General features: G+C 38.3%; 4 protein-coding genes and 1 long non-coding RNA gene across 12 annotated transcripts; 3 read left to right on the top strand and 2 right to left on the bottom strand.

The window, feature by feature from the left end:
* The first annotated feature begins 6,625 nt into the window (after positions 1–6,625).
* Positions 6,626–8,808, top strand: LOC110779264 (uncharacterized). Its single transcript, XM_021983793.2, has 2 exons — positions 6,626–6,782; positions 7,162–8,808. Exon 2 carries the CDS (start codon positions 7,325–7,327, stop codon positions 8,450–8,452), a length of 1,128 nt encoding a protein of 375 aa, XP_021839485.1. The 5' UTR covers positions 6,626–6,782; positions 7,162–7,324; the 3' UTR covers positions 8,453–8,808.
* Positions 8,809–12,331: 3,523 nt separating this feature from the next.
* Positions 12,332–33,832, top strand: LOC110779267 (uncharacterized). Of its 8 annotated transcripts, none has more exons than XR_008931026.1 (5): positions 12,338–13,171; positions 13,620–15,265; positions 21,216–21,363; positions 22,673–22,776; positions 33,476–33,832. XR_008931026.1 is itself a non-coding variant. In XM_056840792.1 (5 exons), the coding sequence occupies exons 2-5, from the start codon at positions 22,681–22,683 to the stop codon at positions 25,073–25,075; spliced, it is 1,227 nt and encodes a 408-aa protein (XP_056696770.1). In that variant the 5' UTR covers positions 14,397–15,265; positions 22,673–22,680; the 3' UTR covers positions 25,076–32,861. The 8 variants fall into 8 exon arrangements, 3 of the variants coding, with proteins under 3 accessions (XP_056696770.1, XP_056696769.1, XP_056696768.1); XR_008931025.1 differs by having other exon boundaries at positions 21,121–21,363; XM_056840792.1 differs by lacking the exons at positions 12,338–13,171; positions 21,216–21,363; positions 33,476–33,832 and adding exons at positions 23,774–24,119; positions 24,216–24,406; positions 24,482–32,861 and having other exon boundaries at positions 14,397–15,265.
* Positions 17,182–18,797, bottom strand: LOC110791027 (protein FAR1-RELATED SEQUENCE 5-like). Its single transcript, XM_056839645.1, has 2 exons — positions 17,358–18,797; positions 17,182–17,217 (listed from the first exon to the last, which is right to left on the bottom strand). The coding sequence occupies exons 1-2, from the start codon at positions 18,795–18,797 to the stop codon at positions 17,182–17,184; spliced, it is 1,476 nt and encodes a 491-aa protein (XP_056695623.1).
* A 10,872-nt stretch (positions 33,833–44,704) lies between the features above and the next one.
* On the bottom strand, positions 44,705–50,265 carry LOC110791036 (uncharacterized). The gene is made up of 4 exons (XM_021995800.2): positions 49,726–50,265; positions 46,349–47,140; positions 45,438–45,485; positions 44,705–45,333 (listed from the first exon to the last, which is right to left on the bottom strand). The coding sequence occupies exons 1-4, from the start codon at positions 49,903–49,905 to the stop codon at positions 45,037–45,039; spliced, it is 1,317 nt and encodes a 438-aa protein (XP_021851492.1). The 5' UTR covers positions 49,906–50,265; the 3' UTR covers positions 44,705–45,036.
* A 2,362-nt stretch (positions 50,266–52,627) lies between these two features.
* LOC130470517 (uncharacterized) lies at positions 52,628–58,414 on the top strand. Its single transcript, XR_008931028.1, has 3 exons — positions 52,628–52,778; positions 57,097–57,160; positions 57,951–58,414. It is a non-coding gene; the product is annotated as an uncharacterized lncRNA (long non-coding RNA).
* Positions 58,415–72,089: the final 13,675 nt, after the last annotated feature.

Here is a 72,089-nt window from a genome sequence, read left to right as displayed (position 1 = left end):
AGGATCCAAAGAATGCTAAAAAGGTATGCAAGCTAAAGAAGTCAATCTACGGATTGAAGCAGGCATCCAGGAGCTGGAATATACGTTTTGATGAAGCAGTCAGTGACTTTGGTTTCATCAAGAACGCGGACGAATCTTGTGTATACAAGAAGGTCAGTGGGAGCAAAATTGCTTTCCTAGTATTATATGTCGACGACATATTGCTTATCGGAAATGACATTCCTATGTTGAACTCTGTCAAGATTTGGCTTGGGAAATGTTTTTCGATGAAGGATCTAGGAGAAGCACAGTACATATTGGGCATCAAGATTTACAGAGATAGATCTAAAAAGATGATTGGACTTAGTCAAAGCACTTATATCAATAAGGTGCTTGATAGGTTCAAGATGGCGGACTCCAAGCGAGGCTACCTACCCATGTCTCATGGAATGACTCTAAGCAAGACTCAGTGCCCAAAAACACTTGATGAGCGTAGACGAATGAATGGGATTCCATATGCATCATTGATTGGTTCAATAATGTATGCTATGATATGTACACGCCCGGATGTTGCGTACGCACTCAGTGCTACGAGCAGATACCAGTCAGACCCAGGAGAGGCGCATTGGACTGCTGCCAAGAACATTCTGAAGTACCTGAAAAGGCACAAAGATGACTTCCTGGTCTATGGTGGAGATGATGAATTAATTGTTGAAGGCTATACGGACGCAAGTTTCCAAACCGACAAAGATGATTTCAGATCACAGTCTGGGTTTGTCTTCTGCCTCAACGGAGGAGCAGTAAGCTGGAAAAGTGCTAAGCAAAGCACCATTGCGGATTCTACAACTGAAGCGGAGTACATTGCTGCACATGAAGCAGCAAAGGAAGCTATATGGCTAAGGAAGTTCATAGGAGAACTTGGTGTAGTCCCCTCCATTAAAGGACCAATAGCCCTGTATTGTGATAATAACGGAGCTATTGCACAGGCAAAAGAGCCTAGACACCACCAGAGAGTCAAGCATGTACTTCGTAGATTTCACCTTCTACGAGAGTTCGTTGAAAGAAAAGAAGTCGAGATAAGCAAAATTGGAACTGATGACAACATATCAGATCCATTAACTAAACCTCTGCCGCAAGCGAAGCACAACTCGCACACTGCAGCTATGGGAATCAAGCATATTGGAGAATGGCTTTGATGTCTCTATTTAATGTTTTAAAGTTTTAGAGTTTAAATCTTTGTAAAACATTATTGGTTAATCATTCACAATAAATGAAAGGAATTCATTTTTCCATTTAATTTGTGGTTTATTAAATGATGAGTCCCTTCAACTTGACGATATATTCAAGATAGACTGTCAGGACCAGTCCTGTGACTAAGAAATGTCTATCAAGTGAACTTGAATGTCAAAGGTTGAAAATGGTCCCTAATCGGAGTTTTCTATAAAATTGGACGCATAGAAAACGTTAGACGATTAGAATGCAAGATGACTAGTAGTTCTGTTTCTTGAACTATGTGGACATGGCAATGTCATAATCATTTGCATAGATACTTACTTTGGGAAGACTAGTATCGGACAAGACCTATGAAACTTTACTGTAAGAGATGAAAGTCTGTCATAAGTAAATTTCATTAAATTATTAGACACTAAATCCTCAATACCTGAGTGATTTGAGATTACTTGTTTGAGAACTGGTTGCTTTGACGTTGACCAACCGTCGCACCGTAAAAGGAGGCTATAAAGGCAACGCTCAGGTAATCACCTATCAAACGAAGTCTAATCTCAAGATCGCAAGATTGGGATTGTCCTCCCATAAATCGGGATGAGATGCTTAAAAGTTGTACAAGGCCACTCGGAGAGCTAGAAACTGTGAAATGCATGGCCGTGCTCGGATGAATCATAGGCTATGATTATCTGTTTATTTGATCAGTTGAACTCTGAAACCGAGGAACACCTCTGGACATAATAAGGATGACAACTCTTACCTTATGTTCAAGAGCAAGCATCGAGCGACAAAGGAATTAGGAAATGCACACTTGTCCCTAAGGACAAGTGGGAGACTGAAGGAAATAATGCCCTTGGTCCAAGTATGCATTCTATGTTAAGTCTAATAAATGCGGTTCAATATTAATTAACAAGTTAATAATTCAGTGAGATCAAGTGAGCTGAATGCCTAGCTAGAGGCCGCTTCAGTTCAAGTGGAATTAATGATATTAATCCACAGCTTACTCTTGACTGAACCCGTAGGGTCACACAAATAGTACGTAAACGGATCAAGTATTTAATGGCATTAAATACTCCATCTATGAATATTCGGAACCGACGGATCTTGGTTTCAGTGGGAGCTAAGATCGTCACAAGCAAGAAATGAATACTCCGGAAACGATGATATTGCCGGAAACGGAAATATGGATCGTATCGGAAATATGAATATTATCCAAGTCGTAGATGTTGCCGGAAACGGAAACATGGTACGTATCGGAAAATATTATTGGAAATGGAAATATTACCAGAATCGGAAATATTGCCGGAAACGGAAATATTGTCAGAATCGGAAATATTACCGGAATCGGAAAATAATTCCGGAAACGGAAATATTAAATATTTGTTCGAAACGGAAATTAATTCCGGAATCGGAAATATTAAATATTGTTCGTATCGGAAATAAATTCCGGAACTGGAAATTTAATCGGAAGCGTATCGTACGAATTAGCATCGGACGAGGCCTGCCGGACGAAGGCCCAGCACGAAGCCGGGCCATCGCCCAGCAAGCACGCGCGCACCACAAGCCCAGCCAAGGAAGCGCCCAGGCCTACCACAAGGCAGGCCCAGCGCGCGCCAAGGGCCACGGATGCGTGGGCCGCGCTGCGTGGGCTGCTGCTCGCACGCGCATGGGCAGCCCTTGTGGCTGCCGTGTGTGTGTGAGTTTGTGCTCATGCGTGATTCCTAAATCTACAAGAGTCAGTGTATGATTAAATTTCTATTCCTAATTGGATAAATTAATTAAATAGAATTCATGTAGGATTCTAATTTCAATTAATTCGTATCCTACTAGGATTACGATTCCTTTTCCATAACTCTATAAATAAAGGCCTAGGGGTCATAATTTATACACAAGTTTCAAAGTATTCAAAAGTGAGTTTTTTGAGAGAAAATTAAAACACACATCTTGCTCATAAAGTGCCGAAATTTTCTAGTACCTTAAGGGCGATTCTAGTTGGTCAATCTTAAGGCGGATCCGGACGTGCTGTGGACTATCTACGGAGGGACGACACTTGGAGTCCTAAAGACTTGTTCTTGTTCGGTTCGGGCGCAGCTAGGGAGGGCACGCAACAAAGAGTATGCATCTAAATTATGCTATATGATTATGTGTAAATAATATGTTGTCCTGGGTTAATGGTTGTTTCCGCATGATCTATGTAATGTCATATGTATCATAACCTAACAAAAATTGCATCCATATCCAAATTCATTTAACATTCGGACTCCGAAATTGCATCCATATCCATATCCATATCCATTTAAAATCCGGACTCCAAAATTACATCCACATCCATATCCAAATCTGAATCCATATCCACACCCAAATCCGAATCATATGTTAACTTTATTTACATAGAACTTGTATTTTTTTAATTTTAAAATAAATTAGAAATCCTATTTCTCATTTACCAAAATCTAATGAGTTTCTAATAAATTAATAAATTACAAATATATGCCCTTTAATCAAATATATTAGATTAAATTGAGAATTTCCTTTTTTAACAAACTTATGTACGAAAAATAATACACTTTGAAATAATTTCAGGTTGAATTTGGACTCGGATTCGGACTCGGACTCGGATTCGGACTCGGGTTGGAGTCTCTGCAGACTCCATATCCATTCGGATTCGGATGTTTTTAATCGGATTCGGATTCAGACTTTTTTTTCTCGGATCGGCATCTGATTTTTTCCTTCGGATGGGGTCGAACTCGGTTCGAATTCGGATGTGATTGTCATCCCGATTCTACACTCACTTTTCAATTGTTTATTATTTTTTACTTTCATACGACTCCACTTAAATCATAAATAATTTCATTTTTGGTAACGTTCACACCCCACCTATCTTTTTATATTTCTTTGTTGTCAACTACCCCACTTGAATCTTATTATGACAAATTCAATTATGATTCCATAATACTTAAGCTAGTCAATATGTGACTCCTAAAACATACAGATGGAGTATTAGACTTGATCCATGATCAACACTTGACATTCATAAAAAAAATGAAATCAACTAAAAAGAGTTTGTTTTCAAAAAAAAGAAAGAAGAAGAAGAAACAACTAAATTGAAATTGTAATAAGCAATCAAATGAAGGGGCAAAATGAGAATAAAAGTTACGCAAAATGTTGGAACTCCTTCCCCTTTTCATATAAGTAATCTATATAATTAAAGCAAAGTGATGGTTAATGAGAGGTAAGCAAATCCCTAATACTCTTTTCTCACCCATGCAATGTTCATTGCCACATCATACCCTCTCAAAAGGAAACTAATCTATTCACAACTTCAATCAAACTCTTATCAAGCAAGAAAATAAAATAACCATTCACAAAAAAAAGGAATAACAAATTTTATATTAAATAAATGGAATATAAATACAAATGAATAAGGAAAACTAAAATAAATATTAAAAAAAAAAATCAGGTTGTATATCTTTAAAATAAAAATTTGAATAACTTAAATATAATGATTGACTATTTCGAAACAAATCTTCAAAAATTATGAAATAAATAGGAAAAATAATTCGAATCAATCTAACAAATGTAGAAAATGTCATTTTTTTAATTATGCAATTGAGGTATATTTAAACAATTTAATAAAAAAAAAAGTAGGCCCTCAGTCAAATGGTTAAACCATACAATTTATAACTTACACTATATTATTAGAATATGGCATTTTATCTTAAACATCTACCAACATTTCAATTGTCTAACGTCATTAAAATAAATTCTCATATAGACATTGATATATCATTGATTTTTTATTTCATTACTACGGAGTACTCCCTATTTATGTTACTACCATTATAATCTACAGAGTAAGTGTTTTATATCTAATGACCAATTTTTATTTACTCCCTAATTTTGTAAAAACCCATGCATTAGCACGGGTCCATACTAGTGATATGGTTAATTGGACAGCTAACACTGCTTTTGACAAGGAATAATAATAACATTAATAATCAGTTGCTATGAATCTGAGTATGAAAGTTAATGACAAACCCTAAACCCATAGTAACACCAATTGATATGAATCTGAGTATGAAAGTCAGATTATTTTGTGGTTGATAAGGGAATCATGATATATGTCAAGTAACCAGATAGAAAATTCAAAAATCTAGGTTCTAAGGGAAAACAACTCTCTATTGTATGTTTGGTTTAATTCCTAAACCTGGATAGCACAAAACTCATCCAAATAATTTCAACTCAATCCGATTTTATTAAGAAAAAGGTATCTTGGCTAAGAGAGAAGACAATAAGAAAGAAAACCTAAGATACAATGTAAGAGAGAAAACCTAAGAGAAATGAAAACCTAAGATATAATGTAAGAGAGAAAACCTAAGAGAAATTTTAATGTAACCGGATATAATTTCTCTCTTAATAAAATCAGATACATTTTGCTTAATCCAAAGAACTTAGGTTTTCTCTCGAAAAGCATTAAAAATACCATTGTTGAAAATGCAGATTATTAAGCAATGGTATTTTTAATGCAAATGTTAGTCATCTAAGTAGCAACACTATGTGTCTTGAATCTTGTAGTAGTACTCAATTACTTTCCATTTTAGACAGTGATTAGTCAACAAAAACATAGCTTTAGCCAGTCAACTTCCTCAGAATCAGAAGACGATTAGGAGTATCCTTCGTGCAGAAGGACTACTAATGTACTACTTCTCTTACCTTTAAAAAAAAAATCTGCAAAGAGATTTATCTAACAAATACTACTCCGTATATAACAATTGAATTAAATAAAGACCTCATTTCATCAAAGCTACGATGCATATCGACCATTATGCATACCCTCTTTCATATGGCTTTGTTTTACAACCTTCTTCAACGAGGGGTCTATGGATCTGTTGTAACCGTGGAAATGGTTTATGTCTGATTCGATAATTGGATTGCATTCGAAGAATTGACCTCTTTTTCAATCCACATAAATTTTACTTTTATAATTTTACTTGCAGAGTTACAACTAACTATACGTCTAAACTACGGCCCTGTTCTGTTCACCTTATTTCCACTTATTTCAGGAAAAATAAGTTCAGATAAGTTCAGTTCAGGAAAAATAAGGGTTGGTCAAGTACAAATTATAACTAAAATAAGTTTTGATAAGTTCAGATAAGTTTAGTTAAGTTCAGATAAGTTCAGATAAGATAAGTTCAGGAAAAATAAGTGAAAATCAGGTGAATAGAACGCAGCTTACATGTAATTTTTAATAGTGAAAATTGAAAAGCGTAAAAGGTCTAAAGTTGCAATATTATTGTAGGGACAATACGTGGAGGAATAACGTATATGATAAATTTTATAATTTCTACAAAAATATAAATTACGAGTAGTAATTTTGTTGGGGTTGTTTTCTTACAAGTTACAAGTAGAACCAATCCCATAAAAGAAAATTCCCTTAATACAAGTACCTTGTGTCCATACATAAGATTTTTCTATATTTCCTCCTCCTTCACCTTCTCCCTACAATTGGATTTCTCTCTCTTCCCCAAACCCTAATTTCAACTTCATTATTTTTCCCTTCTGATTTCTCGAAAGATCAGGTAAGTCTTCTTCCCCTTAGTCATCTTGATCACAATTCTTATCTGGGTTTTTGCTCTTTCGATCACCTGATATGAAATTCTACTTAACATTTTAAATTTAATGATTCCATTAACAAAGCTGTTAACTTTGAGATTAGCATTTTATCTGATTCATTTCCGTTAAAATATTTGTTGGTTGATTTTTGTGTGGGCGATTATTGCATTGATTAACAATAAACCCCTGATTTAGTTTAATCAAATTTCAAATTTTGTTATTTACTTTGTTATGTTTGATTAGTGGTAATGATTTAGACATAGATCCTGATTTTTGAGTGGTTATCATATTGCTTATTAAGGTTTGGCCTGATTGGTCTTCTTTGTTTTGTTTTGATGAATTCAGATGTAGCATGGAGGGTTTGGTGTTGAATTGATTTGTGAGAGGGTGCTCTAAAATTGCTGGTGTTGTTGTAGCATAAATGTAGTTGTGCCAGTTTTTTCATCATGTGGAAAATACGAGTTTTCGGTATTTAGAGATTGCTAAAAAATAGAGAAGGGAATTTCACATGGATGCCAATGACTGTGATACGAATCATTTAGATGGCGATGTTCGTCTTCCCCCTCGGAAGCGTTTACTAGCTGGGTTGAAGAAACAGAGCTGTTCAGAGAGTAACTCCCCATGCTCACAAGAAAATACCCCGAGCCCAATTCCAAGTTCGAGCCCTAGCCCTTCATTTAGTGCAAGCCCTCTGAGTGAATTTGATGCGCGCTTGAATAATTTGTTGAAATCTTATAAGAATGGATCTAATATGTCACCCGAGGAGATAGCAGTAGCTGCAGGTTCAGCTGCAGCTTCTGCAGCTAAGGCAGCTGAAGTTGCACGAGCTGCTGCTGAGGAAAAAGCTGCAATTGCTGCAAAGGCAGTAGCTGCTGCTAAGACTGCCCTGAATGCTGTTGCATCTGTATCCGAAGAGACGAGTAGCAAGGATAAGTACCAGAAGAAGAATAAGTTGAAGAAGCATGTCCCAGTTCAACTCTTGTATAAAAACTACCAACCAGTTGAGAACTGTGGTACAGATGAAGAGCTTGCTAGGAAACTGCATCGGGCTATAAACAGCTCCCCGAGAATTAATAGACACTCTTCTGGATCGGACTCTAAGAATCATAAGCACAAGAAGCTGAAAATCTCGCCATCCAGTGAAAAGAGTGGCGTTGTTGCTAATGGGGATGTTGTAGAAGGAGGTATGGACTGTGAAGGGTCAAACGAAGAGCCGTATGCTGTTAAACTAGATGATAAGGTATTATCAAAGTTTACTACTAAGGCTGATGAGGTAGAGGTAGAGGTGGATAGTGGTGAGGCGGAATCAAGTCACTCCAAAGCGAAAACCTTTACAGCAGCGTCAGATGATGTGTGTAACAATGGTAGGAAGAGAGGTAGAATCAAGCAAAAAAAGTTGCCTCTAAGCATATGTAGCTCTAAAGATCAGTCAAACCCTAAAGAAGATCCTCCTATTCTGACAAACTCATTGTTGAGTAGAGCTCGAACTGATAAATCAACTGCGCGTCATGTATCTTTGCTCTCTTTGGAACGTCCTGGTGAAAATGTCACACCAATGGAGGTCGCACCAACATGGAAATGCCAGGATTTCAAAGTTTCTCAGTGCATTAATCAAGACAAAATTGTGCAGTCTTAATGGCTCTAGTGGTATTTGTTGACATGTCTCCACCGAAATGGAAATTCTCAGCTCAGGTATAGGATTTCAATTGTGTTTATTGTAGAAAGTCTCTTGTTTAAAATTTATAATTTTTGTTTGCTGCTGCTGCATTGTATGGGCTTGTTGACAACAATGTATATTTTTACTGTTCAGTTTTCTCATATCGACTGTGTGATATAGGAGATAGGTGTTGCAATAATGTGTAAAGCCTTTGCTGATACACTCAATACGCGCTTTTCGCTTTGTAGATGTAGGTCTCTAGATGTACAAGACACTTTATATGTATGGGGTTTTCTGATAATTATTTAATGAATGATTCAACTTCTTTCTCCAAAGATTGTGCTTTTCATTTGTATATCCCCTTTGCCCTAGTTTGATGACTGTCAGGAACTGTTAACGCAAATTGTTGCAGAAATCTTCCAATATCTGAGTAATTGTGGAAACAGAATGTCAGTAGATTTCATTTTCACAGTGCCCAATTTGCCTCCTTATGCTAATTGTTAATATCAGTGTTCAGATCGCCGTTTGTTCTTAATTATCTGAGAATTTGTGGAAACAGAAAGTCATTAGATTTCATTTTCATAAAGGCTTGTAAAAGGCTGCTCTTTCCCATCTTCAACGTAACCCTTTGTGATCAGCTGTAGCATCATCAGCTTTTTTTGACTAATTTGATGGAATATCCGGTGGTTTAGGTTGTGTTTAGAGATCGCAGTTAGTCTGAAGTTTCGATAACCGGTGTAACACTGACGGAATTCTGAGAGAGACAGCAATTGGAGCCTCCAAGCTTACCAAAACTCTCGTTCACCTCGGTGGATGATGCTAATAAGTTTCTCCATGGATGATGATGATGATGATGATGATGATGATTTTATTTACTCCAATTCCCATCATATATTATTCATCATAAATCAAAAGCAAACATTTAGCAATCAATAATTCTTGAGTTCCTGCCAGAAAAAAAAAACTAAACAAGTTTAGCTTAAATAAGAGCTGAGTATTGATTGTTGTTAAATCTATTACATTATACTAAAACAGACACTGGTAATGACACGTGTCACTTACTGGCGCAAAATATCCCGCCAAAACTATTTTCCTAAAAAAGTCCATTTTTTCATTTACTTATTCTTTTTTTATGAACCGTTTATGCATAGAAATATTTCATTTGAATAGATTACGTACGAATTATAAAAGAAATGGTCAAATAATTTTTAGATTTTCGTTGCCTGCACGTGCCTCTACGGGACCTAATCTAATTATATAATTATATTATACATTTGTACGTATAATATTTTATTTAGTTTTTTTGAAAGTTAATTGTGATAGGGTGCCATGTCAACATTTTCCGGTGAGAAAATTACCAAAAAAAAAAAAATTGTGGTTAGGGTTTAATTTCGCAATTAATAGAACTTATAGGGTACATTGTAAAGTTATGGGGGTTAATTTTACTACCAGACAAAGTTAAGGGGCTAATGCTCTTTCATCCTCTATCCCCCTCTCATTTTCTAATGTTTATTTTCTTGGCCGTCGTAGGGCGGAAATTAGACTATTTTTGACTTTCTGTTTTCATTTAATTTAGTTAGAGCATCTTTAATGGTTAGCTAATACTCCCTCCGTATTTTTTTAAGAGATACACTTGTCTTTTCCGGTCGTATTTTTTTAAGAGATACACTTGCCATTTTTGGTAACTTATCAACCCCACCACCTAATTAAATAATATATTTACTACACTTTATGACCCACCATCCAATTAAAAAATAATTTTATAACTACACCCACCCCACCCCCACCTCCACTTGTTCAAAAGGACATGATCTCCAATGTGCTTATTTATTAAAATATCTACCCCAACCCCACTTCTTTTATTCTTCTTAAGACCCGTGCCCAACCAAGTGTATCTCTTAAAAAAAATACGGAGGGAGTATCATTGTAGCTTGGTATGCCACATCATTTTTTCAAGCAACAACATTTTCTAGCTATAACATGCTCCAATGGTTAGCAAGTAGCTTGCTTTTTGTTTAACTTTTTTTTTTTTTTTATTCTATTCTTACGTTTACATTCCTAATAATTAGGAAAAAAAGTTGTTGTTTTTTTCCAAGCTAATTAGCTTGGTAGAGCTAATTTGCTTTGTCTAGCTAATTTAACAAAATTGCTCCAATGGTTTAGCTACTTGCTTGAAAGTTTTGGAAATTGCAAGCAAGTCCCTAAATGCAACCATTGGAGTTGCTCTTATTGTCTCTTAAATTTAATAATTTTCACCATATAGTCTCCCTATGGTGGAGTTAGTTTTAGTATGTTTTGTTTGTCGTCCCCTCTCATAGTGGATTTGTGTAGAATTTGTTCGTTGGTAAAGTTTTATGCGGGATCGCAACAAATATCAATTTTCTGGGTACATTCAGATGGATCAAGTGAAAATCATCCTCGCGGCTACAACAAATCGTTAGACCCTCTCTCTGTAAATGCTGCATGTTCCAGCGTTATATATGAGAGACGTTCTACAATGCAAGATCTACTCAACAACCGTAATTTTGATGACGGAAACCTTTATTTAATTCAATTTGTCATGTATTTGTTAGTCAAAATCTAAATTTCTCTTATAGATGTCGTATGACTCTTTATTAATGAATTAACTTTCCTTAAAAAAAAAGAAAAATTAAAAGGCTAATTCACAATGTAAGTGGGGGAAAATGTAAAAGAAAAAGAGAATTTAAGACATATGTATAAACGTTGAAAATGTAATTCGATACTACTTTTGAGTTGGCTAAAATAGGAACGTGTAGACACCCTCCATAGCGTTATATGAAGCCTTGGACAAGTGATAATTATACCACTCGACTTAATCTTACAACAACTACAAACACAATATAGAGGTAAGTGAGGGGCCAAACACTCTGGAAACAAGCGTATGAATTAGATTTCGTTTATAGTTTTGTCAACTAAGCTAGCATCACAATCAAGTTGCGAAATTATTTCTACAAGCTAACCAATAAACCAAAATAACAAACTAAGGTGATTATGAACAATCCTTCCCCGGCCGGTAGTCGGACTACTTCTAGGACATTGAATATAGCACTTAGACTATCCCGAACCACATATAACATAATACATGTACCCAGTAGTGCCGTGTACCGTCTCACATTTTCTCCTCATGTTAGGGGAAAATGTGATAGGGACCACCAATAGGCATAAAAATACTCTTGGGTACACAATGCACAACCGGATAATTTTGACGAGAGCCAACTTAGAAAATAAATGGAATTTAATAATCCTACTTGACTCTAATGGTCCGTCGATATTATAACCAAGTTAAAGAATCCACCTAACAAAATCTCACCGGGACGAGTATACTCGAGACTCTCTAGATGCCGGCCTCACAAGGAGACTAGGCAAAGAAACTCCGAGTTGATATCCTATTGGACAATTTGAGAGGAATACTCACTATTTTCCAACAACTAGCCACATTAACAGATAAGCATCAATCTACTTGAATTTTTATATATCCATGTAAAGTAAGCCTTTAAACTTACATTTTCTTCAAGTGATTCCAATTTAATTGCAAAATGGTTGTTGCAGGATTAACAATCAAAGGTGATTGTTTTAATTAGTATTTGCACTTTAGATGCATACAAGTTATAATCATGATCGAGCCATTAATTAATAATTATTCTCATCTCTAAGCTTACTCTGCTGTTAAATGGAAGATACTCATACATGTCACATGTGTAATATGACTTATTTTCAAGGAACATATTTAACTTTTGACCCGACATCTTAGGAATATCCTGGTTATAGTTTAATCAACTTTCAACGCCTATACATCTATAAAACCCAGTTATTTGTTTAGTCCCTTAATTATATCACTCATCCAATCTTCTTATATATCAATCATTAATATTACATAGTTTTTTCAAGACTTGGATCATCCCAAAATGGCTCAATCCAAGATGTTTCATCTTGGATGCTTAGTTTTGTTGTTGGCCATCGTGGTTGAGGCGGCGAGTACTCCTCCAGGGATCGCTAAAAATCCTGCAAGAGCTTCATGTAAGAAAAAGGAGTATAAAATGTGCTACAACTTAGAGCATGTTTGTCCTAAATTTTGTCCTGATAGTTGTGAGGTTGAATGTGCTTCATGTAAGCCTATTTGCTCTTCTACTTCATCTAGTGAACACCATTCACCTCCTGGATCATCCTCATCTTCTTCGTCCTCCTCAGCGGCATCATCTGCGGCATCATCTGCCGCATCATCCGTATCATCATCTGCAGCATCATCCGCCACATCATCAGCTTCATCATCAGCATCTGCAGCTGCTGCTGCTGCCGCCGCCGCCGCCGCAGCAGCATCATCAGCCTCCTCCGGTTCCTCCTCATCATCATCTGCAGGAAACCCTGGATCATCATCTCATAATAGTTCAACATCACACTATTACCCACCATCGTCGACACCATCCCCTAAGCCATCAACACCGTCCCCTAAACCACCAACAACTTCTCCTTCTACCCCAACCCCACCATCACCTCCAAGCCCTACTCCCACTACTCCCGCTACACCTTCTTCTCCTCCTAAATCTGATGTTGGCTCTAGGAATAGAGCTAGATGTAGGAACAAGAACTACGGACAATGTTACAATCAAGAGCATGTATGCCCAGCTAATTGCCCTACTTCATGTCAAGTTGATTGCAACACTTGCAAGCCCGTTTGCAGTAAGTATTATACTTCCTCCTTTCCCTAAATATCGCACCATTTAGGATTTTATGCTCTTCACACTAGACTTTTGGTCATCAATTTTGATTCATACATACATAAGAAAATTTGTAGTCATGTGTGATTTTGTTAGATTCATATCATGATATATTTTCTAAATATCAACTTTCTATAATTATCACTCATTCATAATTCGAGATATTAAGAGTCAAATTCATGTGTGGCAAAGCTCGCATAAAGTCAACGTACCATGGTACAAATTAAGAAACATATGAAATACTAAATAATTCCGTGGATATAAATTTCAATTCCATTACATATACTAGGTAATTATGCATGCTAGCTAGCTACTTAAGGATCAACATTTACTGTTAATATGTGACCTTAATAGGAATTGTATTTTGTTAATTAAATGTTCAAATCAATTAAACGTCGTGTCCATGGTAGATTGTGACTATCCGGGAGCAGTATGTCAAGACCCGCGCTTTATTGGAGGAGACGGTATTACCTTCTATTTCCATGGAAAGAAAGACAAAGAATTCTGTCTAGTGACCGACCCCAACCTCCACATCAACGCACACTTGATAGGAAAAAGGAACGAAAACATGGGACGTGACTTTACTTGGGTTGAGTCCATTGGAATCCTCTTCGACAACCATCGTCTCTTCTTTGGTGCCAGGAAGACATCCACATGGGATGACGCCAACGACCGCCTCTCCTTGGCTTTCGACGGAGAGCCCATATTCCTAGACGAAACAACAGGCTCTCAATGGTCATCCACTTCCACGCCTGAAGTCACCATAACAAGGACTAGTGAAACCAACAACATCATTGTTGAAATCCTAGGAAAACTCAAGATCACAGCTAAAGTAGTACCTATTACCGACGAAGATTCTAGGGTACATAACTATGGCATTACCAACGAAGACCGCTTTGCTCATCTCGACCTCGGGTTTAAGTTTTATTCATTAACTGGAAAGGTTGATGGCGTATTAGGGAAAACTTATAGGGATGATTACGTGAGCCGAGTGAATATGAGAGTATCGATGCCGGTTATGGGAGGAGAGAGAGAGTATGCAAGTAGCAGCATTTTTGCGACTGATTGTTTGGCTTCGAGGTTTGGTGGTTCACAAGAAGAGACTTCAATGGAAACCATGGAACTTGCTAGTATGAATTGTGCTAGTGGTATGAATGGACGTGGTGTTGTTTGCAAGAGGTAATTCAACATAATTTTCAAGTCATCATATATTGTGGGAATTTTTAAGTTTAAAAATCTATGTATCCATTAATTAATATAATTTACGTAAGAAGCTGAATGTTCGTATGGAATCTTCAGCCTTTTTATTGTATGGGTTAAGCCTGAAGAATTGTTTGTAATAAAAATCATCAAGTCGTAAGATGACACATCACAAAGAAATACTTCCTCCGTTTTTTAGTAATTGCATCAATTAGAGTTTCACATATGCCAAGCATAACTAATTAATTATACTTTTAATATCTTCATTTATGGAGTATATTTTTCTTTAAAGTAAAATTTGATATATGGAAAGTATATGTCGAGATAAATCTAACAATGTCTCACATGGCTATATATTTGTTTTCATATATAAATCACAAAATACTTGTAAAAAAAAATGTGTGAATAAAGAAAAATGCAAATGATCCAATTACTAAAAAAGCGGAGGAGTTCTCATGAGAACCCCTCTTATAATGAGAACCCCTCTTTTAATGAGAACTCTCGTCCTCAACCCTTGGATTTTGGTCGACGGCCAAGATTAACGCTTATTAAAACTCATTAACTTAAAAAAAAAAAAAAAAAAAAAAAAAAAAAAAAAAAAAAAAAAAAAAACCTAAAATCTAAAATCAGAATCTCTCTCATACTCTCTCTCCTCTCGGTTCATGACCCTCCTTCTTCCCTTGAAATCCTTCCCAGATCCCACCCCCCTTCAAATTGTAAACATTCAAATGCTGCAAATTGTAAATATTCAAGTACCAAAGAGCGTTCGGCGTCAACAACGGAAACATCACTTCAAGCCGATTTTTTTTTTTCGCGAGACTCCTTTGATCCACGAATCGATGATAACAAGAAATCGGTAATTATTAATTTCTTCTCCTTCCCTCCCTCTTGTTTAGTTAAACTAATACAACATTGTGATTCATGAAATAAGTATGCTTCTCTAATTTATTTATTTTTTAAATTTTTTTCCTTCAAATTCTAGGTTTTGGGGTCTTATTTCTAATTGATTACAGATTATTAGAAGTCTCAAGTCTACTTAGTTTTCTCTCAATCAATATGTTCTTTATAGTTTAATTTTAGCTAGATTGGGGAATTTTAGAAATTTGGTTTATTAAGTCAAAAAATTATGGGGTAGATTGTAACTTTCAATGGAAAATATTATCGGTTGTTGGCAATATCAAGTTGGATTACATGACTAACATTTACTTAGCTAGTTGTAAAACTGCATTATACAATTGAAGAATCATATATTTATGTTCGCAATGGATAACTGGTACTAAGCTGTTTGCAGTAACTGGTACTAAGCTGTTTGTAGTGGTTAACTGATACTGCAAGTTAGGATAATAGTCGGTTGTTTCTCTTTAAATTAAATCCCATTCTCACGATATTGTGTGGACTGTGTAGACTATGGAGATCAAGAATATTTTCTGAAAATCCTAACTGCCCTGCATTCTGATATTCTGAAATATGTGATGGGTGAAAACTGAAGTCTTGTTCTTGCTTGCTTTCAATAATCTGTAGTTGGAGTTGTGCTAAAACCTATTAGCTCAAATGGTAGAGCACTATGCATATGATATGCATAGGGGACGTGGGTTCGATTCCTACATAGGTTGTCTTTAAAACTTATAGTATGCGAGTATGCCATTTCAAGGACCATTCCTAAGATGGTATTACCTTATTGATTTTAGTATGCAGGCCAGATACTAATTGCTTGTGCCAGTGTTGTCTCCTCATGAATCATGATTGGTATGATTGATCTAGAAATTAGTATCCCCTGAATTGATCTGAAGCAGTATACCCATATTAACATCATTATTAATGATTTTTAGTTTGATCCAATAGTCACATTATCTGACCGTGCAACAAGGAGAAAATTACCTTAAGACACTCTTCTGCATAAGCCATATTCAGACTTTTTTAAGTACATCAACTGCTCACAAGACACAATTGAGTTTGATACCAAACTGTGACCCTAAAACGATGATACATAATACATACTTCAGCTTATTGCTGTAACAAGTAGTCAAGCAACGAGAACTAGCACAAAATTCGCCCTATTATCCAATGAAAAAAAACAACAGCAGATGGTAAAAAATAAACGGTTGCATCAACACCACATCAAAAGCATCACCATCACCACCACATCAACATCTGCAATACCACCACCACCAGCAGCAGCAAAACCACATCAAAAGCAGCAACAACACCATCACCACCACCACCACCAGCAGCAGCTAGAGCCAAAGTAGTAACCACAGACAACATACAACAACAAAACACCCTAGGAAAACAAAGGAATTAGTAAGACAAAACAAAAACTAAATTTAAATTACATATTAAACAGAAAGAAGGGTACCTGGTTAAATAGAGAGCTTTGCAGGGCAATTTCGGCTATCATGGTATGCCAAATGACCACAACTTTTACAATGTCTCTGTTTCTTTTCTTGCTGTTCCATTGCCTTCTCTTTTCCCCCCTTCATACGTTTACCAGATCCTTTGGTATTCGATTGTTTTGGTGGAAGAATCTCAACTTCTTTCGGTGCACTTGATCCGATAAAAGATTCCAACTCTTGTGTCTTGCTCTCAGTGGGATTACTCTCGAACTCTTTTAATTGTTTTGATACATTTTGTAATTCATTTGAGATAAGAGTTAGTTTTTCAGGGTCTCTTCCTGCCAAATTCATGCAGTTCATGAATTCCAACCAATTATTAGAAATGATCTTATCCTCATTATCTCTTTTGGAACAACCTTCCAAAAGGTTACTAGACACGTTAAAAATTGACTTGCTTGCTGCCATCTTGGTCCATCTGTTCAAGATATAGTAACCTGGAACTTCAGACAAACCTTTTCCCTTCAGAATACATAATATATGTCGGCATGGAATGCCTTCACATTGAAACATTTTGCACGAACAGCGTGCCACGTGACTAAGAGAGTTATATACAACCTCACGCATCTTCCCATTTTTTCTAGCATGATTAGATATTGTTATAACTAGTCCCTCTTCTGTCTCTTTCTTGTCCTCAACTTCACAATCCATACAAGCAAGCCACAACTGCTCTTGAAACTTGTAAAAGTTAGTGAAAGTATAGACTTGACTTGCATGTCTCTCCAAATCCCTATTTGTTTTTAGTTCAGGAATTAAAGAAAAGTTATCATTGTCAGACATTGATTGAGAATGTCTCTGTGATTCTACAACACTCTCAAACCGCATCCAGAACTCCACTAGACTCAAATGCGGATTTGTGAAACTACAATAAAAACTATTTTCACTTTCAGACCTCGACGTCGTCCGTAATACAACTCCTAAGAAAACATCTCTGAAATAAGCAGGATCTTGATCAGTAATGATGCAAACAGGTTTATGACCCTCCATTGCATCTAAGAACTTTTCAAATAACCACGAAAAAGATTCAGCTTTCTCATCCCCCAAAAATGATGCTCCAAATGTAATACAAAGTCTGTGATTATCAAGACCAGTAAATGGAGCAAAGATCATCTTATATCTGTTAGTGCCATAAGTAGTATCAAATGACAAAACATCTCCATATAATGCATAATTTTTTCTAGAAATGCAATCTGCCCAAAACACATGTCTCAATTGGCGCGTGGCCTTGTTTATCTCATATGCAAAATAGAATGAAGGATCAATTGTTTGTTTACTCTTGAAGTTCTCAATAAACATGTCAACATCATAATCTTTAATATGAAGGCTCAAATCTCTTTGGAAGTTTTTCAAATCTTGCTTACTACATCCAACATTTTGATACCCACCCACTTGTTCCTTTATGTAACGATGCGCTCTACTTGCACCAACATTGGCACGAGAAAATGCCTTATACAAGCATCTATGGACATTAGTAATTCCCCTGTTTGATTTTAGCATGTGGCACTTTCTAGGAGTTGCAATTAAATGGGTATGACCTTCGTGAAATTTGTATACTACATATTTACCTTCTGGCGTCCTTTTAAAACCAACCAGAGCCTCACACCCTTCCCTACTCAATTTCACATTTCTTACTTTTTGCTTACCTGCGTATTTAGCTTCTCTAAATCCCTCTTTTGCACATACACACGTTTTATACTTCAATAACCCAGTTTTTTTATCCTTTTTGCTAGATGATTTACGTACACTAAAACCGACCTGATGAGCATATTTTTTGTAGAATTTCTCATATTCCTCCAGGTTGTCAAACTCCATCCCTTCTTTTGGTTTCAAATCATCTTCACATACAGGAACCCACTCCTTAATTACACTCATAGGACTTCTGCATTTGTTAGGCGTCTCATTTTCTCCTCCTTGACGTTCAACGCGCTCTTCATTTTCAAATTGTAGTTGGTCATGGTTAGGCTCATATTCGTCTTCTTCTTGTTGAATCTCATTCATATTAGAACCTTCAAAAATAATATATAAATTTGAGAAATATGCATAAATACAATATGGCTATGCAGAAAAATTATTTTATTGACAAAATTTTCGTCCAAAATGGTTAAACTGTTTATTATGAGAATTTGGATTACTTGTTAAAATATCATAGCAATATTAGGTTAGGTTTACAAACATAATAAACACCACAAAATAATCATCATTCATAATGTCGTTCATATTACGGTGTAAACTAGAAGATTAATTCATCATAAAAAAAAGTATTTCATATGTTTACGTACATCGTTGTGGGAAAACTATATAATGGTGTTATCGGAAAAAACGATTATACCTTCGGATAAGCGATGGTTTGTTGTATTTGATTGCTCCACAACAAAGAAGACGATGATGATCGGTATTTTGTATTGTACTTTGTTTTCCTAATTTGATGATTATCACGAGAATCGTGAATGATAGTAACTCGTGAGTGATAAAGAAACAAGATTGCCAAACCAAATTGATCGACACTTTTTTTTTAGTTATACGTTAGAGGCAGCTTAATTAATGAGCGTTAATCGTGGCCGTCAATTAAAATCTAAGGGTTGAGAGCGAGAGTTCTCATTAAAAGAGGGGTTCTCATGAGAACCGGCCCCTATATATATATATATATATATATATATATATATATATATATATATATATATATATATATATATATATATATATATTTAGGTTCCTATGAGAACCTATCTTAACGTGAGAACCACTTTTATAGCCGTTGATTACACGAAATTAACGGATGAGATTAACTCAATCCCTCTCAAGTAAAAAGACGCGCGTACTGGTCGATCTTTTCCTTCTCTCTTCCCCAAAAATTGACTCTTCCCTTCAAAGTTCAAACCGGTCAAATTTTTCTTTCTTTCTCTCTCTTGAAGATCATAATTATTGCACAAAATTTAACCCCTAAGCCTCTGCCACCGTCATATTCATCAACAATCATCGGAGAGGTATTGTCGAAAAATGCAATAGCACCACCTGGCTTCAATTAGGTCTAGGTAGAACCCACGTTAATCGTACTTCGGCTCATAAATCAACAGCTCAGATGATGCACATGGAAGGAGGAGGGGGCGGCGGAGGTGGATTAATGCTAGAGCTCAACCAAGGAGAAGGAGAAGGTGGTGGTGGTGGTGGTGGTGGAAACACGAAATGGTACATCCATTGCCGGCGGTGTATGAGTCTGGAATGAATGCAACAACGACACTTTGATTTTACAACTAGTAATATGTTTGTTGGTGGAGGGATTGGATCTGCAAATAATGTAGCCACTCATTTCTAATGACGACTTCTCATCCACGCCAACCTCAATCTCAATCTCATCCCCTAACAGCAATTAGTTGCAATTTAATTTTAATTGATTATTGGTTTTTTTTAAATCATTTGATTCAGAATTTGCTGCAGCAAGAAGAATCACTTAAGCGTAAGTGAAGGAAGAAGGGTGCAAATGCAGAGGCAACATTGAATAAAAAGTTGTACACTTTTTTTTAAGTGAATATGCATAATTTTAAAACTAAATGTGCATATAATGTTTACTAAATATGCATATTTTTTGTAAGGTGAAAATAAAAATTCATATTCATCTCGAAAAAAAAGATGCACATATAGTTGAAATATTATGCATATTTAGTTCAAAAAATATGCACATTTAGTTTAAAAATATGCATTTATTGGTGTTGTGGGGTTTTTCCGGTGAGATACCTTGGAGGTTTTCCGGTAACTTCTAAGGATTTCACAAGATTGTATTTTTATAGAGAGAGAAAGTAGAGAGAAGGCAGAGCAGCAATTGCTCTTGATTGTATTGATTGTGACCCCTTTTTCTAGGGAAGTGGGACTATTTATAGTACTAGGTTTTTGTGGGAATGACCTAATATTCCCTTTACATGATTGGCTAGGGTATGGGAGGAGGACATGTGTCCTTTCTCCTTACAATTCTCTGACCCCTTTTGGCAATAGTGGACTTTTTGGGCCTATTGTGCTTATTCATACTACTTGGGATACCTACTACTTAGGCCCCTTTTCAGGTATAGGTACATTACATACATTTATACACTCTTAAATACAAATACATATACATTGTAGATACGTAGATTGATACCCATGCTGTGGAGTAGTCTTCGTATGGTTTCTGCTTAGGGGGCGTAATACGTGCCATGTGTCGCATCCTCATTGGTACACGAAGGCATGGTAATTTTGCCCACAACATTTGCCCCTCAAGAAGGGCATTTCTGGAAACACTTTCCGGGTATCGCTTCTTGACCTTTGATTTGCATCTTCGTCTCTGGAACAGGTGTTGAGGTGGTGACACGTGTCACCTTTCTCCATTTTGCCCCTCCCTATATATAGAGGGGGGTAAAATTCATTTATTACATTTCATTTTCACAGAGCTATACACAGGCGATTTCCGGCGAACTCCCACCACCAGCAGGCGATTTCCGGCCACCGCGAGACTCAACTTGTTCTTCACCAAACTCAACCTGTTCTTCACCAAACTCAACTTGTTCTTCACCAAGTACTTCACAGATCTTTCAAGGTTAGTTTTCGCCTTTCTTTCTTGTTTTTGTTATCCCCTCGTCATTTTTCCCTTTGTTAGCGGCCGACCTCCTAGTACTAGGTAAGGGTTTGAAGGTTTTAATTGAGATTTTTCCGCCGTTCGTCTTTTGTCGGGGCGGACGTCCAATCGCGTCTTTTTCTTCATTGTTGGTCACTCCTAAGCCGTGCTTCGTTCACTATGCAGAAGGCATGGCTAGAACCAATCAAACGGCAGATCCTACGCGTCTGCGCTTGCGGGAGGAAACATTCACACCCCCTAGGGAGAGATATTCTTCCACCGCCCCGGCAGCCGACGAAGAATATGCCGAACTCTTTCAAGAGATCGACGAATATGTCGAGGTGGAGGAGAAAACGGCAAGCTCGTCAGGGGGTACAGCGAGCCAGGCAGTGGGGGAGTCAAGCGTCGCTCCATTGCCATCGGCCGCCGAGGAGCAAGAGGCTGCTCCCCAGCCTATTAGGCCCAGAGGACGGGAGGAGGCCCAACTGCTTCCGTCGGAGATTCACCCAGACATAGGCTGGATGCGGTGGCTAGACAGGCATGGGGCCAAGATGAGGGATGACCTCTGCGTGGGGGAGGGGTACCAGATGCGTGTGCCGGCCGGTCTGGACTTGACCGTCAGCCTGCTTGCCGAGGGAGAATTCCCCGTGTATGCCGCATCCATCAAGCTCGGCATGAGATTCCCTCCACACCCCTTCGTTGTGGAAGTGTTAGATGGTTTTAACATTGGGGTGGCCCAGCTGACCCCCAACTCGTGGGCTGATATCTTTGGCTATATTGCCAAATGTGCGCTGGACGACGTGGAGCCGTCTTTCAACGCTTTTCTGCATCTGGTCTCCCTCTCTCGTTCCCCCAGTGCCGCCAAAGGGTGGTTTAATCTGAGCAGCCGTGGTACATACCATACAGTGGTCGGCAAGCTCAGCAAATGGCATATGTGGAGGAAAAGGTGGGTCGTGTTTTACACGGACGACCAGGAGATGTATGAGAGGATGAGCCGCTGGAATTGCAACGCCAACTATATGGACCGTGACGAGCCCCTTCCACCCCTTACTGCCGAGGAGTGGGATCAAATAATGGTCCTGTTCAAGGCCAACACTTACCACTTAACATTTGACAAGACTTTCCATGTGTCGGCCGAGTGGTTGCCGCACATTAGCCAGTTTCGGAATGAGGCCTTTCTAGCGGCCGTAGGCTTAGGATATTCTATGACTCGAGGTTGTATGCCAAATTATGTGCCGTTCCGCGTTGGTCTATTCATTTTTTCTAACTTTGGATTTCTTTTTGTTCACAGAGGAAGGGATGAGCAAGTTATCGGCGGCGGATATTGGGAAGGGCGACATGGCCGACATCTATGAGGCCAAGATGCAGAAAGCCAAGGCCGAGTTGGAGGAGAAGGTGAGTATTCTCTTAGGTCGTTGTCTTTGCAAGTTAAGCTTTTCCCGTCCAGTGTCTACAGTGGGCGTCTTTTTTAGTGACGAGCCGTTATCTTGACATGTGACTTGTGTTTGCTAAGGTAGGCCTCGTCACTTTTTAATGACGTGCCCTTAAGTTAGTGTTTTTCTTGCGGTTGCCAAGGTGCGCCTCGTCACTTTTTAAGACGGGCGTCCCTTTGGTGAAGAGCCATTTTTTCACAAGTGACTTGTGATTGATAGGGTACGCCTCGTCATTTTTGAGACGGGCGTCCTTTTTAATGACGAGCCACTATTCTGTGAGTGACTTGTGGTTGATAAGGTACGCCTCGTCATTTTTGAGACGGGCGTCCTTTTTAATGACGAGCCACTATTCTGTGAGTGACTTGTGGTTGATAAGGTACGCCTCGTCATTTTTGAGACGGGCGTCTCTTTTAATGACGGGCCACTATTCTGTGAATGACTTGTGATTGATAAGGTATGCCTCGTCATTTTTGAGACGGGCGTCCTTTTTAATGACGGGCCACTATTCAGTGAGTGACTTGTGATTGATAAGGTACGCCTCGTCATTTTGAGACGGGCGTCCTTTTTAATGACGGGCCACTATTCAGTGAGTGACTTGTGATTGATAAGGTACGCCTCGTCATTTTGAGACGGGCGTCCTTTTTAATGACGAGCCACTATTCAGTGAGTGACTTGTGATTGATAAGGTACGCCTCGTCATTTTTGAGACAGGCGTCCTTTTTAATGACGAGCCACTATTCAGTGAGTGACTTGAGATTGATAAGGTACGCCTCGTCATTTTCAAGACGGGCGTCCTTTTTAATGACGAGTCACTATTCAGTGAGTGACTTGTAATTGATAAGGTACGCCTCGTCATTTTCAAGACGGGCGTCCTTTTTAATGACGAGCCACTATTCAGTGGGTGACTTGTAATTCATCACGAGGCCAAATATCTGACTGTCCTTTACGTTCTTTTTTAGCAAGCTAAGGACGCGGCTAAGGCGTCAGGGAAGAAAAAGGGGACGACTCTGTCCCAATTGAAGAAACGAGCCGTGCCAGCTGGCTCGGAGACTCCGAGTACCTTCAAAAAGCCCAAACCTATACCCCGCCGTCTTGTGAAGAAGGACGAGTCAAAGGTTGCTGAGGGGGGTCGCCCCGATGACGATGAGATTGGCGTGGACAAGCCGTCTCTGGTTGTGGACTTGGTGTCCAAATCAAAGTCTGGTGGCCATCCTGACGAGTTGGAGGACCCTCTTTCTGGAATTCCGGCCGACGTCCGTTCCCAGATACCTGCGGAGGTGGCCCGCCGAGCTAGGTCATCGGGCGGTAAGTATTATTCGAACGTCGTTCAAACGTATCGAGCCTCATCTGGCAGTTCTTCTTACTCTCCGCGTCATCCTAAGGCCGTTGTTTTTCCTATAGCTAAAGACAAAGGGAAGGATGCAGCTGCTGCAGAGGACGAGAACGTACCCGCTACTCCTCGCTATTCGTCAAAGGATAGGGTGGCTATATGCCGTAAGGTATTTAAGGCCGTCCCCGCAGAGTATGTTGCTTCTCTTCCTGGCCGCAAGACTGACGCCCAGTTTGGTGCAATCCAGGCCACTCTACTCGACGTGAGTCTATTTCCCACTTTGCTTGTACTTGTTTTCCTTTTCAAGTCATTTACTAACATGTAGCTCCTTTTGCAGTTGTTCTGCCGCATGGAATTCTGCAAGGGTTGGAAGACCCGCACTGCTGAGGGGCTCAAAGCTCAGGTGGCTGAGTCCACCCACCATGGTGACTATGCGTTCAAATTCATTGAAGAGGTCCGCCTGCAGATGCAGACGACCATAGACCTTCAAGCAAAGGAGGTAGCTTCATTGAGGTCTGACAAGGCCGAGCTGCTTAAGAAGATCTTGGCGCAGGACAAAGACATGGTGGCGATGGTCGAGGAGGCCAAGACAGCGGCGGCGGAAATACGGACGCTTCAGGATCAGTTGCGGGAGTACCCTCAAGTCAAACAGGCGGCTGAGGAAGCCGATCATCTTCGGGGGGAACTGGAGACGGCCAGGTCGCAAGTTCGCACCTTGCGCGAGCGTCTTCTGGAGTCCTATGATCAGGGGGAGCAAGCGGTCAAGGACGCTGTTAAGCATGCCTGGGAAAACCACATGCCAGAGTATGATCTTACGTGGTTCCAGCGGCGATTGGAACACAGTGCCGCTGTGTTGGCTGCTGAGCGTCTCGGTCAGCCGCCCCCAGAGTTTGTACCTTCTGATGATGAAGACGATGCGGCTGCTCCCTGACTTGCTTCCCTCCCAGTTTTTCAGAATTTTATTCAAGTGTTCTCATGCCTAAGGGAAAAAGCAATCATTTTTTCAAGTTTTGGCACCGCTGGCGTCTGTATAATTGTGCCTGCTGAGCACACAACAATTTCTTTTTTGTTTTTGAATTCTGGGCTACTTTTGCACGCCTTTCTACGGGCGTTGTTTTATAAGTAAATAGGTTATTTTTGTTGCTTCTTTTATCTCGCATTTATTTGTTCTTCGTAATTTGATTATCCCTTAATCAATAGGTATGATAGCCAAGGTGCAACTGAGTATACACTAAGCACGTTGGTGCCGCAGGCAACTGAGCATGCGCTAGGTACTACTGTGGTCGTCGTTTTCTTTGGCGAGCGTGTCTATAACGATATTGATTGACGCAAGTCAATCAATAGGTATGATTGCCGCTAGACATGCTCGTCAAATGGAATGGACGGCCAATCATTCTGCACAACCAACCTTTTTCCAAGGACGTTCGTGCCGCAGGCAACTGAGCATGCGCTAGGCACTACTGTGGTCGTCGCTTTCTTTGGCGAGCGTGTCTATAACGATATTGATTGACGCAAGTCAATCAATAGGTATGATTGCCGCTAGACATGCTCGTCAAATGGAATGGACGGCCAAACGTTCGTGCCGCTGAGCTTTTGAGCAAACAACCTATGTTTCAAATCTATTCGTGCCGCTGAGCTTTTGAGCAAACAACCTATGTTTCAAAGTTATTCGTGCCGCTGAGCTTTTGAGCAAACAACCTATGTTTCAAAGTTATTTGTGCCACTGAGCTTTTAAGCAAACAACCTATGTTTCAAAGTTGTTCGTGCCGCTGAGCTTTTGAACAAACAACCTAAATTTCAAAGTTGTTCGTGCCGCTGAGCTTTTGAACAACCTATGATTTTAAGGTTATTTGTGCCGTTGGCACTTACCATGTCGTACTGGTTGGCCAGCGGATTGCTATACTGGGAAGGAAGTTGGATAGGTGATCAGCCTACAACTTGGTGCTAATCTGGGCCACTTCTTAGGCTTCAAACAATTAGTCTTGCTGAGAGTTTTTGCTAATCTGGGCCACTTCTCAGGCCGTCATACAATTAGGCTTTGGTTATGCCTTTGAGTGTACATTTTTATATTCATTGTGCGAGCAATAAATATTACGAGACAAATAGAGTAGTATTATTTACAACTTTGCAAGGCGAATTTAGCCGGTTACAAAAGTAATTACTACCCTACTATGACCATTAGAGGCCGCCCCTTGGGCAATGGATCGTGGTAAGTAAGACAAAGCTTAACACATATCTAGAAGAAATACTTCTTGAGATTGTCGGCATTCCAAGTGCGCAAAATAGGCCGGCCCTGCATGTCTTGAATGCGGTAGGTTCCATCTCTAACCTCATCATAGATCTCACAAGGTTCCTCCCAGGTGGGCGTCAGCTTACCCTGTTCGTTTGCTCGTCCTGTGGATTCCATTTTCCTGAGGACAAAATCTCCCACTTTGAGCACTATTAGAGACTTTCTTGTTGTATTCTCTTGCCATTCTTATCTTGTACAGCTGTTGTCTGAGCGCTGCATTTCCTCTAACCTCGGGCAGAAAGTCCAGGGCTGCTTTCATTGTCTCCCAGTTAGCATTTTCGTCATACAGCATGACTCTCAACGTTGGTTCACACATTTCTATGGGTAGGACAGCCTCGGCGCCATAGGCTAGCAAGAAGGGTGTTTCACCGGTTGAATTCTTAGCCGTGGTGCGGATGGACCATAAGACATTTGGCAGCTCATCAGCCCATAGACCTTTGGCTTCGTCGAGCTTCTTTTTCATTCCTTCGGAGATAATTTTGTTGAACGCCTCAACCTGGCCATTGGTTTGGGGACGTCCGACTGATGCAAAGCAAGTGTGTATGCCGTGGCCTGCCAGCCACTCTTTCAGCTTAGGCGTCTCAAACTGGGGCCCATTATCGAAGACGATAGCTTGTGGAATCCCAAAGCGAGTCATGATGTTCTTCCAAATGAATGCTCTCACATCAGTAGTTTTTATGTTTTTGAGCGCTTCTGCCTCCACCCATTTGGTGAAGTAATCTACAGCAACGATGACATAACGCCTTCCTCCTGGTGCGGCCGTAAATGGGCCTAGAAGATCCATCCCCCACTTAGCAAATGGAATTGGGCTCGTGATGGGCGTCAGAACTCGTGTCGGTCGGTGTATTAGGTGAGAAAAACGCTGGCATTTGTCACACTTCTTGACCAGTGAGATTGCGTCCTCTTTAAGAGTCGGCCAGTAATAGCCGGTTCGAAGTTCCTTTTCAGCCAAAGCCCTTCCACCAATATGCGAGCTGCACAACCCCTGATGAAGGTCTTCTAGAATTTCCTGCCCCTTCTCAGGCGTTACACATCTTAACAAAGGACGGGAGTAGGCCTTTTTGTAGAGGGTGCCGTTCCACATTTCAAACCAAGAGCATTTCTTCTGAAGTTTTGCCGCTTCCCTTGAGTCTTCTGGCAAGACTCCATTCATTTTGAAGTTTACTATGTCATCCATCCATGTGGACGTCCTATCAAGAGTTTCCACCTCCATTTGCTCAACACTTTTGTGCTCTTTTACCTCCCAAAACACGTGCCGAGGGGTATCACAAGACGCGGAACTTGCCAATTTTGACAGGGCATCAGCTTGGTTATTTTCCGAACGAGGGACTTGCCTTACTTCAAAACTCTTCAGTGGTTCTACTTCCTGATGGACGGCCTGCATGTACTTGACCATAGTCGGATCCCTAGCTTCGTAGGTTCCATTAACTTGGCTCACAATCAGTTGGGAGTCAGATAGTGCTACAATCTCCTCGGCGCCTGCCGCCTTACACATTTTAATGCCACAAAGCAGGGCTTCATATTCGGCTTCATTATTTGACGCCTGGAAGTTAAATCGCATAGCATACTCAAAAGTATCTCCTTCTGGGGAGTGACAGATTATCCTAGCTCCACATCCATTCTGTGTGGATGAGCCATCTACATACACTGTCCACACCGTGTTTGTATTCTTGGCAAAGTCTGGCCTCGTCATTTCAACAATAAAGTCGGCACATGCCTGCCCCTTGACAGCTTTCCTCGGCTCATAGGTGATATCAAAGGCGTTCAGCTCTATTGCCCAATTTAGCATTCGTCCTGACGCCTCCAGCTTCGTAAAGGACAGTTTGAGCGGTTGATCTGTGTAGACCACTATTTTGTGAGCTAAGAAGTAAGGACGGAGCTTTTTGCTGGCCATGAACAGGGCTAAGCCAAATTTTTCCACTGTGGGGTATCTAACTTCAGCATTTTGAAGAACATGACTGACAAAGTATACTGGTATCTGTATTCCCTCCCTCTCTGTCAGTAGAACGGCACTCAACGAGTGCTCGGACACGGCAAGATACATGTACAAAGTCTCTCCTAGCAAGGGGCTAACAAGACGAGGCAAGGTATGCAGGTGTTCCTTTAATCTGACCAATGCCGCCTCGGCTTCGTCCGACCATTCAAACTTGGCCTTCTTTCTGACTGCCCTAAAAAAGTAGTGGCACTTGTCTCCAGCCCTGGAAAGGAATCTGCCCAGGGCGGCCAAGCAACCTGTGAGCCGCTGGACCTCTTTTACTGTCTTTGGTGAGCTCATATCAATTACTGCCTGGATTTTGTCTGGGTTGGCTTCAATTCCCCTTTCATCAATCAAGAAACCTAAGAATTTGCCTGCCGTCACCCCAAACACACACTTCTTAGGGTTCAATCTCATATTGTAAGCTCGAATAGTCTCAAATGTCTCCCTAAGATCAGTTATATGTGCCGCCCGCAGCTTACTTTTCACGATCATATCATCAATATAAGCTTCAATATTTCTGCCGAGCTGCTTTATGAACACAGTGTTAATAAGACGCTGAAAGGTGGCCGGCGCATTCTTTAATCCAAACGGCATCACTTTGTAGCAGTAAAGGCCTTGTTCAGTAACAAGTGACGTTTTTTCCTGGTCGTCAGGCCACAACGGGATCTGATGAAACCCTGAGTATGCATCCATAAAGCTCATCATAGCATGCCCTGCTGTAGAGTCGACAAGCCGGTCAATCTTAGGTAATGGGAAACTGTCCTTGGGACATGCCTTATTGAGGTTGGTGTAGTCAACACACATTCTCCAGGTGCCATTGGGTTTCTTGACGAGGACCACATTAGCAACCCAGTCGGGGTACTGACTAGGCCTGACGAACCCTGCCTCCATCAACTTTTGTATTTCCGCTGCTGCCGCCTGGTTTCTATCCTCCCCATGGTTCCTTTTCTTTTGACGAACCGGCTTAAAGTTTGGGTCCACATTCAGCTTATGGACGGCCACAGCAGGATCAATACCCGGCATTTCGTCCACTGTGAATGCAAAGATATCTTCAAACTCTCTCAGTAGGTGGACCAACTCTGCCGCCAGCGGGTCGTCAGGAGGAATCCCGATGGGCACTATTCTGTCAGGTTTGTCTGTGTTTAATACCACATCGAAATGAGCCCCAACAGGCTCTGGGCGTCTCTCTTCCATGTGCCCTGCTGTGATAGTTAATGTTTCTTTGACGATTTTGGGTTGTGTGTCGCCACATTTTCGTTTGTTTCCCGATGTCTCTTTCTCTTCACCCGTCCCCCATGCTTCTGGACTCAAGGTGGTTAGATAGCAATCTCTAGCTTGTTGCTGATCACCATGTATAGTGCTGACACTCCCATCGTCACAGATAAACTTAAGGAGCATCAGATGAGTCACAATGACAGCCTTTGCCTTATTCAAGGTAGGACGCCCCAGGATGATGTTATACGCCGTCAAGTCTTTCACTATGAGGAAACGGACGTCCATTTGTCGAGATTCCTTTTTATTTCCCATCCTTAGAGGAAGCGCAATAATGCCGACTGGATGGATGATACTACCTCCGAAGCCTATAATGGGATAGTGGATTTTCTCAATCTTTGAGGAATCATGTTGCAGCCGGTTCAAGCACTCTAGACTAATTATGTCCGACGAACTTCCTGTATCGACCAAAATACGCCTAACCCTCAGATTAGCAACCTTTAACTCAATTACCAAAGGATCGTCATGCGGGGTGGAGATTTTCCCACGGTCGGCCTCGCCGATTTCAACTTTTGGAAACGGGTCAGCTGTGGCCTTGCCGGACAACATCACTTGCCCCAATCGCTTGGCATAATCCTTCTGGCCCCTCATGGTCGGCCCGCCGGCGGCCAATCCTCCGGAGATGACTGCTACGCACTCTGGGTCAGTACGATTCCCAACTTCCTCTGATGGAGGGGATTTGTTCTTCTTGTAGAAGGGTTTGCCAGAACCTCCCGTGTTCCTGCTGATATAACTCTTTAAGAATCCCTTGGCGGCTAGGCCGTCCAATGCCTTTTTCAAGCTCTTACATTCTTTGGTGTCATGCCCAATAATACTGTGAAAGTGACAGTACAGTTTGGGGTCCCTACTTTCTGGTGGCAACTTCATGGGAAATGGACGATCAATGTCATATTTGGACCCAACGTCCATCAGAATTGTGTACATGTCTGTGTTATACTCAAATCGCTCCCGATCATAAGTTCTGGACCGTTTCTGGCCTGCCGCCCCGGGAGCCCTGTCTGACTCTTTTGCAATAGCCCACGTCCCGTTAGGCCGGCTCTTCTTTTCGAATTTCTCCTTTTTTGCCGCCGGCTCGGCGGTATCACTTCCTCTGGGATCTTTCGGGACGCTGCAAATCTCTGTTGCATGGATGAAGGCCTCGGCCTCATCAAGCACTTCTGGCATTGTTCGGACGCTTTTCTTTACCAGATCAAACTTGAAAGAGCCCTTTTTAAGCCCTCGAATGAAGTTATCGAATGCAACACCATCTGGCAAATCCGGAATTTGCCCTGCCTCTAGATTGAATCTCTTCACATAGCTGCTCAGAGACTCGTCTTTACCTTGCTGAATCCTACTCAGATGCATGCTCGTCTTCTTTTCTTCCTTGTGAGCCATGAACCGAGTAGAGAACAATAACTCGAGCTCCGAAAAAGAGCGAATAGTTCCGGCTGGAAGTCTCTCGAACCACTTAGACGCTACTCCTTTGAGTGTGCCCGGAAAATACTTACACCAGGTTGAGTCAGTTGTTCCTTGGACATACATGTGATGCCGGTAAACCAAGAGGTGCATGTCTGGATCTGTGGTCCCATCGTAAGCATCAATGTTGGGCGGCTTGACTTTGGGTTCCCTCGGGGCTCTCATGATGGAGGCTGCAAAAGGGGTGGTGTGTCCTAGGGCCATGTTGGACACCCCCTCCTGAATGTGATACACAGGATCTTGACGCCTTGAGTAGGGTACCCGCTGGGAAGACTCGCGTCCGCGAGTTTGACGGGTTGGACGGGTGACCCCTGGGCGCGCCTGGCTCAGGTGCGTATAAGTTGGATGAGGGAGAGGTCTATCCGGCATGACGGGGGTTGACCCAGTGTCAGAAAGTTCAGACTCAGAGTCAGGCAATTGCTCTGCGCATGGCTGCTCACGTCCTCGGGACGTTTCTCCGATCAGCCGCTGTGGCAGTCGGCGTGGTAGGCAAGACATTGCCTGATTGGGCTGACTCGCTGGCGGCTGCCTCCTCAGGTCCTCGCCTGTCTGCCTGGTCCAGACGTTTGGGGGGCGCAAAGAAAGTGTTGGCCTATTGCTTGCCGGCCCCTCATGATTTGCAGCCGCAGCAGTGGTGTAAATCAGCATACTCTTCTGTACCTCAGCATTAACTGTCTTTCCCATATCAGCTTGGAACTCAGCCAAAATAGCCCGAAGAGCACCCACAGAGACAGGCATATCAGGGTTCTCCTCTATTACGGTATCCGCCCGAGGATCCAGGTGTCCTCCAAGAGGGGTGCGATTGGCCTGGTCGTCCTCCTCGCTGAGCACCTCTACCTCGGCAGCGTGACGCGGGGTGTGCCCGGCCGCAAATATTCGCGCGGCATCTCCAGTGATTCTCGTGGCCGGCGTATGATGTTCAGTCGGCATTTCTCTTTCGAGGGGTGGCCGCTCTACTCGCGTAGGCCGCCCAGTATCGTTGTCCTGTCTTTGATCTTCCATGTTACTGTACCTCCCCACAGACGGCGCCAAATGTTGTGGGGTTTTTTCGGTGAGATACCTTGGAGGTTTTCCGGTAACTTCTAAGGATTTCACAAGATTGTATTTTTATAGAGAGAGAAAGTAGAGAGAAGGCAGAGCAGCAATTGCTCTTGATTGTATTGATTGTGACCCCTTTTTCTAGGGTAGTGGGACTATTTATAGTACTAGGTTTTTGTGGGAATGACCTAATATTCCCTTTACATGATTGGCTAGGGTATGGGAGGAGGACATGTGTCCTTTCTCCTTACAATTCTCTGGCCCCTTTTGGCAATAGTGGGCTTTTTGGGCCTATTGTGCTTATTCATACTACTTGGGATATCTACTACTTAGGCCCCTTTTCAGGTATAGGTACATTACATACATTTATACACTCCTAAATACAAATACATATACATTGTAGATACGTAGATTGATACCCATGCTGTGGAGTAGTCTTCGTATGGTTTCTGCTTAGGGGGCGTAATACGTGCCATGTGTCGCATCCTCATTGGTACACGAAGGCATGGTAATTTTGCCCACAACAATTGGTACTCTATATTTACGACTTTTAAGAGATTAATATATTCATATGTGCGTATAATGACCATCAGATTTTGTTTTATCGAACGGTTATAAAGTGGTTCTCACCGTAAGTTGGTTCTCACCTTAAGGTGGTTCTCACAGGAACCTCACCATATATATATATATATATATATATATATATATATATATATATATATATATATATATATATATATATATATATATATATATATATATATATATATATATATAGGTTTAGGCTCATGTGAGAAGGACAATTTAGGTGAGAAGGGTGAGAAGTGTTTAAGACCCTTTGATCAAGTTAATCAACGAAGCAGATTTTTCGACCTAATTAATGCAATATCGTAATTTCGGAAATCAGAGTCCACGTGTTGTCACTTCTCTCCCCCACCTCTCGCCTGGTCGTCCCTGTTATCTTATAGCTCTATTGAGCTTGTTAATGGCATCTAACTGGGTTTAAAAAAAAAATTGACCACCCAACTTAAATCCCCCTCCTCTCCCACTTTCTCTCTCCTCTTTGCTTACCCAAAATCAAGGACTTTTGGGCAACAACCGAGCTTTTTCTCTGTTTAATTCATCCTCCATTAAATTTAAATTAATCCCATAAGCTTTTTCTGGGCAACAAAGATTATTAGTCTTACATATATCAATCGCTTCCTTCTAGTAAATTTCCATCTATAGGCTTAGTTATTTGCATATATATTGTTCTAAATTGCTAATTAATTTTTCACCCACTTCGAATTTTTTTGTAGGGTGTTAGCACTAATTTGGGAATTGAATGAATAATGATAGAACGAATTTAATTTGATGTATCTCAAATGTATTTTCTATGTATTTACCATGTAACTGTAATGTATCTATGATATATTGTTGGTGTATTTGTGTGTCTTCTGTACTGGAGGTGAGGAGATGAAAAGGGGATTTGGCATTTAGGGTTTGGAGTATTCTTATTTTATTTGGTGAAGGTTGCAGCACCATATATGACATTAATTTCCATTGAGGTTCATGTTTTGATGTATCTGTAGTTCTTAGTTGATGTATCTGTAGGTCTTAGTCGATGTACTTATAAAGCTTTGTTGATGTATTTGTAGAGATTACCTAATTTTTTATGTGATTTTTTATGGTTTAAGATTTAATTAGCACATAAGCTTAAAGGAAAAGGAAAGAGAAGAGAATGGAGTGAAAAAAATACTCCGTATTACAACACTGGGGGGTTAGACTATTCAAAGGGAATGAAAAAATTAGATTACAAATACTTGTCACGTGGCTGGGACAGCTGACCGCATCACGCAATTAGTAATCACACGAAAGAAAATTTGATCGTTAAATGTATTGATCGGACGGTTGTGAACTCTTCTCACGCTTCTCACCTTAACACCACTTCTCACCGGATCCCTCCCCTATATATATATAGGGTGAGGTTCCTGTGAGAACCACCTTAAGGTGAGAACTTTTTTTTATCGTGAGAACCTTTATGCATATTTTTCGAACTACATATGTTTTGTACTATATGTGCATTTTTTTTGAACTATATGTGTATATTTTTTAAGCCAAATTTGCACTTTTTAATGTGAATATAATTTTTAATTCTCTAAAACACCACATTATATTTGAGTCAAATAATATGCACATACAGTCAAAAAATATACACATTCAGGTATAAAAATATGTACATATGACGAGGGGTTTGTTTTGCTCTCTTTACAGGTATCTGATTGTATTCAAAGGCCTTGTTAGGCAAATGGCTTTTTGCTGGCTTTTTGGTTGGCTTTTGGCTGTTGGCTTTTTAATCTGGTCAAACAGCCAAAAAATGTGTTTGGTAACTGGCTTTTTAGCTTGCTGAAAAGCTAGCTTTTCCGCCAAAAATGAAAAGCTAGTAACACTAGCTTTTTGGAGTTGGCTTTTGGCTTTTCACTATCTAAATTACTTTTTTGTCCTTGTTTTTTACTAATTAACTAATAATTAATAATTAGTGATTAGTGATTAGTGATTAGTGATTAGTGATTAGTGATTAGTGATTAGTTATTAGTGATTAGTGATTAGTAATTAGTAATTACTAATTAATAATTAATAATTAGTAATTAATAATTAATAATTAATTATTAATAATTAATAGTTAATAATTAATAATTAATAATTAATAGTTAATAATTAATAGTTAATAATTAATAGTTAATAATTAATAGTTAATAGTTAATAATTAATAGTTAATAATTAATAATTAATAATTAATTATTAATAATTAATAATTAATAGTTAATAATTAATAGTTAATAATTAATAATTAATAATTAATAATTAATAATTAATAATTAATAAATAATAATTAATAATTAATAATTAATAATTAATAATTACGGAGTATTAATTAATGACTAATAACTAAAAGTGAATAACTAATTAATAATTAATCATTAATTATTAATGATTAATTAATAAATTATTAATTATTAATTATTATTAATTTAATTATTATTAATTATTATTTATTAATTATTAATCATTGATTATTACTCCGCAATTATTAATTAAAATAATAATTTATTAATACTATTGCAAAAATTAATTTATTTTTAATGTATATTTATTTATTTGTAATTACGTTTTACTCCGTACACAATACACAGTATGTATTGAAAAATGAATAAAAGACATTAAATGTCCTTAAATGTCATTTTACATAGCTACAGCCAACAGCCAACAACTGATTTTACCAAACACATTTGTAACCAATCCATAGTCAAACAAACAACAAAAGCAGCCAACTTGAACAGCCAGTCAAACCAGCCAAATAAAACAGCCGACAGCCAACAGCCAATTGCCAAACAGGGCCAAAATAATCGGATAGCTAGCTTGTTAATATAACTCATTCATACCCCACTGTTAATATGCTATATGGCGTTGTATTTGGTTAAGCCATACTCCACCAACAACGAGCAGTCTCCCTTTGATATGTGATGGTATTTTTACTTTATTTACAATTTATAACCTTTTTTTAATACAATTTTTGGATATTATCCATTTTTAAAAAAAGTAATTTAAAGGAATCCCAATATTTGGGGTTTGATTTTGTTGATTAATTAAGCGAAACAGCACAGGATTGGGATAAATTAATGCAATTTGTCGTGGGAGGAGGAGAGAGATAACAGAAAAAGAAGAAGAAGAGAGCAGCTTTAGCTTCAACAATGACGGCATCTCATATTAATTATGTAGTTAATTAGGACTTAGGAGATGGTAATATTTGCAGTCCTTCCCATCTTATGTAACCGGAGGCGGCAGACTCGTCCCCACCACCGGATTTTTCTATCACCGCCTTTAGCACCTCTTGTATTAACTTAGTAGAACAATGGTGGAGTGGTGGTTCTTCGTCGTGGTCATTTGATGAAATTTGATGATGGTCGTGGCTCGAAATTTGATGAAACGTCGCAGCCTGTTTATGCCTCCTCCTGATCTTTGATTGAACAACGGGCAAGCGCTGGTTAAGAGGCGTGAGTTAAGAGGAAGAATATATATATTAATGGTCAATACATAAATGATGAACAGTCAAGATTAAAGTTCTCACCATAAGAATGGTTCTCACCGTAAGGCGGTTCTCACGTGAACCTAAATCTATATATATATAATACACTTATTTCAAGGTTTTATTCGATGGTTATACGCTTTGAGTACTAGCTATGAAACTTATGATTTGTATCAAGGTTTTCTGGGTTGTTTAGTAGTCGGTAATAGATGAAGGGAATAAGAATAAATTAGGTGTTATTGGCAAGAAAAAAAAAACTAATCATAATGTTAATGGTAATGAAAGCTTTTCTCAATCAATGATGTTTTTAGTCATAAGTTGTACTCTCGTCCAATATCAATCCCAAATAATAATGAAAATTTATGAAGAAAAAAGTGATGATTTTGAATTAATTAGCATTATCATATGAATGAATATTAGTTTTCCTTACAAATTCACATACAAATTCATTTCCATTGACATAATATATTACCGCCTACTTTGAATAACTGGCAAACCAATACATACAGCTAGCATTTCACCCATCAACACTAATTGCACTCTGCATTTTTTCTAAACCAAAGAATCCATTTTTGTTGAGAAGATTATGATTAAGGGTGTAAATGAGTCGAGACTCTCAATAAACTACCCGGGTTCGGACTCGGGCTCGGTTCAAGCTCGTTCATGTTCGTTTATTTAATAATTGAGCCGAGCTTGAACAACTTTTGAAGCTCGTTTAATAAACGAGCCTGAACATGAACACATGTATGCTTGTTCATTTATGTTCATGAACAAGATAGTGTATTTGTGTTCATAATCAAAATTTTCATACATAACTGTATGATCACAAGATAAAATCGTATTTTGACTTTAATTTTAACAACCAAAAAAAAATCACAAAATAAAAATATTTTGAATTTAAATTGTTAAATTAGTGCATATTCAAAATAATATTTTCAAATGGTTAAAATTTAAAGTGCAAAGCTCGTTTAAGAAAAAACTCGTTTATGAACTCGGCTCAGTTAATAAACGAGACATTCATGAACCGTGCACGAACACAAAATCTCTTAAACGAACCGATCTTGAACAAATTTTTTAGCTCGGTTGAAAGTGTACGGGAAGCCCTACCGGCAGGCCGGTAGGACATCCCATATTACAAATAAAGACCTTAGTCGGTATTTGGACCTGACTACCCGCAGTCGGCATTTCCCTGCCAGCGCATACCTCCCGGATCCCTAAAGGAGGATCCGGGACCGTAGGGTAATAACTCATATCCTCCGTACAGAGGACTCGTCTATAAATATGGACGCCCATTCAATGCCAAAGGTATGTAATCTCACCCAATCATTCTTATAAGCATTTATTACAGAGCTATCAGCATAGCCTGACTTAAGCATCGGAGGGGTAATTCTCGAATCACCCCCGAGGCTAGTTAACAGTTTCCTTGTGCAGGACACACTCAACATCAAGTACCAGAGACAAGTCAACCTTTTTCTGTTCCAAGTCCGCTACCGGAACAGAAAGCTTGGACTCGAGCTCGCCTAAGTTAAATAAACATGAATATAAACTGTTAGGGTAGTACTCGGCTCGAATTGTTTGCTCCCCTAATTACGATATAAAACTTACACCGTACACTTAAAGAGTTTTTAGATAAATTTCTCATTTTATAATGCTCGTGACCATAAGGAAACAAAATAATTAGAAATGCTCTCTATGGAGAAAACAAAAACAAACGAAAACCATGTCACAGCGGAAGAACGGGATAAAATTAATCGATCAAACAAGAAGCCTAAACGAAAGATAACACATCTGATATTTGATCGGAACAGAAATGACGAACAAATGGTGGAAGCACCAGAAAATCCCGTAGAGGAAGAGCCACGCCAGCCTCTACCAAGACTGCAAGCACAAGCTACTGCCCCTCCAACATCCACCCCACTATCATTCAGAGACATGCTGCGTGATAGCAGCCAAAGCAACCCAACCAGCCAACAGGGATTCATCTTTGAGGAGGATGAAGATGATGCATCAGATGATGATTTAATGCCTGAAGACCTGGTTCAAGATGAAAGGTGTCCAGCCATATTACTTACCAAGGAAGAGAAAAGAGCAATGAGACAACCTTGGAAGAATTCCCTCATAATCAAAATGTTCGACGGTAATCTTGGATATATGGGGCTAATGAGAAGACTAAAAAAGAAATGGAGCATCAAGGGTGAGCTAGCGTTAACCGATATCGGTTGCAAATATTTCATTGCTAGATTCACGAACGCTGCAGACTATAACTTTGTGCTAACACAAGGACCATGGATGCTAGATGATCATTATCTTACCATTAGAAAATGGGTCCCAAATTTTATTCCTGATGAAAATCCCATCAAGGTTCTTACTGCGTGGGTTCGTATCCCCAACCTCTCAGTGGAATACTTTGATATGAACTTCCTGCACAAAATTGGTTCTAAAATCGGAAAAGTCATCCGTGTTGATAAAAACACGGCACAAGCACAACGTGGCCAATTTACAAGAATCAGTGTGGAAATCGACCTCTCAAAGCCACTACTCTCCAAGTTTTGGCTTAAAGGCAAGATATGGAGGGTCCAATATGAAGGAATCCGTATGGTCTGCTTTAAATGTGGCAAAACAGGCCACTCTGAAGGCGACTGCTCCCCTGCTCCAATTTTAAACACAGAGGACCTGATGATTACAAACGAGCAGGGCCATATTCAGTCGGAGTCTAACCTCCCTATTCCAACAACAAGACCAGAACAAATTGAGGATTTCGGGACATGGATGCTCGTCAAAAAACCCATTCGGAAAAGAATTATGAAACAAGATAAGAATCAGGCGGTGGCCGGAAAAACTACAACCAGTGGTACTAAGGTGGCGGAAAAATTGAATGCTAACGCTATCTCCACGGGACAGCAAAATCCGAATAAATCAACACCCGTTAATGGGGGGATTGGTTCTAGATTCTCGGCGCTAGCAATTGATGATGAACAAGGAAATGCGTCAAATCAGGAGCATAATAGGGACCAAATAAATCAACCAAATCCAATTCAAGAGGAAAGTGCATACCAAACAGTTGATTTAGGTGAGACTTCTCAAGATTCTGGGCGTGAATTAGGGAAATTTTCCCCCTTTAATTTAGGAAAGGATATGTTTGTGCAAAAGAATTCTGGAGTTACCAAACCTCCCAAGAAAATCTATCAAGAAAAAAAGATCTCTTCACAAAATAACAACTCCAAAGCCCTAACTGATTTGGACCAGAATTGTCAACCTAGGCCCATTACGGGTAGCCAAAATCCAGCTCCTGGCAAAGAAAACTTTATAATGACATTCCAAGCAAATAGTGAAACCACAAACAAGAACTTAGAAGCTACTGAAGCCATCCCAAGTTTGATCCAAAACTGCTCCCATGATGAACCTCTCCACTCTTCAACCTTCCGATGTCATCCACCTGAGAATCCCCCCGGAGAAGACTCTCTTCGCGAACCATGTAATGGAGAAGCCGTACCTTTACACGACACTCCCCCTGACCCATATTCTGGAGGTACGGTTCGACTCTTGGCTAGAGCCGATATCATCACCTCAGGAATTGGTTGTAACATTGTTACTTCCTAATGAAATTCAACGAATGGTACGTTTAATTGGCCAAGCCTATATGTCTACAAACCCAACCATCCCCTTTTCCATGGTAGATCAGACACCAAATTTATCACTAGACAATCTCCCTATCACTTGTATGGTATGGAATGTGCAAGGTGCCGGGAGCCGTGCTTTTATTGCAGCCCTGAAAGAAATCGTTCGTACCAATAAACCCAATGTCATTGCACTTGTTGAGATACACATGGGTGGCAGTCAAGCGGACAATATTGCCTCGATCCTGGGTTACACGGGTCACACCCGCGTTGATGCTATGGGGTTCAGTGGTGGCATATGGATCTTCTGGAAGCCAGAATTCGTTACGGTTGAACCAATTAGAAAGCATGATCAGCATATTACGATGGATATTAGAAGGGTGGGTGCGGTCCCGTGGTACTTCACGGCTGTATATGCAAGCCCGGATCCTATGAAAAGAAGAGATTTATGGAGAGAATTAAGCGAGTTTGCTACTACTCACAACAAGCCTTGGCTGATTGCAGGGGACTTCAATGACACTCGCACTTCGAGTGAGAGAAACACTGCCTGTGCTGAGACTAGGCGTAGAGCAGTAAAATTTAATGACTGGATTGAAGAGATGGACCTCATGGAAGTGGAATTCGCTGGTGCCTCTCACACTTGGGCTCGTGGCCTTACCCCGGAAACAAGACAAAGTGCAAGACTGGATAGAGCCTTGTGCAATAGTGAATGGGGTATGCGATTTGAACACGCCAAAGTACGACACTTACCTGCAGTTCACTCAGACCACTGTCCATTACTCATTACCCCCAACGGGTTTGCTCCACTTCATAATATAAACAGGCCATTCCGATTTCAGGCGGCCTGGTTATTACATGAACAATTCAAGGTGTTTGTGACTGATAAATGGGAAAAAAAAAGTCTGCTAGGTACTGCATTAGCCAACTTAGCAGAGGAGTTACAGTATTGGAACAAGGAGACCTTTGGCAACATCTTCAAACAGAAAAAATCTCTCCTAGCCCGCATAGCAGGAACACAAAAAGCTCTCTCAGAACGTGTTGATAGGGGGCTTATCAAACCAGAAGCAAAACTTCGTCGCGAACTTGACGACATCCTTGAAAGAGAAGAGACTTATTGGTACCAAAAATCTAGAGTGGAGTGGGTTAAAAATGGAGACCGAAACACAACCTTCTTCCGGTTAAGTACCATTATCCGAAGATGGAGAAACAAAATCTCAGCAATTAAAGGGAGCAACAATGAGTGGATTCACGATACAGAACTTGTCAAGAACCATGTTGTGGAGTATTTCAAGAACTTATTCAAAGACGAAGGAGAACCGAGTGAATTTGCAGTCCCTTATGATGTCTTTCCGGAGCTTCCTTTGGCAGATTGGGAAAAGTTGTCAAAACCATTCACCAAGTTCGACATTGACCATGTTATTAAGCATATGGGTGCTCTAAAAGCGCCGGGACCTGATGGCTTCCAGGCCCTTTTCTATCAAAAGAACTGGGAGACAGTAGCCTCAAACGTTTATGAGATGGTACTACCTGTACTACAAGGAAAGAAAATCCCGAATGATATCAATGATACTCATATTGTTCTCTTACCCAAGGCTGACAGCCCCGAATTGCCTTCGCATTTCCGCCCTATTGGGCTATGCAATGTCTCTTATAAAATCATTACGAAAGCTATTGTTAACCGCATCAAACCTGTGCTACCGCTTCTGATCTCCAACACTCAAGCCAGTTTTGTGCCGGGAAGACAAATAACAGATAACATTGTTATTTTTCAAGAGGTTCTACACACGATGAAGAGAAAGCAAGGAGTGAAAGGATTCATGGCCTTAAAGATCGACTTTGAGAAGGCCTATGACCGGCTTAGATGGTCCTTTATCCGTGATACACTCTTACAGATGAACTTGCCATACCTATTGGTTAACATTATCATGGAATGTGTTACTACGGCATCTCTCCAAGTTCTTTGGAACGGTGAACCATGTCAAAAATTCACACCAAGCAGAGGTATAAGGCAAGGAGACCCTCTGTCTCCTTACCTATTCGTCATGTGTATGGAACGATTGTACCAAACAATAGAGGAGGCAATTGTAGCTAATAACTGGAAACCAATTCGAGCTAGCCGCAATGGCCCCCTGTTGTCCAACCTATTTTTTGCAGATGATGTCTATTATTTGCTGAAGCAAGTTGTGAACAAGCCACTGTGATTAAAAGTTGCCTTGATCGATTCTGTGAAGCCTCGGGCCAACGAGTGAGTCTGCCTAAATCCCGTATTTTTTTCTCAAACAATGTCAATGAGTCCACCCAATCTGCCATCAGTAGGGAGCTAGGAATGGAGACTACGTCGGACCTGGGAATGTATTTAGGCATGCCTGCTATTACCAGTAGAGTGACACGTGAAACATTTAGTCACTTGTGTGAGAAAATTGATCGAAGACTAGCTGGTTGGAAAACCAAATACCTCTCCTTAGCGGGACGTATAACTCTAGCTAAGTCCACCCTTTCGACAATGGCATGTTATTCAATGCAAACGGAGAAACTACCCCGAACCATATGTGATGACATTGATAAAAAAACAAGGAAATTTGTTTGGGGAGGAAATGAAGATAAAAGGGGAGTCCACTTGCTTTCCTGGGAGGTTCTGTAGAAACCTCGTGATCAAGGGGGACTAGGTCTCCGATCTGCCCGTCAGGCAAACTCGGCCTTCTTGACAAAGTTGGGCTGGAGGACACTATAACAGAACCCAACACTCTGTGGTCTAGGGTCTTACGCTCCAAATATTGTAAAGGAAGATGTGATATTGATATGTTCGTTCCCAAAGCCGGAATGTCAAATGTTTGGCGAGGTATAACGGAAAACTCAAAAATTCTGTGTGAAGGGATGAGAATGGCAGTGGGTAATGGTGACACTACCCTTTTCTGGGATCACAAATGGGCTGCAAATACCCCCCTTAGCGAGTTAATCACGCAGCCTATTCCCACAGAACTTGAAGGAGCTACTGTGGGCGAGATGTGGGAAGCAGGACAAGGGTGGCGCTGGGAGATTTTTTCTCCTTACCTCCCACATGATACACTCAAACTAATTCAGTCTCATGAGCTCAAAGAAGACCACAACATTGGGGATTTGGTTTATTGGCAGGATGGGACGAAGGGAAAATTCTCAATAAAATCTGCCATAAGGATTATGAGGCACGAGACAGACACACTTGATGAGGCCTGTTGGGATGCCGTATGGCGCGCACCAGTCCAACAGAGAATTAGAGCCTTCCTATGGCTCTCCTGTCATGACCGCATACTAGGTAACCTCAACCGATTCAAGAGACACATGACTGATGCTACTAAATGCTTCATATGTGACGCCCCCGAAGAGTCAACACTACATATAATTCGTGAGTGTCCTGCTGCCAGAATGGTGTGGAGGAAATTAGGCGGCCCTGCGAGTTCCCCTACCTTCTTTCAAAGCGATCTAAAGGATTGGATTACGGATAATCTCAAAGGAACAGCTGCTGATCATGATGCGAAATGGCCAACACATTTTGGTATAGCGGTATGGTGGATTTGGAAGTGGCGAAATTGTTTCGTTTTTGGAAAACAACATGAGATACCAATAGATATTGGGGCTTTCCTTCAAGTTCGTGTTGATGAGACTTACCAGAGTCTACAAGGTTTAGAAACATATCATGGAACCAACCATGGACCTAGAATCCAGACTTACGTCCGTTGGAAATTCCCGCATGATGTGCCGTATGTGTTAAACTGTGATGGGGCAGCTAAAGGCTCACCAGGTCCCGCGGGTGGAGGAGCAATCATTAGAAACCAACAAGGTACGCATGTGTCGAGCTTAGCAGCCAACTTTGGTCATTGCACAGCCTTCAAGGCTGAACTTTTTGCCCTCCTAAATGGTCTAAAACTAGCAGGAAATCTCAAAATAAAAGCCTTGGAAGTCCAATTGGATAGTCAAGCCTGCGTACAAGTCATGCAGGACACGAGCCCAGCCATGGGAGAATGCGCACATGTAATCAATGATTGTCGTTCGATGCTAAATAATCCAGAATGGAGGGTCACAGTAGTGCATATTTACCGAGAGGGTAACCGCGCGGCAGATTGGTTAGCTAATTTTGGTGTCGCTCAAAATGTCAGATTTCATATGTTTCAAAGTGTTCCGTTAGAGCTTAGTCGTATTTTAGATGAGGATATTAGAGGTGTGGCGTTCCCTCGTCAAGTCCCTCCTTAATATCTTTCTGCTTTAATTTGTTCTTTTTCTTTCTTTGGATGTAATCCTCATTTGAATCAAAAAAAAAAAAAGAGTTTTTAGATACAATGTGTCTATCTGCGTTTATACAACTCTCTCACTTCTCTTTTTATCCTCATATTGTTTGTTACTTATATACGAAGTATGCTTTTTTTTTTCATACTTTTTTTTTGTTTTCATTCCTTTTCAGGGCAACAAATTTCAATCTCATCTTCTTCGATTTTTTCATGAAATAATTTTAGTTTTCATATATTTCGTGAAATATCCTTCAAGTTTCTAAAATTCAAAATACCCTAAACCTTAAACAAATGCACAACATGCCCCTAATACTCTGTTAGTCATTAACCTCTAACTAATCCATCTTTTACCATTTCTATTTTATTGATAGTTTAAGATATTAGTGATTGACGAGTGGAAATTATGTGTATACAAACTTTGCGACTAAAAACAAACCGAGGAAGTTTATAATTGGGCATAATCTAAACTTAATTCATGTAAGGTAAAATGAGCAATTTTAGCAAATTAGAGGCTACTCGTACAAAAAAAATGGTCTTGGAAAGATGACCAATATGACTAGAAACACCAAGTACACAGTAAGAGAAAGAGAACAACATTTTCCACATTCATAGAAACCAAAATTTACATCCTTTCAAATTAATCAACAAACTTTAACCAAAATTCTCGCTATAACGTCACTTCCTCACTGGAAAAATAAAATAAAATCAATCATTATATTACATCAGGTATAATGAAAGTTATATAATCCTGTAGAGGGTGGAATGAGGGGTTATAGAACATCTTGTAACCTTATTGGATCTAAGGCAAAACCAATATAAAATCGTGGGGTAAATTCTTCACTGTGCAGGAAGCAAGAAAACAGATGAACTTGTAGCAAACCTGTAAATGTAGTCTTCTCTTCAAGAGTAATCTATTATATTTGAAGGTTCTTTATCCCAACAGCTAACTTTTTATCATTAGTATTTTCGTTAGAGGTCAGATTCGGGTTAAGCCAAGGGTGTTGCAGGCACTGCTGGGCAGTGGGCCGCTTCTCGGGTGCAAAATCAAAAATTGGGCACAGAAAATCAGCAAAGTCACGGGCATCTTCTTCAGCAAATTTATACTTGTCAACAAGCAACCGGTCAAGTGACCAGTATTTGAGTCTTCTGATCCTCTTTAGATCACCATATCTATCAAAGAAGTCCTTAGAACGCGCTCCTCCATTGGCTATCTGCTCAAACAAGCATTAGCAGAAACTATAAGTGAGAAACCCTAACTGGAAAACACAAGGCAGAGGAACCCTAACTGGAAAACACAAAGCATTAGCTTGCTCACCTTTTTAGGCATCTTACCCAGAAGTTCCATCATCAGAGCAAGATGATCCTAAAACACATGCCACAAGAAACGTAATTAAAATTTTATTCATAGGAAAATGTTCCAACTTAATTTTTTCATTATCTGAAGCGAAGGTAGTTACGTAACACGGGAGCAACATTAATTATAGCAAGAAATTAAGAATGGTATTTTATCATGCACCAACCAAGGTAACCTAATAGTCTATGACCGGTAAACTAATTGAACACAGTTGAACTTTTCAGGGTAAAACTCCCTCTGATTCTTTTTATACAAGCCTCCATATTCTTCAAGGACTAAATTCTGACTGTTGATTACTTCCAATACATATTGATAAAATCATTTGACCATAGTACTTTTGGAGATGAATCTTATGTAATAGTTTCTATAGCTATTAGCAACATACTTTAAGAGATATAAGCAGTCGAAAACTGTGCAAGCCCTAATTACAAGATACAAAGGGATAACGATACACAAAGCATATTGATAGATCCGAGGTAACAAAATCATATCCCTCCGTCCTTACAAGATTGCCTCATATCCCTTTTTGGGACGTCCCTATTTGTTTGCCCCATACCTTATTTAGTTACTCTTTCCACTTGCTCTCTCTCTATCTCTCTCCTCATAGGCCCACTCTACCCAACTCATGTGCACATTTTAAACTCAAATATTAATAAGGTGAAGTTTGCTCTATGGGGAAATCTTTTAGGAACGGAGAAAGTACTTCACAGGAAATGATATGTGAATGAGACAGTAGCCAATCTTACTTTTTATAAGATTATCATCATCAGCTCACTACTGTCGCACACACACTAATAGCATTGATGAAGAATTTCACAGAATTAATGAACTAAGGAGAACTCCATTAATTTACAACAAAAAAATAAGTCTACCTCGTCATCTGTAAATCCTTGTGCCCCTTTAGGAGTAAACAACATGTCACCGGTAGCAAGCTCAAATGCTGTGCAAGCAAACGACCACATGTCAGCAGACGCGGTATATCCTGAACGGATAATAACTTCAGGAGCTCTATATTGCCTTGTCTGTATTTCTTCCATGAACTGTCGATCAGCCCAACAAGCATTTCCAAAGTCTACAACTTTGCACTTCATATCAATCCCCTCTAAAGATCTTTGTGGTTTAGGATTCTGTGGCATACCCATGGAGGTCCTTCTCTCAGATATCCTGGCCACTGCCATCTTTGCCCTCCTCTTAAGCTTTTTCTCAATCAAACTCATTGAAACTCCTCCACCATTATGGTTTCCTCCTTCAGGCTTCTCAAGAATTGGGGTAAATCCAGATTTTACTGGATCTTTAGAGGGGTCAATGGGAGAGACAAGAAGAATGTTTTCCGGCTTTAGGTCTGTGTGGATTATATTAAGCTCCCTATGCAAATAATCCAAGCCCATCAAAACACATTTGCAAATTTCTCTAACTTTGTTCAGATCCATACCTTTGTGACGGTTGTATCTAATTAAACGAAGCAAGCTATCCCCTAGAAACTCAAGAACCATGCACAGGTGCTGCCCATTTGGCCCCGTATGCTTGAAGTTATCGATCAATCGAACTACATACTTGGAATGAGTTGGTTCTCCATCAGCAATCGCTGAAAGGACTTCAATTTCATGAAGGGCAGCCTGAGCAAACTGCGGTGCACTTTTTTGAATCTTCAAAGCCACAAAACTCTAATACAGACCAGCAACCATAATTTAAAATTAAAATAAATAAATTTATAGACAAAGCAGTTATCAAGATGTGCAGAATAAGTAACAGAAATACAAACAGTAAATTAAACAGCTTTGACAAAGCGTTAAAGTAAAGAAATAAACAAGGAAGAAAGACAAAGGCCCAAATTTAAGATTTCTAAGAACAAGCATGTCAAAAGATAAATTGATAACAGATTTTTATTCTATCAAGAAGCTTTCGACATCCCAAGCAAAGCAGCGATAACTGATCTATAGAATTTTGCCTTTTGATGTTTAAAGCTAGCAGCCTAGCAAGATATAGAAATACTTTCTTGTTCAACTTAACTGTGAACCAGATATAATCTTTTCATAGCTTCACTTAATTGTATTAAGAACTGCCATTTGGAGTAGTTAACCACGCTCCTCTTTGTTTGTCCTTCCTCTATTCCCTCTGTTAGAAAGTATAAGGGGGAAGATTACTCAAGATATTTGGATCGATATGTTTTCCTTCTGTTATGAAAGTGGTGAGGGAAACTAACAGAAGATGTTTGGCTTCGAAATCTAACCTAGTTTCATCAGGGATGATGGGAATACAACCAAGTAGACTATATAACATTGAATCTTCCTTCCCCTGATTCATATACAAAAGTAAATGAGAAAGAAAAGGTAAGAGACTGTAATTAAATAAAAGTAGTCTACTTCATGAAATATTGGAATATGACTTCCAAAATCCTTCTTTCTACCTAAACAAATGGCCATATAGGTTTACAAAGTAGTAACTCAAGGAAAAGAAGCATCAATAAGATACTCCACTTATTAATTAATCACCAAAATCATGTGTAATTCCTTGTAAAACATCTAATATTCAGACAACCCTCTTTTCTGATTGAATTCCATCAATGACATTTCTATATTAGTTGTAAGCGCCACCTCTTGTGATAATATCTGTGGTTTCTCATTTCCGAGTATGCAGTTTCTTGCGATCCTCAAAACTTTCCACATTTGTAGAAAAAGACCAAAATATGCAGGTCTTTACAAAAATCCCACTCATCAAAACAGTCCAATATGGAGCTTTCACTATAATTCTAATAGTAGCACTGTGAGTTCACCCTCATCATTGATATCAATCGTCTCATTCCATTATCCAGTCTTCTACATCCTGCCACGGGTTTATATTACCCAAGACAAATGGTTCTCAGGTTGTTTTATTCATGCCAAACAGAAAATTCAATGACTTACAAAGTTACAAAGGCACATTAATGAAGAATCATGCACATCCGTGGGGCTCATTAGCCAGATTGGTGGTAAAATAAGATCCACTTGTTACGTTGATATTGAAAACCACCATCCATCATCAAATATTAGAAAATGCACATTTCCCCTGTTTTCCTACATCCTATGCCGCTCCATCTCTTTCTTTCTCTCCAACCTTTTAACTGATATCTCGACTTCTAAGCATTTTCCTTGATTCATCTACCAGGAAAAAATGCTTCTGTCCTCTCGTTCTTTTTCAGACATTCAATTTTCCAAAACTTTAAAAGTCCACTACTCTCTTCCAATTTTGATTTTGATCGTGTAAACAACCAATTTGAGATGCTCCACACAGCATGGTCATAAGTAGGAAATGTTGTTAGTCCAGGGAAATCAAACCAGGATTTAGTGAGAGAAGGGGGGGGGGGGGGGGGTTTCATCCTCAGCTTTGATTGCCCATAAACAACCCTGGAGTACTATATTAATGACAAGCCACTAGATGTTAGAAGTAGACTAAACATTTGTTGTCAATGAAGCCTCAACAAGTAAAACTTGCAAAAGTAACAAGTTCCAATAACATTTATGGAATTTCATCTTAAACAAATTCTCCGTCCTTGCCATTGAAAATAAATTACAAAATTGAATATGGGGAAAATCAATGTAGACAAGTAGTAAACAAGTTAAGCAAGCAATTCGAGCATCTATGCTTTTATTACATTACCATTTTATTCGTTCATTGTACATCTAAAGGCCATTCACGCAAAATAGGCAATCAACTACTCAGTTACTTACTACTTCCCCCTCACATAACCCTGATGATACATATGCAAAAATCTAAGTTCCTTTGCCAAATTTATTACGGAGTACTATGTCATAATAAAGCAAATGGGCCATTTTAAGCAATAGAAAGGAATGTATTTATCTACAAGTCTACAACCATACCCTGAAAGGCAAAAAAATCAAAAGAGCCACAAATTAAAGTACTCATTTGCCATTTCTGCCTTGGATAGCCTGAAGATGTGATCTTGAATACTCAATATACCCTACCAGCTCAATTGTAGGACACCCCCAATCGAAAACAATTAAGGATCAACTTCTATTATTGGCAGGTAAACCGCTGAATAATTGCAATTTAAGCAACATAAAGACAACCCCATTTCATTAATTTTTCAACAAACACCAAAACAAACAAATCTCAACAATAATTAGGAAAATAAACCCAAAACAAGGGTCCACAAAAATATGATCCAAAGTAAACAATTTACATCAAAAAATGAAAAATTGATGGAAAATAAATAAATTAAATAGATCAATAGTAATAATAAGAAACATACAGAGGTGCGAGTATCATAAGCAAGCCAAACAGTGGAAAATTGGCCCCATCCCAATTTCCTCTGAGCAATGTAACGTCCGCCATTGAAGGAATCACCAACTCTAACAGCATGATAACCTCCTTTTCTATATGAATCATACTCCTCTTCTTCCTCTGACCCAGAAGATGATGAACATGACATTTTGTATTTGTCAATTCCTTATGATTGGTTAATTTATCAATAAAATTGATTTCGATATTTATGGGAAATGAATTGTTTTGGGGGTTGATTTTATTTGATCTGGGTATGATTGTTCAAAAAGCAAGCTTCGTTGATGAGATGAAATGGGTAATTTCAGATGATTTGGGGAAGATGGAAGAAAGAGAGAGGAGAGAGATTTAGGGGGGATGGGGGGTTGCTGTAAATATATGTGGCCTTCAATTACAAGACTTCTCCCACTTTTCTCTCTTTTTCTTTCTTTTTCTTCTTTCTTTCCTACCTTAATTTTGATATTCGAGGAGAGAGATCAAAAAAATGCCCCCTTTTTTTTTTTTTGGTAAGATGGTGTTTGGTTCACAGGGGAAAGGAAATGATATAAGGAAAGAGTAGAAAGAAAAATCCTACATTTTCAAAAGTTATCTATGCTATATATATTAAAAGGTGTCTATAAGAAAATATAGGTGACTAGAGGTGTCAGAAGCTGACCTGTCCCTGAAAAATCACATGTTTTGAACTCTAATCGAATTGGTTTGACCCGAAAAATCTATGATCCAAACTCGATCTGTAACCGACTTGACTCTACCCGACACCCGTTTCACCCGATCTGTACTCCACCCGCAACCAGTTTGATCCGACCCGAACTCCACGGTTACAGGTTGGATTCAAACCAAGCTCCACCCGATACTGGTTTGACCCGACCTAAACTTCACCGGACACCGATTCGACCCGTTAAATATATGATTTGACAAGAACTGTTATCTAACCGACACCGATTGACCCGACCTAAACTCCACAGTATCTGATTTCACCCGATTTACTATATCTGATCCCACTTAATTTTACCTTCAACTCTTTTTATTACTTTAATTCATGTACTTGTTTATTTATTCTTAATAACTTATTTTTCATTTCCTATTCAAAATAAAATATTGAATTGATAATTCAATATTGTTAACTTCACTTTTCTTTACTTTTTAAGTATTTATGTATATTTACATAAATTTGCATATTTTTATATTTAGCATAATACAAAAGGAAAGAGTAATTTAAGCCCAAGTGATTGCAATATATTAAGAATTATCCGAACGTGCATGAAAAATATTGAAATACTAAACCTTAAATTTGTGGACCTATTATATCCTACTTAGTTCATGTTAATAAAAATTAAGCTAATTAAAAACAAACAAATAAATGATACAAATTTTTAACCCGAGATTTAACTGAAATGACCCGAACTGAAATCAAACTGGTATTGAATTGACCCGAACTGAAATGACCCGAGTCAAAGTCTACCCGACCCAAAGTCTACCTGACCCGAGTTTGACCCGAAAATACCCGCTTAGAACCCGACACGAGATCACCTAGTCCATTTTTTACCCGAACCGAACTTGACCCAAGCCAAAATTTACTCGGATCCGATAAACAATTGACCTGAAATTGACCCGAACTGAATAGACCCGACCCAAACCCGATCTGATCCCGATAACTTTTGATCCAAACTTGACCCGAACCGAATAGACCCGAAGTGTCATGGGTCAACCTACAATCCATCCGGTGACCCGATTTCACACCTTTATATGTAACACTCCGCTTGGGGGTCGTTCGCTCCATGTAATATTCATATATATAAAATTATGTAAACATTATTTGCATAAAGTTTGAACCCCTAACCTTAAGTTTAAAAAATAAAGCTTTTACCACTAAGCTATTACATATTTCATGTTATCATTGCAAAAAAAAAAAAATTACTATAAGTAAATGTAAATGTTGTTAATGTAGTAACCAAGGGCATCGCTCGAGCCCCAAAAACTGATCTATTTTATTATAAAAAAAACACACATAAAACTCTAGCTACCCATTTTCTTCAACATTCAACCACCACCAATGCCCCTCTCTCCCGTAGCCGCCTACTCTGTTAGCTACTCCTCCGTCGCTCTTCTATCGTCAAATCTATAATCATTTTGTCGCCGCATCCCTCTTTATCTTTCTTCTTTTTTATCATAGTCTTTTGGAAAATTTGGTAATATTAATCCAACCTTTGGTCGATTTTCTTTTATTAAGCTCACATACGACATATTTTTTAATAATCCCACCTTTACCACCCAACGACTTTTATTGGGCCCAACACGTCATAAACCTATTGTAGGCGGTAATATGTCCCTACGTGGAAGTACTCTCTCTTGATATATTCATTCATCATCATCAATTCATCACCATCTCGATGATTTTTTCACCGGTTATCGGTCACTTAAGCCTAATAAAAGTCGTTGGGTAGTAAAGGTGGGATTATTAAAAAATATGTCGTAGGTGGGATTAATAAAAGAAAACCGGCCAAAGGTTGGATTAATATTACCAAATTTTCCTAGTCTTTTTTGGTGGATTTTTTAATGATTGGGGTTGGAGTCGAACCTCCACACTTTTTAGTACGAGATAGAGGGCCAACTATCGTTGCGTTGCAAAAGACGGTGCCCAAAAAGATCCTCTAAGGGATGAAACGATTGAAGAAAGAAAGAGAATGGTGGCCCGCTGGCCGCTGCAGTAATTGCAATACCCCAAATTTTTGGGTATTTTCTAATAAATTATTTGATAATTTAAAAATGAACTTACAATTTAAAATAAAGGTTTTAATGATTTTTTTATTAGAAATTATAAAAACAGATTTTCAATTTTGTTAATCTTATTGCTAGAAATTAAGTCTCCTAATTAAACCCTAATACTACCCAAGCTATTAATAGCCTATTGTAAGAAGAAGAAAAAAAAAAACTCCCGTGCGCAATTGTTGACCCTCAAACCCTCCTTCCTCCCTCGATTGTTTTCTTGCCGTCATCATCTCCAAGCGTATTCCTTCATCTCCGGTAAGTCATGGATTATCACCTCCTTCAACTCAAATCTTGAGCATGACTTATGATGTCCTCCTTCCCCTATTTTGCCTTATATTGTTTCTCTTGAAACCCTTAACGTCCTTCTTCACTTTTATTATACTCCATAAGTTTTAGAAAATTAAAACGATTGCTTTTATCTAGATAATACTTCCGAGCTAGAAATATAAGAACTTTTACAATTTTAGAGCTTATGTTCTCGGTCATGTCCGATTCTTAATTCTAAAATAATAGCAAGGGCTTGCTCTGTTTTCCTCTTGTTTAATGATGAATAAATCAATGTTTTATTGCTACAGTTGACTTTAGTTTACTTATTTACGTACTTCTTAATTTTTTTTTTCATCCACTTAGTGCCACTAATTTTCTTTTTGTCATATAAAATGGGTTTAATGATTAAGGTGGGTTGGTTACTTTAGCGTAAAAACTTGCAATTAGGATTATACGAGCAAGATTAGGATACTAACAGTTCATTTAGGTTCTAGCCGTACACTAATTTTGTATTACTTATTTTTGTTTAATCATAGACGAAACTACTTAGAGAAGACGCAAGGAAACTACTAGTTTGAAGTACGCGCACCAAATGTAATCTCTAATGTCCATCATCTCTAGGTCCCATTAGAAAAAGTATTTTGGATGTGTTTATGTGTTATTATGTGATAGGGAGTTTAAGTGTTGTGTATATATATGAGATATACGATGTGAGTTTATATATATATATATATATATATATATATATATATATATATATATGACCAGGTTCTGGTGAGAACCTCCCTTAAGATGAGAATTATAATGAGAACCTCTTATAACCGTCGGATGAATTCAATCACACGTCTCAAATCAGCTCATTAAGGGTATTTTGGTAAATTACGTCGCTGAATGACCTCCTTTCCACACAAGGGATTCCCATAATTCTTTCTCTCTCTTCAGTTAGCTTTCTCTCTCCTCATTCAGTTTTCTCTCTCTTTCTCTCTTCTTCGTTTCATGAGTTCGGATTTGTGAAAAAAAATTCACAATTATTTTGAAGTTTATCTACGATTTTCCTCTTCAGGTAATTGAATCTTACTTTTTTTGGTTTTCGTATGAAATTTTGCATGATTTTTTGGGTTTTCGTATGAAATGTTTTAGGTTTGTTGTGTTTACTTTTTCTGATCTTGTGTTTACTTTTACTCGATGCTGTGTTTACTTTTTCTGATTTTGTGTTTACTTTAACTCGATGTTTTTTTTTTTTTCTTCTGATCTTGTGTTTCCTTTTACTCGATGTTGTGTTTACTTTTTTTGATTTTGTGTTTACTTTTACTCGATGCTTTGTTTACTTTTTCTGATATTGTGTTTACTTTTACTCAATGTCGTGTTTACTTTTTCTGATCTAATGTTTACTTTTACTCTATAATGTATTTACTTTTTCTGATCTTGTGTTACTTTTACTCGATGTTATTTTTACTTTTGATTATATAGTGTTTACTTTTACTCGATGTTGTTTTTACTTTTTCTGATGTTGTGTTTACTTTTACTCGATACTGTATTTACTTTTGATTATATTGTGTTTACTTTTACTCGATGTGTTTACTTTTTATGATGTTGTGTTTACTTTTAGAGGTTCTCATTATAAGGTAGGTTCTCATCGTAAGGGGTGGTTCTCACCAGATCTCGATTCAATATATATATATATATATATATATATATATATATATATATATATATATATATATATATATATATATATATATATATATATATATATATAGAGAGAGAGAGAGAGAGAGAGAGAGAGAGGGGCTCCCTTAAGAACACCTCTTACGGTGAGAACACTTCCTTACGGTAAGAACACTATTTGGTAATGACATTTTGGTAATTATTATTAACAAATACCCCAAATTATTATTTCACGCCATTTATTTTTTCATTTCGGATTCCACTGTTTCTCTCTCCAATTCCTCCCTTTCTCTCTCTTCAATTTCTCTCCGGTCGTAGCCACCACCAGCCGCTTGCCGGTTTCTGCTTGCCGGTCACTTCTCGCGGTGGTGGTTTCATCGCAGCAATCCGGCGGCGTCGCGATTATCCGGTAAGAACACGTTCCACCTCCAATTATCTCAATCGCAAATTCTGGCATTCTCGATTTCGATCAAAATCGAACAAAACTGAACGAAATCTGTTAAAAATATCGAACGGTGTTGCTGGTGGACGCGATCAGATATGCGAATAAATGCGAGTGATTTCCGCCGCCGGTGCTCGCAAGAAATCGAACGAATTCAAACAAAAATTCAACCACCGGCGGCGGTTTTCATTATTACCGGCGCTCATTCTCTCTCTTCAATTCCTCTCTGTCTCCTTTTCGAACACCACCAACATTCGGCCTCGCCTCTCACCGCCGCAGCAATTCAATCGCCGGTGATTGTGGTTTTGGTTTGCGAAGAAGGATTTGTTTTCAACGCTGGTGTTTGAAATCGAAATCGATCCTCCTCCTTCCTCCTCCTTCGGTAAGTTTGTTCGATCCTCCTCCTTCCTCCTCCAATCAATTTCAATCGGAAACTTCCAATCGAATCGCTGCTCGCGGTGGAAATTTCAATCGATTGTTCGAAATCGAATTTCCAATAGGCATTCTGTAATACCCTGAATTTTTAAAACTCGATTAATTATGCTTAATTATTATTATTCAATTTAAAAACGTTTTAAATCTTAAATTCGAACTTTATTTTAATTAACGAAGTTTTATTTCGCTTGAATTTTTAATATTGCTACACGATTTGTTTTTTTTCAATTCATAATTTAATTTTATATTTACGAGCTTAACGACCTTTTTTTTAAATGTTAATTATTTTCGGATTTTTAATAATTTCGGAACGTTCTTATTTTATTCGAAAACTAAATTTATTTTTCGTTAACGATATTTTTATAAAGGATTATTTTAAAACTTAATTTTTCTATTCAAATTAATTTCCTAAAAATAGAAACCAATTTTCAGAAATCTTGCCTAACTAAGTGAAATGACCAAAATGCCCCTAAGGAACAAATTGGCATCTTTCTCTTCCTTGCTCCCCACGTACAAAGTAAGAAGGAGGAAATTTCCTTCCTTCCTTCTTCCCTCATTTCAGTCAAAATTCAAAGCAAAAACCAAGTTTGTTCCTTCCACTTTATCCTTTACAAATTCAACAATTTCAGAAAACAATTTCAACACAAGAGACCAATTTCACTTCCCTTTTCTCTCTTCTCTGATTCAAGCAATCAGCCACCAACATCTTATTCACCATTGAATTTCAAGATCAAAACAATAGAGTTTATTACCATTTTATTTTCTCTTTGAATAAATTGCAAATCTCAGCCATGGAGCCACCCTCTTCGCCCCTTTTTCCGGCATAATGCCGCCTGCAAACCACCCCTTTTGTCGCCTGTAACCACCGCACCACCACCTCCTTATTTCCCGGCCGTCGCAAACAACCCACCACCACCACGCACATCCCCTGCCCCCATCTTTCTTGCCCCGCTGCACACCACCACCGACACCACACCACCACACTCCAACCACCTTCATCAATATCCGCCCCAAACCCCGGCGAGCCGTTGCCCAGAACCACTCACTTCCTCCCTCAAGATCCCCTCCCCGGTCTCCTCCTCGGTTCGCACCCCCTCCCCTGTTTTCTCCCCCGTTCGTGTCTTTCCCTCCTCCCCTCGTGCTCTTCCGCCGCAAACCACCACCACCATCGCCTTAGACGGCGCAATCCGGCGACGCCGAGCCCTTGGCCGCCCTGCTCCCTCCTCCCCTTCCTCCCCGTGCCCTTCTTTGTTTCGCCCCCCTGCTTCGTGTTTCCATTCTCAGGAAACCAAAAATCAGATTTCAAAGTGAAATCTTGATTTTTCTTTCCTCAAACCCAATTCTAAAAAGTTGGGCCATTTAGTTGGGCTTTTGGGTGAGTTAAAATTTAATGGTTGATTTCAGATTTTTAATTTAGTCATATTGATGTTTTAATATTTTCTTTTTATGATATGATTATTCACTAATAAATCATTATTACTTTTCAGGTTTGATTATCGATTTTACTAAAGTAAATTACTAGCTTTAGTTTACAAAAATGGAAATTTAAATAATATTCATGAAAAACGATTTATGAATAAATAAGTATGTTTTGATTGAAAGTCCGATTAATAAAAATATTTTCGTTAAATTTCGGAATTATATTTTATTAAAATTCGTTATTTATAAATTTGTTACTTATAAAAACTATGATTTATAAAATATTGATTTTAGAATTATATGTCGATTTAATACTAATTCGATAATTTAATATTTTGAAAGAAATTGGACTCGGGGCTCAGGAAGGACGATCCATCGGACAGGAAGTATAAAAACTACGGTTGAGGTAACGGTTATTGCTAGTACCCGCAATCCCTTCGAAATGTATTTATGAATGATGTTATGAATGATTGATGTTTTATAATGATGTTTTATGATTTGCGGGATTACAAGTATGATTTGATTGAATTGTTTTACGATAATGCAGCTTTATGCAAAGTATTGATTTAATGAATTATTATTCCTGAAAGAAATGATTTTATGAAATAACGAGATTTAATGGTTTATTGAACCACCCTGAATGATTAATATTTTCCTGATTAATGTTCTATTAAAAGAAATGTAAACATGATAAATGAAAGTGTAAGAACTGGTCAAGTTCCCCTGATATGGAGCCCAGGCTCCCCCTGATAAGAAGCACTGGCTTCCCCTGATATGGAACCAAGGTTCCCCCTGATAAGAAGCACTGGCTTCCCCTGATATGGAACCAAGGTTCCCCCTGAAATGAAGCACTGGCTTCCCCTGTTATGGAGCATTGACTCTCCCTGTTATGAAGCACTGGCTTCCCCTGTTCGTAGGAGACGTCCTACCATGTTTTCCCTGTAAAGTAATGACGACCAGAATAATTCTGTTAAGAGGAAAAAGATTAATGAAATGATGTTCCTGAAATGACGTTCCTGAAATTAATGTTCCCGAAATGATGTTTTTGAAATGATGCTTCTGAAATATTGATTTATTAAATGTTTTACTATATTCTATTCTCCCTGTTTATTAAATAAAATGAATTGAAATGATGTTACTATGCTAGGGTAACTTGTTACTGAGTCTTCGGCTCACCGTTTTGATTTCCGTTTTAGGTACTGCTGGGGACCACGGAAATGAGTAGTGGTGAGGATTTCACTATTACCAAGTTCACCTAAGTTAATGTTAAGTTGTAACAAGTTTAAATAAAGATTCTTGATTAAGTTTCGTACTTTTATTAAGGAATTGAGAAGGATGATTATGTGAATTTTGGAGTTTAAATAGCTTATGATTGATAGTTGCCTTGTAATTCCCAAGAGGGAGTTACGGCGGGTAATGTCCCGACCGAATTAGGTTAATTCCGCTGCTAATTATGATTAAATAATTGAATTAGAGGTCGGGGTGTTACACATTCTCAATTGATTCTTCGAATTTTTAGTGATTTCGTGGCTGAACTGGTCTAAGGTTGCGAGATTCAGTTTTAGTGGTTGAACTGGAGGACTAGGTTTGTTGGTTGTTTGCGGTCGAAATACATTTGTAGAAAATGTACTCGGATCTTGAAAAATGAAAAAATTCGAACATACTATAATAAGTTTAGAATATGCTTTAATATGTTTTAGAACATGCTTGAATAACATTTGAACATTGTTAAATAATGTTAGTACATACTTGAATAAATTAGAACATATTTGAATAAAGTTAGAACATGCTTGGATAAAGTTAGAACATGCTGAAATAAATTTCGAAACGTAGTTGAATAAATTTAGAATAGGCTTAAATAAATTTAGAACATTGTTGAATAAATTTATTACATGTTTAATAATTTTTGAACATGCTTGAATTGATTTTGAAACACGGTTAAATAAAGTTAGAACATGCTGAAAGCTTGAATAAATTTAAAACATTCTTGAATAAATTTAGAACATGCTTGAATAATTTTATAACATGCTTGAATTAATTTAGAACATGAGCTTGAAATTTTAGAACATGTATATATGTATATGTGTTGACTAGGTTCTCATGTTCTAAATTTAGAACATTGCTGAATAAATATAAAACATGCTTGAATAAATTTAGAACATGGTTGAAAAAATTTAGAACATCGTTGAATAAATTTAGAACATGCTTGAATAAATTTAGCACATGAGCTTGAAATTTTAGAACATGATTGAATAAATTTAGAACATGCTTGAATAAATTTAGAACATTGTTGAATAAATTTAGAACATTGTTGAATAAATTTATTACATGTTTAATAATTTTGGAACATGCTTGAATTGATTTTGAAACACGGTTAAATAAAGTTAGAATATGCTGAAAGCTTGAATAAATTTAAGGAAATTTTGTAATTATTAATCTAACCTTTGCCCGGTTTTCTTTAATTAAGCCTACCTATGCAATATTTCTAAATAATCCAACCTTTATGACCCAACTACTATTATTAAGCCTGGATGACCGGTTACCTGCTACAAAGTCAAGGAAAATATGTAATTATTAATCCAACCTTTTCCCGATTTTCTTTAATTAAGCCTACCTATGCGATATTTCTAAATAATCCAACCTTTATGACCCAACTACTATTATTAAGCCTAGATGACCGGTTACCTGCTACAAAGTCAACGTTAAAAACGTTGACAACCTAAAGTTGGTTTCCCTCCTAAAATATTGGACACGTCATCATCACTTGCCACCTAAACAAGGATTTCATTTTTTTTCAAAAAACCCTTAACCCTTTTCTTCTCTGTACCGTGTTTCAATTCCTCTCTCCTCCATTACTGCTGCTTCAACCACAATTGTACTGGTTCATGACATCATCAGCGATTTTCTTGTGGAAATAGGTGACTTCATCCACGCGCATTCAAATTTCGTCTTCAAAATCGTACAATTGAAGGTGAACTTACGAACCTTAGCGTTTTTGTTCCTTTTTATGTTGTGGGATGTTGGTTATTGTGGTCTTGTTGAAAATTTAGAAAGAAAAAAAACCTTGAACTTGAAGAAGATCCAGATCCAACAGGCAATTGCTTTACCCCAGCCATTGCAATTGCTGATTATTTTTGATGAACTTCGAATGGAGAGGTATGACCGTATGAGGGATCGACAATGGTGGAGAAGAGGTAGAAGAGAAATAATGGAGAGGAGTGCAGAGATGAAGCAGAAAATAACAGAGGAGAGAGGAACGAAACTTAAAATAGCAATTAAAGAAAATAAGGGGAAAAAAATAAAAAAAATTATAATTGTTATATGTCATGTAAGGGTGAATACCGCCTATAGCAGGTTAGTAACTTGTTAGGCTTAATAATAGTAGTTGGGTCATAAAGGTTGGATTATTTAGAAATATCGCATAAGTAGGCTTAATTAAAGAAAATCGGGCAAAGGTTGGATTAATAATTACAAATTTTCCTAAATTTAAAGCATTCTTGAATAAATTTAGAACATGCTTGAATAATTTCATAACATGTTTAATAATTTTAGAACATGCTTGAATTAATTTAGAACATGAGTTTGAAATTTTAGAACATGTATATATGTATATGTGTTGACTAGGTTCTCATGTTCTAAATTTAGAACATTGTTGAATAAAGTTAGAACATGCTTGAATAAATTTAGAACATGGTTGAACAAATTTAGAACATGAGCTTGAAAATTTAGAACATGATTGAATAATTTTAGAACATGCTTGAATTAATTTAGAACATGAACTTAAAATTTTGGAACATGGTTGAATAAAATTAAAAAATTCTTGAATAAATTTAGAACATGGTTGAATAAATTTAGAACATGGTTGAATAAATTTAGAACATAAGCTTGAAATTTTAGAACATTATTAAATAAATTTAGAACATGGTTGAATAAATTTAGAACAAGATTGAACAAATATAGAACATGGTTGAACAAATTTTGAACATGGTTGAACAAATTTTGAACATGTTTGAACAAATATAGAACATGGAGAGGTAAAAGTGTTCTTACCGTAAGAAGTGTTCTTACCTAAGGAGGTGTTCTTACCGGATCCCTCCCCTATATATATATATATATATATATATATATATATATATATATATATATATATATATATATATATATATATATATATATATATATATATATATATATATATATATATATATATATATATATATATATATATATATAAATGTTATTTTGAAGTGTTACACTTATTAATTTTATAATAATGAGTATCCGATTTATATTTCTTTAATCTGAAGTACCTAGTATTGTGTGATTTTGGACATTAACTATGAATGTTTATAAATAGTAGTAATAGATTGATAGAGTATGCAAAGCTCTCCGATATGAGTTGGGTTAGTGGAATAAGTTGATGTAATAAAGGACAATGTTGATTTCTAAGTGTGGTTATGGTTTCTAACGACTACTTGTATTTCTTTTGGATCCTTGAGCTGGTTTTTTACGTGTCTGAACCTTATTAAAATACTAATTACGTAAAGTGTAATCTTAGAGAGAAAAGCCCGTAAGGGTTAGGAACAAGTTACCCTTCTAGATGTTGTTCTATCCGTGCACTTTAGTGGAGACCCGATAGACTTCTATTATGTTTCTGTTATTCTGTATTAAAATTTCTGCTTAGTCTTCCTCCTAATTCTATCGGTGCGCCGTCGCGGAGACCCATAGTCAATTAGTGAAGGGTGTGCACACTAGGGATATTTTGTACTCATCTTAATTACTTGGCCATTTTCAAGGGTTACATGCGACCCTTGGCGTTCTCTTTCCCTCAATTAATTAATATTGATCTTTATGTGATAATTTAATGATGGAGTTATTAAATTGATACTTGTTCTTGTATACTGTTAGGGGGAAAATACCCTCTTGGTGACATGGTCAGATATGCCAAGTGGAACACACATGGCTGCCAGCAAGGCGTGACAGAGCATCCTTCCAACTTGCTCACAACGGCTAAGGAAGGGGCAGCGGTTACAAGCCGTTCCAAACAGCCCTAATTACCTATTTAATGTCTAATTATATGCATTTAGTACTTAAACGTTACAAATCATCATGTAAAGCCTATAAAATCAGTTTAGAGATACGAAATTCTCACTAGTAATAATACTCTCATTTCATGCTTTTGCGACTTACTCTCGTTACTCTTAATTATATTGCTCAATCGATTGTTAGCACCATCCTCAAGGCAAGTTCGGCTCTAAGTAGAATTTTCCAAAAACAATTTGGCGCCCATGGGGCTGACAATCAAAAGCAGCTCGATAATTTCATTCGAATCGCCATGGCCGGAAATGCTAGTTCATCGAACGACATCACTCGTCGGTTTGAAGCCATGGAGCAGCGCATCAACATCCTCCAAAAGGAAAACGAGGTACTGCACTCCCAAGTCCGATTCGCCGCCTCAATCGCCACCGGGTCTAGGTTCCAATACCGGCGAGACACCTCTGGGCTGAGCCGCCGCTTGGACCTCGACGTCGCCCCGGACCATCCCCTCCATGTACCTTTTGGCGAACCGGAGGCCCGATCCTCTAACAGATCCGCGAATTTGAGCCGCTGCCGAGCCAGCCTCGCTCGAATCCGAGTTGGCTGCCTCCCCCTCCAAATCAAACATTTTCTGCAGGTACATCGGCGACCGTTGCTGCTACAATGGCTGCCCAAGTCACCTCATCTCAAGTCGGCGTGACGGCATCCACCATGGTGTCGGTGTTAGGTTATGATACATATGACAATTCATAAATCATGCGGAAACAACCATTTAGCCAGGAATACATATTATTTACACATAATCATATAGCATAATTTAGATGCATACTCTTTGTTGCGTGCCTTCCCTAGCTGCGCCCGAACCGAACAAGAACAAGTCTTTAGGACTCCAAGTGTCGTCCCTCCGTAGATAGTCCACAGCACGTCCGGATCCGCCTTAAGATTGACCAACTAGAATCGCCCTTAAGGTACTAGAATTTTCGGCACTCTTAGGTAAGAAATATGACTGAATTTTTCTCTCAAAACTCACTTTGAATACTTGAATTGATCTCTTAAAATATGTGACCCTAGGCACGTATTTATAGAGTTATGGAAAGGGAATTGGAATCCTAGTAGGATACGAATTAATTAAACTTAGAATCCTACAAGAACTCTAATTAATTAATTTATCCTTTTAGGAATAGGAATTTAATCATATACTAACTCTAATAGTTTTAGGAATCATGCATGAACACAAACTCACACACACACGGCAGCCACGAGGGCCGCCCATGCGTGTGCGTGCGAGCAGCAGCCCACGCAGCGAGGCCATGGCCTTGGCGCGCGCTGGGCCTGCCTTGCGGTGGGCCTGGGCGCTGCCTTGGCTGGGCGCGCGTTTGGCTTGCTGGGCGATGGCCCGACTTCGTGCTGGGCCTTCGTCCGGCAGGCCTCGTCCGATGCTAATTCGTACGATACGCTTCCGATTAAATTCCCGGTTCCGGAATTCATTTCCGATACGAACAATATTTAATATTTCCGATTCCGGAATCAATTTCCGTTTCGAACAAATATTTAATATTTCCGTTTCCGGAATTATTTTCCGATTCCGATAATATTTCCGATTCTGACAATATTTCCGTTTCCGGCAATATTTCCGATTCTGGCAATATTTCCATTTCCGATAATATTTTCCGATACGTACCATGTTTCCGTTTCCGGCAACATCTACGACTTGGATAATATTTATATTTCCGATACGATCCATATTTCCGTTTCCGGCAATATCATCGTTTCCGGAGTATTCATTTCTTGCCTGTGACGATCTCAGCTCCCACTGAAACCAAGATCCGTCGATTCCGAATATCCATAGATGGAGTATCTAATGCCATTAAATACTTGATCCGTTTACGTACTATTTGTGTGACCCTACGGGTTCAGTCAAGAGTAAGCTGTGGATTAATATCATTAATTCCACCTGAACTGAAGCGGCCTCTAGCTAGGCATTCAGCTCACTTGATCTCACTGAATTATTAACTTGTTAATTAATACTGAACCGCATTTATTAGACTTAACATAGAATGCATACTTGGACCAAGGGCATTATTTCCTTCAGTCTCCCACTTGTCCTTAGGGACAAGTGTGCATTTCCTAATTCCTTTGTCGCTCGATGCTTGCTCTTGAACATAAGGTAAGAGTTGTCATCCTTATTATGTCCAGAGGTGTTCCTCGGTTTCAGAGTTCAACTGATCAAATAAACAGATAATCATAGCCTATGATTCATCCGAGCACGGCCATGCATTTCACAGTTTCTAGCTCTCCGAGTGGCCTTGTACAACTTTTAAGCATCTCATCCCGATTTATGGGAGGACAATCCCAATCTTGCGATCTTGAGATTAGACTTCGTTTGATAGGTGATTACCTGAGCGTTGCCTTTATAGCCTCCTTTTACGGTGCGACGGTTGGTCAACGTCAAAGCAACCAGTTCTCAAACAAGTAATCTCAAATCACTCAGGTATTGAGGATTTAGTGTCTAATAATTTAATGAAATTTACTTATGACAGACTTTCATCTCTTACAGTAAAGTTTCATAGGTCTTGTCCGATACTAGTCTTCCCAAAGTAAGTATCTATGCAAATGATTATGACATTGCCATGTCCACATAGTTCAAGAAACAGAACTACTAGTCATCTTGCATTCTAGTCGTCTAACGTTTTCTATGCGTCCAATTTTATAGAAAACTCCGACTAGGGACCATTTTCAACCTTTGACATTCAAGTTCACTTGATAGACATTTCTTAGTCACAGGACTGGTCCTGACAGTCTATCTTGAATATTTCGTCAAATTTGAAGGGACTCATCATTTAATACTAAACCAAGATGAAATGGAATATGAGAATACATTTCATATATGATAAATGTTCAACCCCATTGTTTTACAACCATGGGCCTCAAACCCATCTTTAAAACAGTTCATGGAATTCAAAGCTATGCTTGATTTCCAGTGCTACAATGTAAGTGTTTTTTCTCACTTGTTGCATAGGTTTAGTTATCATGCTTTGCCAATCTTAATATCCTTTTCATCGAATGTTCTTCGAGATATGATGATAAGATCTTTTCGAGTTTGTTTATTATGTGATCTAGTCTTTCTTACTTCGATGGTGGTTTTACTCATTTTGCAATGAAGAGCCATCAAGTTAGCAGACGTTTTTCTTGCTTCAAGAGTGGTTCTACGCATTTTTCAATGAAGAACCATCAAGCCAGCAGATAGGTGATCTACCCAAGTTCAGTGAAGAACTTTAAACAATCCTGTTTTATTGCTTCTTAGGCAATAATTACTTTTACTTCAACTGTATAGGTTGCTAGTGATGCTTTGTTTGGATTTACTTATCCAAGCAGTTCACAAATATGTGGAAGACTTTCCAGCTGTATCTTAGAACATAGAAATTAATATTTTAATTTCCCACGCAACAACTCATGGTCTCCAATCCATGTTGCCATTTCAAAACACGATGCTCTATAGCTCGTCCTTATCAATGGTTAACTCCAAAGGGTCTTGCTTGATCCTTTGCCAGTGTTTATGCGTGTAGCATCAATATTTAGCATATCTTTATTTCCTTGAGTCAAGAACTAATCTTATGTACCTTTTCAAGTACCATAAGTTTTTCTTGATCTCAATCTAGTTGATCTTCACTTAGATCAATAGAGATTGGTATATGTTCGTCATGCCCAAAGTCATACGATATGTTTTTGGCGATCCTCATATTATATCATACATGATAAATTCTTTTGCAGAATAATTCCCAATTGAATTCTATTCATGTAATTTTAGCTTGTCTAGTTTCAGCAGATACTAAATACAGCTAAGTTCTTTGACATATAATATAGGTTAAGAATCTCACTTAGATCCTTTGATGTTTTAACTTAGTAAATGCTTATACATAGTTCAAACATTCATTACTCAGATTTATTCATATGGGTCGAATATCTCCAGTGGAGACTTTCGTGTTTGATTTAGTAAATGCCATTACTTAATCCAAAACATTAATATAAGATCTTTGTAAATAGATCTTAATACCCAGTATGTACTAAGTTTCGCCTTGGTCCATCATTGATGAATAATTTCAAATCTAAGTCATTAGCATTTGAATGTTATTTTACAATAGAGAGATATGTGTGTGATACACATAGGACCACTTAAGTTTTATGTACTCCCACTAAACTTCTTATATATCTATAAGAATCATGTACATTTTATGAAACTAAAATACTTATTAGCTTCACTAAAATACAATTCCAATTCCCAATTGCTTGCTTAAATCTGTACTTAGATTTTATAAGCTAGCTTTCCTTTTCAAGCATTTATTTGGATCCACAAATCCTATGACATACCATGTACATATTTTATTCCAACATTTGATTGAGGAATACGTTTTGTCATCCAATTGCTATATGTACCAATATGCAATCATTGCTTGATTTATAGACTTGAGCATTACGATTATGCATGAGGTTTCAACACAATCCACACCGTGAATTTGCTTGTAACCTTTTAGCAACTAATCTAGCTTTGTGTGTGAACACAATTTCATGTTTGATGGTTTTTATCCTTAAAACAAACTTGCAACCAATAGGTGTGAAACTATTCTTGCAAATCAACAAAATTTCAATTTTGTCATCAAAACATTGAGTATGTTTTATGGCTTCTAACCATTTAAAACATTTGAGTCTATATATGGCCTCTAACCATTTTAGGGAATCTTGGTTTCGTCATAGCTTTCTTACAGGTCACAAACTCATTAATCTACATGATAATAGTTTGACTGCAAGTTGTAGGTTTCTTCACTATCTAATAGAAGAATCTCATAGTTTCATTGACCAGAACTCTATGTTTCTTTACTATCTAATAGAAGAATCTCATAGTTCCAGTGATTTGAACTCTATGCCTATTGGGTATAGAACATCAAACGATAGAATATCAATAGCCACTTGAAAGTCCTTTGAATATTCTGTTCTCCTTGAAGCACTTGTAAAGTCTTCTAAGAGATGTCTATTCTTTAAAGGCCACTTCTAAAGTCCTTAAAGAATACGTTCGGGTTTTCTGAAGCACTTCGAAAAGCCTCCGGATAGAATATCAATAGCCACTTGAAAGTCCTTTGAATATTCTGTTCTCCTTGAAGCACTTGTAAAGTCTTCTAAGAGATGTCTATTCTTTAAAGGCCACTTCTAAAGTCCTTAAAGAATACGTTCGGGTTTTCTGAAGCACTTCGAAAAGCCTCCGGAATCTCCGTTTATGTTTGTTGTTCGCCTCGAATACTTTCGAGGTCTATTTTCTCCCACTTGTCATTTTGGAAACGAATCTCCAAAAGGACATTATTTCGAGCAAACAAACATTATGTTCTCAAAATTCGTGGTAGAAACAATACCCTTGTGTCTCATTTGAATAAATCACAATGAAACATATATCTATACTTGGGGCCTTAGTTTGTTGAATAACAAACACTAAGCTCCCACTGAGTTTAGGAACTCTTTAAATATATTATGAAAAGATATTTTGAAATTACTTTTCAATAGCTTTGACGAATTTGGTTTAGTTTGGTGGTAGTTGAGCATTTTGTTTTAGAAATTATAGGAAAAGTCTTTATGATTCATCATTAATCGAATCAAGTACTAATTGACTTCGATTATTCCAACTAAGATATGCCATATCTTATGGACCTAGATTGTGAAATTACAACACACAATCATTGATGATCATATTTGGTCTCAAGTAATCATCAACATGATCTAACCTAGATCTTTATGATTTCTTGCCAAGTGGGATTTATACTTCTGAATCTTTGAACTAGCCAAACAGATTCAACTTATATCACATTTGAGTAAATAAACCTATATTCACTCAAATCCATGTGAAATAATAAAGTCATAAAATATTTCTTTATCTTTGAACTCCATTGTCTAGGCGTTATAACAATAGTTCATATCTTATGTTACTTTCAACAAGTAAGACTAGTTGTCTTAAAATGATCTAGAAATCAATCAACTTTCAAAAGTCCATTAAAATAGAGCTTTTGAATGTTAACTTGTTGATATGGTCTAAGCAACAATGCCAAAGATTAGTGGAACTCAAATCAAGGGGTTGATTTGAACCTAGTAAAGTTTTATTGTTAAAGAGTTGTTTGTTTTAATCAAGCATATTGACTCAACCTGTAATTGACCATTTTATTCAAATAAACAAACAAACAAACAAAAAATTGTTTTTGTTCTTCTGAATGTGAGTCTTTCTGTGTTTGAAGCAGAAATTTAGTTATGCTGATTATGGAACAAAATAGCCATTAAGTTCCAGCCTTGAAAGGACTTAAAACAAACTAGATGACCCTACAACTAATGTAGCATGCTTCATTTCCCACTTGTAGGTCATTAGCGTAGCCTAGCTTCCATTGTTTGAGTTATTACTTAAGTAAGAACCTCAAGCGGTATGTGATACCAAGGAAGTTTGATTGCTAGGTCACTTCTCTTTAAACATAAACTTATAGGTAGAAACGGAATCGTAAATTCCTTTCATTTGTTCCTCGTTTTCCTATTTCTTGTACCTTTCTTATAGTCTTAAGAATTGAATTCTTTAGTGTTGACTTTTATACTTTGTTAGACATGTCCAATGTCACCAACAAGGTTCTTTACCATTTTAATTTATGTTGAATATTTTGTTTCAACTAGATGATCTTACAAGAAGCTTCTAAAGTTCTCTAAGCATCGATCTATTCGAATGTCTAGGGACTAGACTCATTCGAGAATTAAATGGAAAAAGATTTTAGGTTGTTAACCATTGGTAAAGCTGAGCGTTTAAACTCAATGCTTTATGATCTCAAAACTACATTGTATTTTGAATTCACAAGCACCAATCGGTTTGCCATTCGACTTTGATACTCGAAAACAACCATAAAAGTCGATATAAGAAACGTACATTTTAAATTGCTCACTTTCTCTCATTTCCGTGAATCGTTCTTGGATTCACTACCAATCGAGGAAATTTACTGTTACCTTTCTAAAAGGATTTATTGCAGTGCAAGATATTTAATTATAAACAATAATTAAAACATACATTGAAGCATGCAAAGTCTAAACATTTATCATGAGTAATAACTTGAAAATTAAAGCAATCATGCAATTTCAACAAGTTATTAGCATTTTATTCGAATTATGTGTTCCGGCAGGTGTGAATAAAATGATTCCAAGACCCTAAAACCATTGAAGAATTAAGCACAGTTTGTCGACTCAATTCTAAAACATTTTAGGTAAGCAAAAGCCTTTTGCTAATAGTCTAGAAACTACTCTTGGTTGATAGGTACGTCTAAGAACTTATTAGGTAAACCAATCGATTTTGCCACGACATAAAAGGACTCCTTACTTATATCGTTGAGTTTCACCAAAACTAACATGTACTCACAATTATTTGTGTACCTTGCCCCTTTAGGACCAATAAGTAACACCTCGCTGAGCGAAAACTATTACTAGATTGATGTAAAGGATATCCAAGCAAGTGTATATTTTGGCATGGTACCTTTTAACTCAATTTTTAAGTTTGGAACTTAAGGCTCTTACTATGTTGGTTAGATTTTAAGTGAACTAAAATCCTTAATCATGCAACATAATCAAGCTTTTGATCTCATGCATTTTAAGACATATTTAAAAGCAATAAATAACTTAAAACATGCATAAGATAAATGTGATCTAGTATGGCCCGACTTCATCTTGACGCTTTGACTTCAAAGTCCGTCTTGAAAATCTCCGTGGGAGGCACCATTTTCTTCAAATAGGATAAGCTATAATTAAAACTAATTACAACTATTTGATGGTACGCAGACCATATTTGAATTGAAAAGCGACTTTGGTACTTTAGACCAATTACATTCAAATTAATGGTACGCAGACCATATTTTCTATCCTATTTGGGCCATACTAGTCACTTCATAACCTGCAAAACAGTACATATACAATATATACCATTCACCCATTCATTATCATGAATGGCCCACATAGCTGGTTAGTAAAACACATTATGCATCACGTAAACATTTGCAGCAATTAATCAAGGGCACCAATAATCTACCAATTATTCAGTCCTTATTAATTCTAATCAAGTTGTTTTAACCTTAAGGATTTGTAGACCTAATCAATAGTTTATGACTAAAAGGGCTCCCACTTAAACCAATAAATTCATATGCTTTACTAATTTTAAACATAAAAATGTATTTCAAGTCTAACCGGAAACATACAAATTTAATTAAAATTTAAAGCTCATATAAATTTATAATTGAATCCAAACATTTTAATTTAATTTCAGTCGTATTTAAATTAATTCATGATTTTAATTTTAGTAAAATATTTAGAATAAATAAAATTTATTACAATATTCAAAAATAAAATTCAAGAAAATAATTTAAATTATTAATTTTAAAATTAATTAAAATTACGCAAACTGAAAATTTCAAATTAAACAATCAAAACGATCTAATCGCTACGCAAACACCCTACGCATTGCACGCCCATGGGCCACACGCACACAGCCATCGCTGGCCATGTGCGCGCACCCCATGCGCTCGTCGCATAGCTGCTGCATCTTCCATCGCAAGCCAACGCACGATGTGGTGCTCGCTGCGCGCGCGCCAGCGCTCGATGCACGCGAGCCATCGCTCGCTGTGCGCGCTCGCCAGCGCTCGCTGCGCGCGAGCCATCGCTCGCTGTGCGCGCGAGCCATTGCTCGCTGTGCATGCGAGCCATCGTTCGATGTGCGCGCGAGCCATCGCTCGATGTGCGCGCGAGCCATCGCTCGCTGTGCGCGCGAGCAATTGCGCGCGATCAATCGCTGGGCGCAGCGCTCGTGGCACGCGAGCTTGCGCTCGCTACGCGCGAGGCTGCGCGCGCTTGCGCGAGGCAGTGCGCGTCGTGGCGCAGCTCGCTTGCTGCCCACACGCGACTGCCTTGGCTTGCCTTTCGCCCATGCCCATTTGTTCATAGCTCGTGGCCCACGACACAAGGCAGGGTTGCTGCCTTGTGCTCGTTCACCATGCCCTTGCTCATTGCATTCGTGCCGCACGGGGGACGAGCTCCCTTGCTCGTCGTCGCATGCCCGCACTATACAACACCCCTTAAGGGTAACACGAAGCGTCCATTGCTTTGTGCGTGCAAGTTATATGAACGAATCGCATAAAAAATTAAAATTTATATTTAAAATTAATGAAAAATTAATAAATAATATTAATTTCATAATTTTAGGGCGAAAAAATCGAAAATTTATTATTCAATTGATTTCCGATTGTCATGGATTCAAGTCTAGGTCATAAAAATTTAAAATTTATCATAAATTTACAATTTTTATGGTGGTTTTTGATCATAGGTTTCTAATTAGATTATAATTAATTATGAAAATCAAATTAATTCTAAATTATTCTAATTTTCAACAAATTAATCAAAATTACAAATTAGATTGCATAATTAACAAGGCTAGGCATTCAAACTTGTTAAACATATACATTAGGTCAATCAAAAATTCAAGATTTATCAACAAGAATCGCAAATATTTAATTTAACATCTTAAATTTACGAAATTTTGCATTCGAAAAACTAAAACCTTCGAAAAGTCATAGTTAGGCTTCGAATTTTAGAATTCTGGGTTCGGCCTTTTACATGCGGAATTGACACAAAATATTTTTTTTGTCAAAATTTTAGAATGCCTTTTACATGCGGAATTGACACAAAAATCACTCGATTTGGATGAGTAACGAAGAAACTGCCGAAAAACTGCGTATGTATAATTAAATAAACGCAATTTGCAATTAATTAACAATTACGAAAATTAATCACCCCTTTTAATTCTTGCAAATTTGTAATATTTAACCATGTTCATGCAATTTAGATTATGAAAATAATAAGGGGCTCGTGATACCACTGTTAGGTTATGATACATATGACAATTCATAAATCATGCGGAAACAACCATTTAGCCAGGAATACATATTATTTACACATAATCATATAGCATAATTTAGATGCATACTCTTTGTTGCGTGCCTTCCCTAGCTGCGCCCGAACCGAACAAGAACAAGTCTTTAGGACTCCAAGTGTCGTCCCTCCGTAGATAGTCCACAGCACGTCCGGATCCGCCTTAAGATTGACCAACTAGAATCGCCCTTAAGGTACTAGAATTTTCGGCACTCTTAGGTAAGAAATATGACTGAATTTTTCTCTCAAAACTCACTTTGAATACTTGAATTGATCTCTTAAAATATGTGACCCTAGGCACGTATTTATAGAGTTATGGA

This window comes from Spinacia oleracea, chromosome 3 (assembly GCF_020520425.1).
Source record: "Spinacia oleracea cultivar Varoflay chromosome 3, BTI_SOV_V1, whole genome shotgun sequence".
Taxonomy (NCBI): domain Eukaryota; kingdom Viridiplantae; phylum Streptophyta; class Magnoliopsida; order Caryophyllales; family Amaranthaceae; genus Spinacia; species Spinacia oleracea.
Note: the sequence above shows the minus strand (reverse complement) of the source record. Positions and strands in the feature narration are given on the sequence as shown.

Coding starts and splice junctions, on each gene's coding strand:
- LOC110779264 (XM_021983793.2), top strand. CDS start 7,325: ATGGATGCCAATGACTGTGATACGAATCATTTAGATGGCGATGTTCGT.
- LOC110791027 (XM_056839645.1), bottom strand. CDS start 18,797: ATGAATGAGATTCAACAAGAAGAAGACGAATATGAGCCTAACCATGAC. Junction 17,218..17,357: donor AAAATGGGAAGATGCGTGAG/GTTGTATATAAC, acceptor TATCTTGAACAG/ATGGACCAAGATGGCAGCAA.
- LOC110779267 (XM_056840790.1), top strand. CDS start 22,681: ATGAGCAAGTTATCGGCGGCGGATATTGGGAAGGGCGACATGGCCGAC. Junction 22,777..23,773: donor AGGCCGAGTTGGAGGAGAAG/GTGAGTATTCTC, acceptor GTTCTTTTTTAG/CAAGCTAAGGACGCGGCTAA. Junction 24,407..24,481: donor TCCAGGCCACTCTACTCGAC/GTGAGTCTATTT, acceptor CTCCTTTTGCAG/TTGTTCTGCCGCATGGAATT.
- LOC110791036 (XM_021995800.2), bottom strand. CDS start 49,905: ATGTCATGTTCATCATCTTCTGGGTCAGAGGAAGAAGAGGAGTATGAT. Junction 47,141..49,725: donor CTTATGATACTCGCACCTCT/GTATGTTTCTTA, acceptor GGTCTGTATTAG/AGTTTTGTGGCTTTGAAGAT. Junction 45,334..45,437: donor TGGGTAAGATGCCTAAAAAG/GTGAGCAAGCTA, acceptor TTGTTTGAGCAG/ATAGCCAATGGAGGAGCGCG.